Source organism: Triticum aestivum, chromosome 3A (genome assembly GCF_018294505.1).
Source record: "Triticum aestivum cultivar Chinese Spring chromosome 3A, IWGSC CS RefSeq v2.1, whole genome shotgun sequence".
Lineage (NCBI taxonomy): Eukaryota > Viridiplantae > Streptophyta > Magnoliopsida > Poales > Poaceae > Triticum > Triticum aestivum.
The window spans coordinates 226,383,512-226,455,600 of record NC_057800.1 but is presented as its reverse complement, the minus strand read 5'-3'; positions in this window follow the sequence as shown (position 1 = coordinate 226,455,600).

Below are 72,089 nucleotides of genomic sequence, written 5' to 3'. Positions count from 1 at the left end.
GGCTTTTATTTCTTCGAATCCGGCTGTGGCCGCGTCCGTCCACTCGAAGTGTTCGGTGCGCCGAAGGAGGCGATAAAGGGGTAATGCCTTTTCTCCTAAGCGGGAGATAAAGCGGCTTAGAGCCGCCACCATCCAGTTAATTTATGGATTTGTTTGAGATCTGTTGGCGTAGCCAACTGTGACAAAGCTTGGATTTTGGCCGGATTAGCTTCAATTCCTCTACTGGAGACAATGAAGCCCAGGAACTTTCCGGCTGGTACGCCGAAAATGCATTTTTCCGGATTTAGCTTGATGTCATATGTTCGGAGGTTGTCGAATGTGAGCCTCAAGTCGTCTATTAGAGAGTCGACGTGTTTAATTTTGATGACTACATCATCTACGTATGCCTCTTCTGTTTTGCCGATCTGTTTCTCCACACATGTCTGAATCATGCGCTGATATGTTGCGCCGGCGTTTTTGAGCCCAAAAGGCATTGTGTTGAAACAGAAGGGGCCGTATGGTTTGATAAATGCCATTGCGGCTTGGTCGGACTCCGCCATCTTGATTTGGTGGTAGCCGGAGAATGCGTCGAGGAAACACAATGACTCGTGTCCTGCGGTGGCATCGATAATTTGATCAATGCGGGGGAGGGGGAAGGGATCCTTTGGGCAAGCCTTGTTGAGGTCCTTGAAATCGACGCATAGGCGCCAGGATTTGTCCTTCTTTGGTACCATCACCAGGTTTGCTAGCCAGTCCGGGTGTTTTAGTTCTCTAATGAATCCGGCCTCCAATAACTTGGCTAGTTCCTCTCCCATAGCTTGTCTCTTAGGTTCAGAGAAACACCGAAGAGCCTGCTTGACCGGCTTGAATCCCTTTAGGATATTGAGGCTGTGCTCGGCCAGCCTGCATGGGATTCCTGGCATGTCTGAGGGGTGCCAGGAGAATATGTCCCAATTCTCGCGCAGGAACTCTCGTAGTGCGGCGTCCACAGCAGGGTTTAACTATGCCCCAATGGAGGCTGTTTTTGTACGGTTCGTTGGGTGGACTTGGAATTTGACTATTTCATCCGCTGGTTTAAAAGAGGTGGACTTGGATCTCTTGTCAAGTATCACGTCATCCCTGTCCACTGTGGAGCGTAGCGCAGTTAATTCCTCGGCCGAAAGGGCTTCGGATAATGCCTCGAGGGCCAATGCGGTAGTTTTGTTTTCGGCGCGGAGTGTTGTGTCCGGATCACTAGCGAGAGTGATGATTCTGTTGGGACCGGGAATTTTGAGCTTCATGTACCCATAATGGGGTATGGCTTGGAAGATCGTGAACGCCTCCCATCCTAAAAGGGCGTGGTATCCACTACTGAACGGGGCCACTTGGAATGTAATTTCTTCAGACCTATAGTTCTCCGGCGTGCCGAATACCACATCTAGTGTGATTTTCCCAGCACAACGTGCTTCCCGACTGGGGATGATTCCTCTAAAGGTTGTGCTGCTTCGCTCAATGCGGTTCCAGTCTATTTCCATTTTTTGAAGAGTTTCTTCATAGATGAGATTTAATCCACTGCCACCGTCCATGAGTGCATTGGTGAGTCGAAAGCCGTCCACGAATGGACTGAGGACCAGTGCAGCTGGTGCTTGGGCTGTTCGGAATTTAGGTTCCTCACTGGCATTGAAGGTAATAGCCGTGTCACTCCATGGATTCATTGCTGCCACGTGGCAGATTTCGGCGAGGCTGAGGAGTGTTCGCTTGCGCCTATTATTTGATGCGAAGGTTTCAAAGAATGTTAATACCGTATTGTTATCCATGGGATGGTGCTTTGTGGCATTTGGGATGAGAAGATCCTCACCACTTTTGGCCACCTGCCGGAGTATCCAACATGCTCTAAGGCTGTGTGTTGGTATGGTATCTGATGTACTATGAATTTTGTAGGGTCCGTTAAGCCATCCCTCCAATACGGTTCCATGCCCTGTAGAGGGTTTTTGTTTCTTTGTAACTAACTCGGGTGTCTTATGATAGTCCACCCTTTTACTTCGGACTGGGTGTATTTTCCGAGCCGGATTATCCAAAATTTCGTTTCGGTTTTCCAGGCGCTTTCCATCGCACAGTACTTTCATACTATGGACGCCAAGTCAGCGAAGCGTGATATTTCATGGTGACTTAAGGCGTTAAGGATTCCCTTGTCCATGCAATTATTGCAGAAGAATAAGACTGCGTCTTCCTCGTGACAGTCCTTAACCTTGTTCATCACAAGGTGGAATCTGGCCCAATAGTGATGTACTGTTTCATGGGGCTCTTTCCTGATGTGGGAAAGATCGTTTATGTCTGGGCGGGTGGGTGGATTTGAGTCCGAACCCCTACCCAATCTGAGACCCAGGGGCCGAGGAGTTTCCAATCTTGGAAGTTCGGATTCTGGAGTGTTGCCCAATGAGTCTGGCCCGCTGCCTGACTCTAGGTTCACGGCTTGGGTGATGTCCTCCCGTAAACGGGTATCCGGCTCGGAGAGCTCAGGAATCTGGACATAGTTAGTCCTCGGGGTAGAGGAAAAATCGCCGCATTGTTCCTCCACCACCGCAATATGATGGGTGACCGGTGGAGAATTAATCTCCCTATGATCGGGTTTAAGCCCAATCCGATCATAGTCTGTAGTGACTCCCAAGGCGGCGATATGATCCAAGAGCTTGTTTAGGGAAGAGAGCTCTATTGGATCCATCTGCTCGGCGAATTCCGAGCCAACGTGGAGGTTGTTTTTGATGGCCCGAGAAGTCATGGTCGGTGCAGCGGCTGAATTGGCGGTCATGACGAAACTGCCAAGCCGGAGAGTTTGGCCGACAGCCAGGGCTCCTCCGACAGTGATGTTGTTTTTAACAACGAGACGAGGCATCCTTCCTTACGGCGACGGCACAGTGGAACTCTCAATGAAAGCACCAATGTCGGTGTCAAAATCGGCAAATCTCGGGTAGGGGGTCCCGAACTGTGCGTCTAAGGCGGATGGTAACATGAGGCAGTGGACACGATGTTTTACCCAGGTTTGGGCCCTCTTGATTGAGGTAAAAACCCTACGTCCTGCTTGATTTATTCTTGATAATATGAGTAGTACAAGAGTTGATCTACCACGAGATCGGAGAGGCTAAACCCTAGAAGCTAGCCTATGGTATGATTGTATCTTGTCCTATAGACTAAAACCCTCTGGTTTATATAGACACCGGAGGGGGCTAGGGTTACACAAGGTCGGTTACAAAGGAGGAGATATACATATCCGTATTGCCTAGCTTGCCTTCCACGCCAAGTAGAGTCCCATCCGGACATGGGACAAAGTCTTCAATCTTGTATCTTCATAGTCCAACAGTCCAGCCAAAGGATATAATCCGGATGTCTAGATACCCCCTAATCCAGGACTGCCTCACCGAATTGGTTAGGGTTTCTAGCAATGGCTATGTCAAGTGAACTCGGTGGCGCCGGATAGAACATTTAGGTGGGGCCGAGTTTGACTTTTGGTTTGGGACATATGTGGATATGAGAAAGTGGTTTAGGGTTTTTTGGAGCATATCACAAAGCATTTTGAGCAAGTAAGCCATTAAGCAACACCTCATCCCCTTTTAATAGTATTGGCTTTTCCTATGGACTCAATGTGATCTTGGATCACTAAAATGAAAATGTAGAGTCTTGATCTTGAGCCAATGTGTGTCCTTAGCATTTTGAGGGGTCCACATTCCTAATCCATGACATGCCAATCATTGAACTTTCTGAAATGATCATCTTGAAATAGTATTGGTTCAATGAGCTATATGTTGTTAAGAATTAACAAAACCACCCAGGGATAGTTGCACTTTCAACCACCCAACTAGTATCCATCATGGAGGTTCGGCGGCCCTGGTACTCGATCCCATCGTCGATGGATACCATCTCACTAGAGTCCTTATGGATAGTGGCAGCAGTCTAAACCTGATCTATAAAGACACTATCTGTAAAATGGGCATTGATCCATCAAGAATTAAACCTAGCAATACTACCTTTAAAGGAGTAATACCCGGTGTCGGTGTCAAAACCGGTGGATCTCAGGTAGGGGGTCTCGAACTGTGCGTCTAAGGCGGATGGTAACAGGAGGAAGGGGACACGATGTTTTACCCAGGTTCGGGCCCTCTTGATGGAGGTAAAACCCTACGTCCTGCATGATTTATTCTTGATAATATGTGTAGTACAAGAGTTGATCTACCACAAGATCAGAGAGGCTAAAACCTAGAAGCTAGCCTATGGTATGATTGTATGTTGTCCTATGGACTAAAACCCTCCGATTTATATAGACACCGGAGGGGGCTAGGATTACACAAGGTCGGTTACAAAGAAGAAGATATACATATCTGTATTGCCTAGCTTGCCTTCCACGCCAAGTAGAGTCCCATCTGGACACGGGAAGAAGTTTTCAATCTTGTATCTTCATAGTCCAACAGTCTGGCCAAAGGATATAGTCAGGCTGTCCGGAGACCCCCTAATCCAGGACTCCCTCAGTAGCCCCTGAACGAGGCTTCAATGACGATGAGTCCGGCACACAGTGTTGTCTTCGGCATTGCAAGGCGGGTTCCTCCTCCGAATATACCACAGAAGAGTTTGAATACAAGGATAGTGTCCGACCCTGCAAAATAAGTTCCACATACCACCGTAGAGAGAATAATATTTCCACAAATCTAATCTGCTGACACGTTTTGGCAGCATGACATCACACCATGGCCCGGTAATTATTCGAACCGTTTTTCTTTAACCAACCCCGCACCTAATGCGAGGCGGTTTCTTGACACGCCTTGTCAAAGCAGAGATCGTGTTCCCCTTATTACGGGATTCTTATCAATATGAGCATGGGTAACCCAATCGTGCCTACGACTCCTAGATCTTAGGCAAGTCCCAAATGGCCACGAGGAGGACGCTTGATATTCACCCTCTATATAAAGGGACAAGGCTTTTACTTTTTTACCTCCCGTGCTCAATCGAATCCTTCCCCCGCCTAGAGTTCTAACACCCAAAGCCCAGGTCAGGTGCTTCGGACCTTCAATCATGTCTGGATCCAGCCTTCAAGGTTGGTGGAAGCCTTCCTCCATCACGGAGGAGGACATCAAAAAGATGAGGGAGGCCAGATATCTGACCGCCAAAATTTCGCATAGGCTGCCTGCCCGAGGGCAGGTCGTCCCTACTACCGAACCCAACGAGAGCTTTGTGTTCGTCTCCCACTTCCTTCGAGGACTAGGCCTCGCTCTGGATCCCTTTTTTGGGGGTCTCATGTTCTATTACGGTCTGGATTTTCATGATCTGGCCCCGGATTCCCTTCTTCACATCTCGTCATTTATTATCCTTTGTGAGGCCTTCCTCCGCATTACCCCTCACTTCGGCCTGTGGCTCAAGGCCTTCGATGTGAAGCCGAAGATGGTCGAGGGGCAGTACGCAGCGTGCAGAGGTGCTCTAATAAGCAAAATTGATGACGCTCCATGGCCAAAGGGTTTCCTTTCCAGAGGTGTCCGGATTGTGTCAACGGGAGTGGTTTTACGTTACAGCTCCCTGAAGTGCCAAGTGGGTAGCTGCCCCCACCTTTCGCTTGGGCCCTCCACCAAAACTGATGTCATGGATCAGCAGGGGGCTGAGCTGGGGTCCAGCCAAGGACGTGCCAATACTGCAAAGCCGTATCCAAGATCTCTTCGAGGGAGATTTCAGTCTGGTTATGGTAATGCAAGTTATGCTGGTTCGTCGAGTCCAGCCTTGAAAACGCCGGTCCCTCCGCATGTGGGAATTCAACCCGGAAGGACCGCGCACTATTCAGAATTTCCTCGGCATGACGCACGAGGAGATGTACAAATCGTTCTTCGGACCCCAAATAGAGTGTCCGAACACTACCGAGGACGTGGGCCTGAGCTGCAACCGCCCCGCTCCCCAAGTAAGTAATCCCATGGCCGAACACACTGTCCTTTTATTTATCAAGACATCATTTTGAAGAATTTCTCTTTGACCAGGGCTGGATAACAAAGGCGAAGATGATCCGGTGTTCGGCTCCCCTTCCTGAAGGCTTGGACAATCCGGTGCTGGAAAAGATGCTCGAGCCGGCACTTTGCCTAGTGCCCTCAAAGGAAGATGAAGGGGGGAATAAAGAGGGCAAAAGCGGGCCTCCATCACTACCTATTCCAAACGAGGGAATGAGTGCCTCCGCAAGGGACGATAACCAAGGGGAAGAATCTGACGTTCTCTCTCCCCGGGGAAGGAAGAGGTCTACCTCTGAAGATTCGGAAACTAAGGTTTCCAAACGAAAGAAGAAATCTCCGCCAGAGGGACCTGCCTCGGAGGGTACTCTTGCCGCACAATGTCCGCGCGGGGATCAGCCCTCTACCGAGCTGTAAGCAAAAGGGTATTCAATAACGAAAATATCATGCTCTATTTCTGAGGAAAATAATCAAAGCATTAATCTTGCAGTTCGGATCTTAGCCCTTCTTAGCAGAGCTCGTCTTCGGGGGATCTTCTTCCGCAGATGATGGAGAGCGAAATGCCTCCCCCTGCCACACCGCCTTACAAAGCGGGCGACCCCGAGGTGTCGTCGCAGAGGGCTTCTCCTGATCCGGCAAGGCCAGAAGATAATCCTATGGCCACCCGAAGTCCTCAGTATCTGGCTCTTGAAGAGGGCAATTAAAAGAGTCCGGCACCGTCTGGTGTGCGTTCCGACGTATGGAAGGATCTGCTGGAGAAAGCGGCTATCTCAGAAGAGCACCGCACATTGATGTGTACGGTGATTGAAAGGATTTCGTCCGCCGAAAAGCGGGCTGCATGAAGCCTTTATGAGTCCACTGACGGGTTTTGAGGTACGTGAAATGATGTACATTTTTGAAAGTACCGCACATTTTCAGATGTGCCCTGTGTAGATAGTAGCCCCTGAGACTCTGGTTGTCGTCGAAAACGGCGGCAAACGGAGGATCATAGTCCCAGGTAATAACCAGACTGCCTTTATGTGTAGGTGGTGGAGGCTCCGGTGGCTAGCCAGACTGATGGGTATGCCGAACTAAAGCGGCAGCTGGATGCGGCAGATGTCAACATTGTGCTTGTCAACAAGCGGCTTGACGAGGCTCAAGGTCAGTGATTTTTCTAGCGATTGTCACATAATAAGAGCAGCCTGATGCCAGTATCTTTGTTGTGACTGCAGATGGAGCGGCCACTGTGGAGACCCTTCGGGCGGAACTTGCCCGAGCCAAGGAGCAAGCAACGGGTAGCAATGTGGCCGCTTTAAAGGCGGACAAAGAGTTAAGGGCCGAAGAGTTAAGGGCCGAACAGGCCGCACATTGCGGGAGCAAACAAAAAATTGCCAAGATGGACGTGGAGTTAAAAGATGCTACTGACCGTTATCGGCTTCTTGAAGAACAAAACCGGGTGAAGGCGACGGACCTGGAGAAGGCCCGAGTGGCTGCCAAGGAGGCCCGCTCCAAAATTAGAGCAACGAAGGAGGTGCTGAATCAAGCTGCGGATATCGTTTCTGGGAAGCCCTTCTTGTTGCAGACTAAGTTCAGAGATCCGAAATATGCTCCTCTTGACCGGCTATGGAGTTCTGCGGATGAGTACATGGATTTGGCTGCGAGTGCTGCGGATGCGACCGAGTACTTCAAGGATCAGAAAGGTCCTGAAGTGGAGAAGCTGTTCTGGTCACAGTTTCACTCTAGTCCGTCCGCTGTTGCTGAATGAGCGATTGACCGGTTGGGCCGAGCTCGATAGATTATCCGGACTGGCCATGAGGTTAGTTGTGGATCATTTGTGGGCAGGAGGGCCAAGGCCGAATAGCTACTTTAGCTTAGTGCAACAATTCCTTGGCGCTGTGCCACACATCAATGTTGTAAAGAGGTCGGCGTGCGTAGAAGGCTCACGGATGGCTCTTGCCTGTGTCAAAACATACTGGGCGGAGATGGATGCCACCACTGTTGCGGCACAGGGTTCGGCCATAGGCCGAGTGGCTGCCGAGCACTACTTTGAAGAAGTTGAAGGCGCTCGTTCGATAGAGGCTCAGTGCTCGAAGAATATTATGTTTGAATGACATGTATTCCCATTGTAAAAACAATGTTTTATTGAATTTATCAAGGCTGTATTTATACTTTTGCCCAAAAGTGCTATGATGCCTCCTGTGCGGCCGTTTATGTATATATGTATATAACCTAAAAGGTTGCAGTCGTTGGCTTTAGCCCCCACGCATATAATGCGGGGGTGTTCGCAGAAGAAGCATGTTTACACTTGATCCAACGTCTTGGTCCATTAAGGAGGTGATAGCACAGCGAACTAGGCAACCGGACTATAATGCTTTAACACTTTCACTTAGCCAGAGGAGTTTGATAGTGGGGCTACTATATAGCCCCTGGTGGCTCTGCACTCATCTGAATTCGGGGTGCGTACATGCGTGGCCGGGAAATGGCCCTTCGTTAAAGTGGAGGAATCCCGAAGATTCCGCTAGGTCATCGAGTGCTTGACCAGTCTCACACTATATCATGATAGTCAGTTTTCGGCTTTCTCTACTGAGGTGCTCGTCCGGATGAACCAGGGCACAATCACAGTAGTTCTCCTGGTGCCGCCTTAGCCGATAGAGCGGAACGTAAGGCAGCCAAAAACAGGAGCCGGGTAAACCCAACATTTGACCAAAGACATGATTCGGAGCTGATGCATATAAGGCCAAACTCATGACGCCGAACACTCCCTAAGGTATTCGGTCTTTATGGTGTAAACCGGGCGTAAACAATGCCCTTTGTAATAAGCCCCTGGTGTCCAGGTACGTGCAATATTATGACGTGGCCACATGCCAATGCGTCGGCATCCTTCTCAATTGTACTGAGAATCCGAGGGATGTGTATCAACAAGAGACAGTAAAAAAGGTTTACGCAGGGTCTTAATCTAAAAAGAATCCTTGGAACGGTTCCCTGCTGCACGTCTGCGCCTGTGTCTCCGTTGTGCCGTATCCTGGACGGGTGTAGCACGATGATCATCTGTAAAAGAGAGGAACTTAGTTGAAAAGTTGCCGTGCAAAAAGGTAGGTTATGCTAAATAAACCATGTACAGTTCAAGATGAGTAAAGTTGAGCCTAATTGCCACTTGTTTGCGCGCGTTGAGCCCCTTTTATTGTAATAGGGGTATAGCCATCAAACATATATCAATTACATATAGATGCGCCAGACTCGTCTAACCGTGTCCGTGGTCTTAACGACCTGTCAGATCCTTTAGTTGGTGAGGCCATTTAGTGTGCGGCTGCCAATGCAGCCGCACGGTCTTCTGCGCGCAAGGAGCACTCAATATTTCCATTTACTGTAATGATGTCGCGTGGACCGGGCATCTTAGGCATGAGAGAAGCGTAATGCGGTATTGCGTTAAAGCGAGTGAAAGCTTCACGTCCGAGTAGTGCTTGATAGCCACTTTGGAACGGAGCAATGTGAAAGGTTAACTTTTCACTGCGGAAGTTATCGGGAAAGCTGAATATAACCTCTAGTAGTAGGGAGCCCGTGCAATGGGCTTCTGGGCCTGGCATTACTCCTTTAAAGGTAGTATTGCTATGGCTAATTTTTGCTGGGTCTATCCCCATGTTGCGGACTGTGTCCTGATATATCAGGTTTAAACTGCTGTCGCCGTCCATCAGGACTCGTGTGAAGTGGTATCCATCAATTATTGGGTCTAATACCAAGGCAGTCCATCCTGCATGCTTGATACTTGCCGAGTAATCCCGATGGTCGAAGGTGATCGGTTGGGACGACCAGTGGCAGAACTCCGTGGTGGTAGGCCCTGGGGCATGTGTCTCTAGGAGTGCCGCTTTGTTTCTCCCTTTTATCACGTGTAACACATTGACTGTTTTGACTTCTGGCGGGAATTTCTTTTGTTCCCCAGTGCTTTGCTTGCGAGGCTCGTCCTCGTCTTCGCTTGGTGTATCCTGCCCCTTGTGTTCGGCGTTGAGCTTGCCGGACTGCTTGAAGACCCAACATTCTCTATGAGTATGATTTGCAGGTTTATTGGGGGTTATGTGGATCTGACATATTTTGTCCAGAATCTTGTTTAGGCTGGACAGTTCGTCTCTGTTGCCTTTGGAGGGCAGCTTTTGCTGACCTGGCCGAGAGCTTCTGAATCCGGCGTTTACCGCCGTGCTCTTCGGGTTGTCTTCTTTATTCCGGCACTTGTTTTTACTACATTGTGGTTTCCCGTTTTCGTCCCTGACTTCGGATGTACTTGGGTTGCTGGTGCTGCACCGGGCTAACCAGCTGTCCTCGCCCGCGCAAAAGAGGGTCATGAGGCTTGTTAATGCTGCCATTGTTCTCGGCTTTTCTTGGCCGAGGTGTCTGGCGAGCCATTCGTCTCGAATGCTGTGCTTGAAAGCTGCTAAGGCTTCGGCGTCCGGGCAGTCGACTATTTTGTTCTTTTTAGTGAGGAACATGTTCCAAAGCTTTCGGGCTGTCTCTTTGGGCTGTTGAGTTATATGACTTAAATCGTCTGCATCCGGTGGTCAGACATAGGTCCCTTGAAAATTTGCCCGAAAGGAGTCTTCGAGCTCTTCCCAGCTTCCAATGGAGTTTTCGGGGAGGCTTTTAAGCTAGTGCCGAGCTGGCCCTTTGAGCTTGAGGGGTAAGTACTTGATGGCGTGGAGATTGTCTCCTCGAGCCATATGGATATGGAGGATGTAGTCCTCAATCCAGACCCCAGGGTCTGTCGTTCCGTCGTACGCCTCTATGTTTACGGGTTTGAATCCCTCTGGAAATTCATGGTCCAGCACCTCATCGGTGAAACATAGGGGGTGTGCGGCACCCCTATATTTCGGTGTACCGTGGTGTTCGGATGTTTGTTGTGTTGCATTGCATACTGGAGCGCGCTTGCGTGGCCCGTAGATGGATCTGGTTGCGTCGTCCTTTTGATGCGAGCCCTCACGCGGATCGCGTACTGGCTTATGTGCGGCATCGTTTGCCGCTCTATGTTGGCCACGAGGTCGTCTATCCGGCCGGATGGCCGTTTTTTTTTGGTTGTGGGGGATCTAACGCCTCCTCATCGAATTTAGGTAGCAACTTTCGCTTCGGGTAGCTCTTGGTGTGGTGATTACCGCCGTACTTGGCTGCAATGTTGAGTACTTCACTCCATCTGATTATGAGTGTGTCTTGTGCAGCCTTGAGCCTTTGCTTCTGCTTTTTGAGTCTCCTCACAGTGGCAACAAGCCTTTGGTGGGCATTCTGTTGCTCCGGGTGCCTGCCCGGTGTGATGTCATCCAGACTGTTATCTTCAACGGAGTCGGGTTGTTTGGTTTGATTCTCCGTGTTGCCATGGTTGGGTGATGGTTCACCCTGCTCTAACGCTGGGTCTATATGATCGTTGTTTCTGCCGAGGCAGGATTTGGAGCGGCGCTTACGCTGCCGCTTTGACTGCTTCTCGAGGGAACAACCCTTTGCTGCGTCCTTCCATTCCTCGTCGTTGTTTTCTTTGGGTGTGTCCACCATGTATACATCATATGATGAAGTGGGCGTCCAGTGCCCTGTGGGCAGTGGTTCCTGTTCGTATCCTGCAGTCGTCCATACCGTCGATGTCTTCGGAGTCGAAGTCGACCATGTCGGTCAAATCGTCGACAGTGGCTACTAAGTGGGTGGTGGGTGGGCGGCGAATTCCTTCGTCATCCGTATCCCAATCCTGCCGGACATAGTTCGGCCAGGACTCTCCTGACAAGGAGAGACACCTTAATGAGTTCAGTATGTCGCTGAAGAGCGAGTGCTGAAAGAAATCCGCGGAGGTAAACTCCATGATCGGTGCCCAATCGGATTCAACGGGCGCAGGCGGTTCGGAGTCCGTGGCCGGGGAAGGATCCGGCAGTTCGGCGTCACAGCTCCCGTGAAGGGTAAGGTCGATACTCAGCTCGATCGCCGCTGAGAATACGGCCTCTGTGGCGGGGTCTATCCACCCGTCCATGGATGGCGCAATTGGCTCCGAATTGAGGGTCGGAGCGGTTGCCGGTGCGGTCTCCTGACAACTGTCCGATGGTAGAGCTAAATCATGCTCATTGTGACCATGCGGCGCACTCGACAGGGGCTCGAATCCGTCGAAGATCAAGTCTTCGCGGATATCGGCCATGTAGTTTAAACTTCCAAACCTCACCTGGTGGCTAGGGGCATAACTCTCGATCTGCTCTATATGGCCAAGCGAGTTGGCCCGCAGTGCGAAGCCGCCGAACACAAAGATCTGTCCGGGGAGAAAAGTCTCACCCTGGACTGCATCGCTATCGATGATTGAAGGAGCCATCAAGCCTAATGACGACGACACAGAGGAACTCTCAATGAAAGCACCAATGTCGGTGTCAAAACCGGCGGATCTCGGGTAGGGGGTCCCAAACTGTGCGTCTAAGGTGGATGGTAACAGGAGGCAGGGGACACGATGTTTTACCCAGGTTCAGGCCCTCTTGATGGAGGTAAAACCCTACGTCCTGCTTGATTTATTCTTGATAATATGTGTAGTACAAGATTTGATCTACCATGAGATCAGAGAGGCTAAACCCTAGAAGCTAGCCTATGGTATGATTGTATGTTGTCCTATGGACTAAAACCCTCCGGTTTATATAGACACCGGAAGGGGCTAGGGTTACACAATGTCGGTTAAAAAGAAGGAGATATACATATCCGTATTGCCTAGCTTGCCTTCCACGCCAAGTAGAGTCCCATCCGGACATGGGACGAAGTCTTCCATCTTGTATCTTCATAGTCCAACAGTCCGGCCAAAGGACATAGTCCGGTTGTCCGGAGACCCCCTAATCCAGGACTCCCTCACCCGGCGTGGAGGCCCGTTGTATGGGCTCCTTAATATTGGAAGTAGTCTTCGGTTCTCCGGACAACTTTCAAAGCAAACACTTGATCTTCGACATCATCCCTTTCCACAGTGGTTATCACGCGCTGCTCGGACGAACTGCTTTCACCCGCTTGAATGCAGTCCCACATCATGCTTATATAAAGCTCAAAATGCCCGGACCGCGCAGTGTCATCATAGTCAATGGAAATATGGAGCGCTCCCTTCGTACTGAGGAGCACACCGCGACCCTTGCAGCCGAGGTATAGAAGGACCTCATCAAGCCGAACAACTCACTGACCATTAGGGCCCTTGACACTACCAAGCGAGTCTGGTCCACACTACAGCTTGCTCGGCTGATCCGGAGATTGATTAGCAGTTCAGCCTCCGCCGATCACCCCATAAGGTTGCGGCATATGTACTGCGCATGCACAATTACGCACTTAAAATACCTTGGGCAACATCGGAGGCATACTACGGAAAAAGGTCAATAGTACGGCTTGACCCTATTTGAACCTTAACCTTCTTTCTCGCCTTCTTTTTCTTTAACTATAGGTTCATTAAAACCTGCCTAATCTACGGTTGTACAGGGGCTACTCTCTAAAGCTCCCCATTTTTATAGACGATCATCAACTTCTCCTCTCAAGGGATTTCTATCCAAGGAGAAATGGCGCAGACATGCAGTAGGGCAACATTAGGACTCAAGTCGCTACTTTTTCCAAAAGTCCTATGTAAAACTTTCCCTTGTGTAAACTCTCGGCATGTAAAATAGCCTTAATACTCATGGAATTATCTGTAATAGCATGTCTCGGCGTATTATACAGGATATAAAGGAAACAGTTGATTACCACTTTTGTTTGGTACTGATTTATTTTGTCATCTATATCCCTTCCTCACTTCAGATTGCCACATGTGCTTTAGTCCAGCCTTAAACACTGGGGGTTGTATTCAGCTCTGCATGTTCTCAAGTCCAAACACGTATAGGGTACTCTCCGGCGCCCCAAATATCGCACTATATGCATTGGCTCCGAATCATGTCCGGCTAAGGTCTAATGTTGCCCTAATGTTGCCCTGCTGCACGATTTGTAGTATAAGACTAAGTCACCGAATCGCTGACCAGCTCTCGCCTTATCATGATAGTCAGTTTTCGGCTTTCTCTACTAAGCTATTTGACCGGACGAACCAGAAATACAATCGCAGTAGTTCTCCCTTTAAGACCTTAGCCGAACGAGCGGAACATAAGTTGGGTTGCCCGGCTCATGTGCTTACCACCTTACATTCCGCTCGTTCGGCTAAGGTCTTAAAGGGAGAACTACTGCGATTGTGTTTCTGGTTCGTCCGGTCAAATAGCTTAGTAGAGAAAGCCGAAAACTGACTATCATGATAAGGCGAGAGCTGGTCAGCGATTCGGTGACTTAGTCTTATACTACAAATCGTTGGTGGTTTATTCCATGTTGTACGAGGAGCTGGTCTTTGTCCAGCCGCATGGAAAAGGCACCTTAGTTCGGATTGCCCCATACGCACAAGGGGCTAGAACTTAGCCCCACCGTCAAACTCCTATGGCTAAGTGAAAGTACTAAAGCCACATAGTCTGATTGCCTAGTTCAAATCGCAGACACCTCCTTCATGAACCAAGACGTTAGATAAAGTGTGACCACGCGCGATGTCGAACACCCTCGTAGAATCTACGTAGGGGCTAAAGTCGACGACTGGCAACTTTAAAAAAACGGCCGCACAAGAGGAAAATCACTTCAAAGGCGCAAATATATTAAAAGCCCAGGTTCACAAACATAGTTTTACAACCCGGATACATTTACACAAATATGACATCCTTTGAGCATTGGCCCTCTACTATTCGGGCACCCGCCAGGACGTCTTCGAAGTATCTCTCCGGCTTACGGTGGTCCTTGCCTTTGGGTGGGCCCGTGGTCGCCACGTCGGTGGCCTTCATCTTTGCCCAATGCATCTTGACACGGGCAAAGGCCATCCGAGATCCATGTATCCACGCCGAGCACTTAACAGTATCAACCTGAGGCAGCGCGTCCACGAGCCGCCTCACCAAACCGAAGTAGCTACTCAGAATGGGTTTGGCTGGCCATAGCTGGACTATTAAATCCTTCATGGCCAAGACGGCCACCCTATGCAGCTCCATCATCTTCTTCATCTAGTCGTTCAAGGGCGCCGGATGCTCTGGCGCAAGAAACTGCGACCAGAACAGCTTCTCGGTCGAGTTCCCCTCCTGGGCTTGGAAGAACTGTGCGGCAGCAGCAGCACTCCTCGGTAGATCCGCAAACGTGTCTAGAGAACTCCACACCCAAGTGAGCAAAGCATATCTTTGACCTCCGAATATACTCTGCAAAAGAAAAGCCTTACCAGCCACTATCTGCTTCGCTTGCCGGATCTCCTCGCGAGCACTCCAGGACTCGACCCGCACCTCCTTAGCCTCCTGAAGAGCCTTGGCGAGTTTGGTCAACTGGGCCGAACTCTTCTCCTCCAGTTCCTCGCATTTGAGGATGGCGTCCTTTAGCTCCTGCTCGACTTTGGCCACCGAGCTTCGTGTTAGCGGCAGGCGACCTGCTTGGTTTTCAGCTCTGCAACCACTTTGTCAACGGCTGCTTTGTTAGCCTTCGCCTCTTGTTGGGCTTTGGCAAGGGCGCCTTTGAGGGTCCCGACCTCGGCTGCCCCAACTATGCTCATAATCGAAGCATTACATGAGTTAGTCTCTGAATATAGATATTACTTATAAGATACAGCTACACTTTTTAGCACTGTGTGCATACCTTGCGTTTCATCAAACCGCTTGTTCACGCGGTTGATCTCTTCATCGGCCAACTGAAGCTTCCGATTGAGTTCGGACACTTCTGCGGCCTGGGCGGTCGCCGCCAGCAGGGAAGCCTGTTACAACAATAGAACAATATGTCAACTCTACCGAATACTAGATGGATCCTTTGTCCGACTTTTCAAACCAGACAGTAGAATAGTCTGTCAACTCTAACGAATACTATATGGATCCTTTGTCCGGCTTTTCAAACCAGACAGAGGCTGAGGGGTTACTGTCTATATACATGTATATTCCTCTATACGAAAAAAAATTGTTTTAGGACATTACGTCGCATACCTCAAAGCCTGTTAGTAGGCTATGGAAGGCTTCGTTCAGTCCGCTCCTAGCAGACTGGACCTTCTCTACTACCACACCCATCAGGGTGCGGTGCCCCTCCATGATGGAAGCATGTTGCAGTGCTTCCGTTAGAGTGCTCGGCGCCTTCGGATTAGTGGAGGTCACCGATGGAGCCGATGCTCCTCCCCCTCTGTTGAAGGGGGCTGCTCACCTAATCCCGAAGCCGCATTGGTCTCTGGAACGGTGTCCGGCTGGGGCCCGGATTGTTGGGGATCCCCACCATCGGTTGCCATAGGGGTCGCCTCCCCTATGTCTTCGGCGACCGAGGTATTACCCTCGGGAGCCTTCTCGATAGCCTCGCCCGCCCCTCCGTGGCCTGGAGAGTTCCTTCGGGACAACACCTTGGTGTCATCTAGGTGACATGTGAGGAGGCGCGTGGCGGCGTCTCTCTCTCTCTCTGCCATCTCGGGTGGCAGAGAGCTCCCCTCCGATAACAGAGTGTTCGGAAGCTCGCATGGAGGGCTGAAGAGCACATAGCAAAATATCTTATATAATAGAAAGGGAGGACAAAAAATAAACAATGAGTATCCGAACACTTACGATGCGGCCAAGAGCTTCGCCCTAGGTAGCTTCTTGCGGATTTGTTCGGACTCTCGGTCAGAACTATCTTGGAGGATGATTTTCCCCCTCTTGGATGCCTCCCCCTCCGGTTCTTCGGAGGCCATCCTCTTCTTCTTCATCCCCTTGCGGGGGAGTTGCTTTCCGCTTCCTCCTCTTCTTCTTCCTCATCTCCCTCATGGGAGGAGAGGGCTTCAGTTTCTCTGGACATAGTGTCTGAAGAACCTTTGTGGCGAGGGCCGCCCTTGGCCTCTTTTCCCTTCTTCTTGGCCTTCTTCTTCGGTGCCTGATACGGCGCCGGAACTAGAATCTTTGTCAGTTGGGGAGTGGCCGGATTATCCGGCAGTGGCGTCGGGCAGTCGATCTGCCCCGCTTTCTTCGTCTAGCCCTATGTGAAAAGGGGAAAATATAATTTGTATCACATCTGAAGTGTTAATTAAATAAGGTTTCAGAAGGGTCACGCTTGCCGCTAAGGCCGGGTTCTCGATGTCGAGCCCGATGTCCTCGGTCTCCATGGGCCAACTTTTCTGGTCCTTGAAAAGTTGCTTCCATATATCTTTGTTTGTGGTGCCGAAGAAGCGCTTCAAGGTCCGGGGCTCATCCGGATTGAACTCCCACATAGGGGAGGCCCAGAGTTGACAAGGGAGGACACGGCAGAAGATCATCACCTAGATCATGTTTGTGAGTCCGGTGTTTTTGCCCAACACATTGGAGATGCGCTTTTGCAGCATCATCACCTTTGGCTGGGACCCCCGATCAAGGCCCTTGGCGGTCCACAAGGTGAGTCTCATCGGGGGTCCGGATCTGAAGTCATGTGCGGCCTCCCACTTGGCATCGCGGGGTTCGGTGATGTAGAACCACTCCTGCTGCCACACCTTGACTGTCTCCACAAAAGCCCCTTTGGGCCAAACGGCGTTGGGAAGCTTTCTCACCATAGCTCTATCGCAATCCGCATGATGCCCATCGACCACCTTCGGCTTCACGTTGAAGACTTTAAGCCATAGGACGAAGTGTGGGGGGATGCAGAGTATAGCCTCACACACGACGATGAACATTGAGATGTGAAGGAAAGAATTTGGGGCTAGATCATGGAAATGTAGCCCATAGTAGAACATGAGGCCCCGGACAAACGGATGAAGGGGAAACCCTAGACCTCAGAGGAAATGGGGGATGAACACTACCCTCTCGTCGGGCTCCGGAGTGGGGATGATCTGATCCTTGTTGGGAAGCCGGTGCGCGATATCCACGGGTAGGTAGCCCGCACCTCGGAGCTCCTTGATGTCCTTCTCCGTGACATAGGAGGCCTCCCACTTTCCCTTAGAACCGGATCTAGACATGGATGGAGAGGTTGGTGGCGGTGGGAAAGATTGAAGTTTGGGCACTGGATCTTGAAGATTGGAAGGCAGGAGCGAGAAGAAGGCGTGGGTGAAAAAGGAGGATTCTTTACCCTCTTATAGGCAGTGAAATACCAAACGCCCCCTCTCGAGCCTTAAAACTCGCTTGTTCCTGAAGAGATCGTGTGAGTGGCATAGTTGTTTCACCCGAAACCATATTAATGGGAATCCCATAATGGGCGGGCATAGTCTCTATTTTGACAAGACGTGCCAATGGAGGCTATGCCTCGAAACGTGAAACGCGGGTATGAAAACGGTTCGAAATGTTAAAGAGCCAGATGTGATGCTTCACCGAAAAAAGTTGTCGGTAAGAGATAGTGTTTCATTTTGATACTTTGCCTTCGTGGCTAAGGGTTGTAACAATTATACAGAGCCGGATACAGTTCCTTTGTTCAGGGAATTGTTTTAAAGTGTTCAGGAAGAGGAACCCGCCTTGCAAAGCCGAAGACAATCCGTGTGCCAAACACGTCATCATCGAAGACTGGTTCAGGGGCTACTAAGGGAGTCTTGGATTAAGGGGTCCTCAGGTGTCCGAGTTATTCAATATGGGCCAGTGTAACATCCCAAATTTTCAATTTGGAATGTTTTACAATTATTAGTTAAGCATCTATGCATTTTGTTTGAATTGTGTGGCATTTGGAAATTTTCAGAGGCATTTGAGTTTTGTTTTAATTGGATTCAACTTGGAAATTGAAATTTATTTCAAAAAGAAATGCCTGACAAAATACTTGAGAAAAAGTATGAGAGGAGTAAACATGACGCTCCAAAAATGTCAGAAGAAAAATATGGCCAAAAAGTTTGAATTCAAATTTGAATCTTATTTGGGATTTCCAGGAGATGTTTTTTAGTTTGTGTTTTGCCTCTGGAAAAATGTCCACGTTGTAGGATTATTTCCCCTAAGAATTTTAATATATATATATATATATATATGTCCTATATAAAAATACTATAGATTTCTCTATAATTAGTTTTCTCTCTCTGTCTTACTTTAAAAAAGGAAGAACCCCGGCGTGCCAGGCGCCCGGCCAACGGGCCCAGTCGCCGAGGCCACAACCCACCCGACGCGGCCCAGCCAGCCACCAGCTACGCGCACGCCCGAGCCGTCTCCGTTTCGGTTGACCGACCGAACCCTCCTCTCCCTCTCTTGCCGACACCCCGGCCCCACCCCTTCTCTTTCCTCCTTGCGCACGTAATGCCGCCCGGAGCGCGTCCAGAGCGTGCCGCGGTTCCGATTCTCTCGAGATCGTGATCCCGAGTCGACCCCACACCCACGCTTATGCCCTATATAAACCAGTCGGCCTCCTCTTCTGAACCCCCCAAAAACCCTATCCCAACTCCCACCGTAGCTCGCGCCCTCGCCAAATGCATCTCGCTGCTGCCGCCGCAGTTCGCCGCTCGTTCCGACTCCGGTGAGCACTCCCTCGATCCCAATTTCCACCCACGTACTTTCATCACCGTTTCCCATTTTTTTGACATGGTCTGCCCCCTCTTACCCACAGCAGCGACGACCCCGAGCTCGTCCGCCACCCACCGAAGCTGCAGAGCACTGGGCTCTGCTTCGCCTCGCCCCAACGTCTGCGCCATCCCCGAGCTCCAACAACTCCACCACCACCTCCGCCTCACTCCGCCGCATCGCCCCAACGTCACCGCCGTCGCCCCGGACCACCGAAACACGTCCGCCACCAACGCCCGAGCCAACCTCGCCGTCGACCGCCGCTGTAAGCCGCCGGCCTTCCCCTCCACCGTTAGATCTCGAATCTAGGGCCTAGATTAGATCACGCGGAGAGTTTGGTTTTTCTTTAGTAGATCGGTTTAGTTTCGGTTTATTCCCGGTTAGATCGGTTTATTTTAAGTTGCAGTTTAGTTAGACCGGCCCGATCGGTTATTTCTGTTTAGCCATGGGCGCGTTTTAGTTAGTTGTCGCCTGAGCGTTAGATAGGCCCAGTAGCGCCAGTTTTGTTTTTAGTTTCTGTTTTTAAAACAGAATAGTTCTGTTCTTGTAAAGGCTATATCTTTTAGGTTATTTATTATTTTTAGTTGATTCTTTTTTGTTAGTTTACATATTTACTATAGTTTCTGTAGAAAATAGATTCGGCCATGTTTAAGTTTATAAAAATAGTTTTATATTAGTTTTAGTCAGATTAGTATTTCTGCTATAAATTGAGCTAGGATTATTATTTTAGGTGATTCTTTTTTCCACTTCTTAGTTTTGACCTAGCCTAGCAGTAGGAACTTGTTGGGGGTATTTGTAGATTGTATTAAAATTAGTTTTAGTCGAAATCAAGCTTTTCTAGTTTTATTTAGCTTGCTGCTGCTTCCTGTTGTTCTACTTATTATTGAATTTTAATTTACCCCTGCTATAGTTTATTTTAGATTAGTTTTTGTAGTTACAGAGGGTGAACATTTATTTACAACAAAATAAAAAGTTTTATTTTAGTTTCTTATTAGTTTTGTTTTAGGTACAACAGGAGTTCTATAATAGATATTAATGTGATTCTTTTTGCACCTAGTTTATATGTTGTTTTCCTTTATGTTAGTTAGCAAAACCCTTGTTTTGGTTCTGTTAAGAAAAGTGTTAGTAGGATAAAACTATTTCTTTGTTGTTGCTTAAAGTGATGAAAACCTTGATTTTTTTTCCTCGAGTTTTCTTTGGTTTTGGTTTGAGTGCTTCTGTGATTTGCTTTAGCTTGCTGTTATGTTATTTAGAGGAATACTTATTTGTGCTATTGTTTGACTTGATAGAATTTCCGGAGTGCGAAGCTTGCTATCTCGAGTCACTAGCACTTGAAGATCGTCAGCCAGGCAAGTCATTTGATCATGTTTTACAATACATATGATTTTGTTGCATTAGAATTATTCTTCCCCACCATGCATGCATTAGGAGAATTTTATGTTATGTCTTGAGTAGTATCATGAGGTAGGATGAACCCAATTCCCCTTGCTACTATTGCCTGGGATGATGTAGTTTATCTTGCTATGCTCGTAGACGGGGTTGGTTGAGAGATTCATAAGGGAGATGCGAGAGTCAAGATGATGACAACCCCATGACTTCAAGCTCAAGATGGACTTCAAATTCACTACTGGGTGGAGGACGGTTGACGGGCACCCTGGAGAAACCAGCGGATGGCCGGGATGCATGGAGAAGCGCCCTGACATCTTGCGGAAAGCTTCACCCAGCCATGAAGAGACGGATGGATACCCCTTGACCGGAAGCTTACCTGTGCAGCCGCAAGCCATTATGGGCTCTGGCTGGGTTAACCTTAGACGTGACTCTGGACGGACGGTGCCAGCAGATGTAGAAGAACGGTAGGACATGGATGGGCACCGGCAGTGCCCAGAGAAACTCTATGGAAGACCCTATTTCATTCATCCCGTCTTCAAACACCAGGCAATGCAAGGACATAAAGGAGGGAATGAATCTTGTGGGTAAAGTGCACAAGACTCTGCAGAGTAACAACCTAATCGATTAGCCGTGTCCCCAGTTACGGACAAATGAGCCTCTAGAAACTGGAGTATTTCGGAAATCTCAACACTGAACAAATAAATTAATTGAGGGGTTAATTAATAATTGGGATCGAGACATTGGTTGGCGGAACCATCTCAATAACTACCAACATTTCGTAGTAATTGCAAGCAAGCCCTTTGTTGTAGGGAAAAACTGGCTTTTTCGCAAAAACATAAAACTTAGAGCCCCATAGCCAAATTGCATATAGTGTTAGCATTATTATTGTTGTTCTCTCTATGACTTGCCGGCATATTTAAAATGCTGACCTACACGGCTGCAACGTCTCATGTTGCAGAGGAGTTTTCCGACTAGGAGTGAGGCTACGCTCTACGCTTGGCGATTGCCCTATGGAGTCAGATGGACTCGCTATTCGTCTACGCTTCCGCAGCTTTATTTAGTTTATTTCTCATGAGTTGGCCTTCGGCCGAATTTATTATGATGTAATAAAGACTCGATATGAGAATTGTGTAATAAATTCAGGTGTGATTGAACTTTGAATCTTTTCATCAATGTACTGTGTGTGCCAGCATGATCTTGGGATGGTACAACTACACAGAGACTTGACCGATTTTGGGTCGGGTCGTTACAGAGATGGTATTAGAGCCAGGTTGACCGTAGTTTGTAACCCCTAGGATCGGAAAGGCATAGGAAGAAACTATTTTATTTTATGTCCTTATCATTCCATAATACTCCCCTGTTCATTTCTGACTTCTCTCCGATTTCAACATTCTAGATGTCCGTCATGTTCATCCCAGTTCTGCTCCTGGAGTTTTGCCAGCCAGATGAGACAATGCTTTTCGGCAGGAGGCTGGTCCAGATCACCAAGGAATTGAAGATTGCTCTGCCGTCTATCACCGGGACCCCCTATCATGGCATTTCCAGAAGACCATCGTTATAGGATTAAGGTGCACATACCAGGGAGGACTTTCGGAAGTCTCTCGGCGCCCATTGACTTCAGGTTCACTGCTCCCACTTGGATCCTCGGGAGAGACATAGCAGTTCATAATGCACTTGGATGCATCCAGGAGGAATACAGGACCGAGCTTGTTGGATCAGACCACACCATGATTTCTCGCAGGACTGCAGATGGAGAGACCATCCGCACCATAGATGACGACTCCATTCACTCATATGTCCAAGACTTGGAGGCTCACATCAGGGCTCTAGAGATTCAGATGCGCAGCAGCTTGAAGATGGTCCAAAAGTTGCATCTTCGTGAAATTGAACTGGAGGATGCAGCACGTGAAGCCCACTATGTGAATGAGGATGAAGTCAAGGATTTCATGGGGAGAGTCGACAAGCTGAAGATTGATGTTGCCGCATTAGAGGAGAAGATAGATCTGGGAGAAAACCTTTTCCTGAGTGGAGATGATGGACCTCTCGTGAGCAATGACCAGGATTATGAAGAGAGCTCCACCGAAGGAAGCCGCAAGAGGAGGCGCCGCACCAGAGGACGACGCACCAGAGGACGCAATTATAATTGATGAAGACATTTAGTCGACCGCCATGTTATTTTTTTTTTGTCGATCAGTTAGGCCGTTATTTTTGATTAGTCGTGAGATTTTGTAATCTGATATTGAACCCTAATTGAGATGAATGAATAAATGATTGGTGTGACTATGTGTGTGCATTCATTTGGGTAGTGCTATTTTCTCATTAGACCCTTGTTCTATTCTAATTTCTCATCCACTCCATAACACCAGATGCCTCTGAGATGTGACCCCGGTTTCACTTTCCCGCCGGAGCTCACCCAGCAGCTTTAACAGCAGATTGCCTTAATGCAAATGCTCATCCAAAACCAAGGCAACAATAACAACAATCCACTGCCACCACCCCCTGTCGATAACCTGACCCGGTTCCTAAGGCTGAATCCGCCGGTGTTCTCTAGTAGCACCGAGCCGATTGTAGCCAATGATTGGCTCCGCAAGATCGGAAGGGATCTAACAACTGCTGGATGCACAGATGCTGAGAAGGTGTGTTTTTCCGCACATCAACTGAATGGACCTGCAGCCTCTTGGTGGGAGAACTACACCGCCACTTATCCGGTCGCCACCATGACATGGGATCAGTTCCAGCGGGCCTTCCGCACCGCTCATGTCTCAGCTGGAGCCATGAGTCTGAAGAAGTGTGAGTTCCACAACTTACGCCAGGGGAACCGTACTGTGGGGCAGTATGTGGATGAGTTCAGCAAATTATCTCGCTATGCCCCAGATGATGTGGCCACAGATGCCGCAAAACAAGAGAAGTTTCTTGAGGGACTCAATGATGAGCTGGGAATGCAGATAATGGTGGCTACCTTCAACAACTACCAGGAGCTGGTAGACAAGGCCACTATACTTGAAGGCAAGCAGCAGCAGATTGAAAGCCACAAGCGGAAATATGGCCAGGGAAGTACAACTCCGGAGCTCAGCAGAAACCCCGCTATGCCCCATACTCGGGAGGACATACCCATCACACCCATGGAGGACATAATCATGGAGGGAATGGAAACAATAGCTACCAAGACAACAACCCCAAGTCAGGCAATGGAGGCAATGGCAACCAACATCGTCCTTCTCCGACTCAGAAGGACCTGAGTCATATCACATGTTTCAAGTGCCAGAAGATAGGACACTATGCCACCGATTGTCCAGAGGCCAAGCAGAGGAATGGAAATGGCAACGGCAGTGGAAGCTTAGCAAAGAAGCCCAAGTCTTTTCCTCGTGCTCAGGTGAATCACATTGACGTGGAGGACGTCTATGATCAGCCAGACACTGTGGTTGGTAAGTTTTTATTAAATTCACGTCCAGTATTGGTACTCTTTGATTCCGGTGCAATGCATTCATTCATATCAAGGGTAGTTGTGGAAAAGTACGGTTTGCCCACTAGGACCCTTAGAACCCCGCTTTAGGTCACTTCCCCAGGAGGAGAGATGATGGCAGGCTTAGGCTGTCATTCAACCCTCAACATCGGAAATCATGATTTTACCGTAGACCTCATAGTCTTAGAATCCCAGGGGTTGGACGTGATCCTAGGCATGGACTGGTTGGCGAAGTTTGAAGGGAACATCGACTGTGCCCGCAAGACGATTTTGCTCACCACCCCGGAGCAGAAGAGGATCAAGTATATATCCAGACGCACACCGATAAAGAAGCAGGTGAATTCCCTCACGGGAGTGGTTCGGGAGGAAGTGCCTGTAGTACAAGATTTTCCGGATGTATTTCCAGAGGAATTACCAGGAATGCCACCGGACAGAGAAATAAAATTTCTGATTGAGTTATTACCTGGCACAGCCCCAATATCCAAGAGACCTTATCGGATGCACCCGAATGATTTGGAAGAGATCAAGCAGCAGATCAAGGAATTATTGGAGAAAGGATATATTCGCCCAAGTTCGTCACCTTAGGGAGCCTCGGTTCTTTTGGTAGAGAAGAAGGATGGAACCTTGAGAATGGTTGTAGATTATCGTTCATTGAACGACGTGACCATCAAGAATAAGTACCCTCTGCCAATGATTAACGATTTATTTGATCAGCTAGTCGGAGCCAAAGTATTTTCCAAGATCGATTTTTGATCAGGGTATCATCAGCTGAAGATTCGTGAACAGGATATACCCAAAACAGCTTTCACCACCAGGTATGGTTTATATGAGTATACCATCATGTCATTCGGATTGACTAATGCCCCTGGGTATTTCATGAGCATGATGAACAAGGTATTTATGGAATATCTGGACAAGTTTGTCGTAGTGTTCATCAATGACATATTGGTTTTCTCCAAGAGCGAGGAAGAGCACAAGGAACATCTGCGTCTAGTTCTAGAGAAACTACGAGAACATTAGTTATATGCCAAGTTCAGCAAATGTGAATTTTGGTTGAAGGAAGTCGGATTCCTCGGACATGTTATTTCAGGAGAAGGAATAGCAGTCGACCCCACCAAGGTTGAATTGGTCACCAACTGGCAATCCCCCACCTCAGTCAAGGAGATCCGCAGTTTTCTCGGACTTGCAAGATATTATCGGAGATTTATTTAGAATTTCTCCAAGATTGCTAAACCCATGACCGAGCTATTGAAGAAGGAAACCAAGTACATTTGGACCGAGGATTGTGAAGCAAGTTTTCAGGAGTTGAAGAAACGTCTGGTTACAGCCCCAGTACTCATTTTGCCGGACATACACAAGGATTACTGGGTGTACTGTGACGCTTCTCATCAAGGACTTGGAGGAGTGCTCATGCAGGAAGGAAAAGTTGTAGCTTATACCTCCAGACAGCTACGACCTCACGAGATGAATTATGCCACACACGATTTGGAGTTAGCAGCCATAGTGAACGCACTCAAGACATGGAGACATTTCCTTGTCGGAAATAGTTGTGATGTTTACACGGATCATAAGAGCTTGAAGTACATTTTCACGCAAAAGGAGTTGAACCTCAGACAATGGAGATGTCTTGAATTGATCAAGGACTATGACATGAGATTGCATTATCACCCAGGGAAAGCAAATGTTGTAGCAGACGCCTTGAGCCGTAAAAGCCAGGTGAACACCCTCATAGCTGGAGGATTACCTCAGAAATTAGCCGACGATCTCAGAGATCTCCGATTGGAGATAGTACCAAGAGGATTTGTCGCCACCTTGGATATTCAATACACTTTGACTGAAAGGATCCGTGAAGCACAGAGGACGGACAAGGAAATTGCAGAGATAAAGGAAAAGATGAGTAACGGAAAGGCTAAAGGTTTTCGTGAGGATGAACACAGAAATTTATGGTTTGAGGATCGTATCTATGTGCCTAATGACCCAGAGGTCAGGAAGTTAATTCTTCAGGAGGCCCATGATTCACCATACTCGATTCACCCACGCAACACCAAGATGTATCTGGACTTGAAGGAAAGTTTCTGGTGGACAGGTATGAAGAAGGATATTGCCGAGTACGTAGCAGTATGCGATGTTTGTCAGCGAGTAAAGGCGGAACATCAGAAGCCGGCAGGGTTACTTCAACCACTACCGATTCCCGAGTGGAAATGGGAAAAACTTGGAATGGATTTTATCATGGGATTACCCCGGACCCGTTCAGGTTATGATTCTATCTGGGTAGTAGTAGATCGCTTGAACAAGGTAGCACATTTCATTCCCGTGAAGACTACATATACCAGCGCTAAGTTAGCCAAGATATACATGACCAGGATCGTATGCCTGCATGGAGTTCCAAGGAGTATCATGTCAGATAGAGGAACACAATTTACCTTAAAGTTTTGGAATCAGTTGCATGAAACCTTGGGTACGAGGCTGGAGTTCAGTACAGCTTTTCATCCACAGACAGATGGACAGACCGAGAGAGTCAACCAGATTCTGGAGGACATGTTGAGAGCCTATGCGCTAGACTACGGGTCTAGCTAGGATGACAATTTGCCATACGCAGAATTCTCGTACAACAACAGCTAACAGACCAGTCTGAAGATGGCCCCTTTTGAAGCTCTATACGGAAGAGGTGCAAAACACCATTGCTGTGGGATGGTGTTGGAGATCGAAAACTTTTTGGTCCCGGTCTTGTTGGGGAACGTTGCAGAAAATTAAAATTTTTCCTACGGTTTCACCAAGATCCATCTATGAGTTCATCTAAGCAACGAGTCTAGGGAGAGAGTTTGCATCTACATACCACTTGTAGATCGCGTGCGGAAGCTTGCAAGGTGATGATGTAGTCGTACTCGACATGATCCAAATCACCGATGACCTGCGCCGAACGGACGGCACCTCCGCGTTCAACACACGTATGGAACAGCCACGTCTCCTCCTTCTTGATCCAGCAAGGAAGGGAGGAGAGGTTGAGGGAGATGGCACCAGCAGCAGCACGACGGCGTGGTGTTGGTGGAGCTGCAGTACTCTGGCAGAGCTTCGCTAAGCACTATGGACGTGGAGGAGGTGTTGGGGAGGGAGAAGGAGGCAACCAAAGGCCAGGGCGTTCAGGTATGAAGTCCCTCCTCTCCCCCCACTATATATAGGGGTGCCAAGGGGGGGTGGCCGGCCCTAGGAGATCAAATCTCCTAGGGGGTGCAGCGGCCAAGGGGGGTTTTCCCTCCCCCCAAGGCACCTAGGAGGTGCCTTACCCTCCTAGGACTCTTGCCCCCTTGAACCCTAGGCGCATGGGCCTATGTGGGGCTGGTGCCCTTGGCCCATTAGGCCAAGGCGCACCCCCTTACAGCCCATGTGGCCCCCCGGGACAGGTGGACCCACCCGGTGGACCCCCGGGACCCTTCCGGTGGTCCCGGTACAATACCGATAACCCCGAAACTTGTCCCGATGCCCGAAACAGGACTTCCCATATATAAATCTTTACCTCCGGACCATTCCGGAACTCCTCGTGACGTCTGGGATCTCATCCGGGACTCTGAACAACATTCGGGTTACTGCATATACATATCCCTATAACCCTAGCGTAACTGAACCTTAAGTGTGTAGACCCTACGGGTTCGGGAGACATGCAGACATGACCGAGACTCTCTTAGTCAATAACCATCAGCGGGATCTGGATACCCATGATGGCTCCCACATGCTCCTCGATGGTGTCATCGGATGAACCACTATGTCGAGGATTCGATCAAACCCTGTATGCAATTCCCTTTGTCAATCGGTACGTTACTTGCCCGAGACTCGATCGTCGGTATCCCAATACCTTGTTCAGTCTCGTTACCGGCAAGTCACTTTACTCGTACCATAATGCATGATCCCGTGTCCAACACCTTGGTCACATTGAGCTCAATATGATGATGCATTACCGAGTGGGCCCAGAGATACCTCTCCGTCATACGGAGTGACAAATCCCAGTCTCGATCCGTGTCAACCCAACAGCTACTTTTGGAGATACATGTAATGTACCTTTATAGTCACCCAGTTACGTTGTGACGTTTGGTACACCCAAGGCATTCTTACGGTATCCGGGAGTTACACGATCTCATGGTCGAAGGAAGAGATACTTGACACTTGCAAAGCTCTAGCAAAACGAACTACACGATCTTTTATGCTATGCTTAGGATTTGGGTCTTGTCCATCACATCATTCTCCTAATGATGTGATCCCGTTATCAACTACATCCAATGTCCATAGTCAGGAAACCATGACTATCTGTTGATCACAACGAGCTGGTCAACTAGAGGCTTACCAGGGACATAGTGTGGTCTAAGTATTCACACGTGTATTACGATTTCCGGATAATATAGTTATAGCATGAATACAAGACAATTATCATGAACAATGAAATATAATAATACTTTTATTATTGCCTCTAGGGCATATTTCCAACAGTCTCCCACTTGCACTAGAGTCACTAATCTAGTTACATTGTGATGAATCGAACACCCATAGAGTTCTGGTGTTGATCATGTTTTGCACGCGAGAGAGGTTTAGTCAGCGGATCTGCGACATTCAGATCCGTGTGCACTTTGCAAATCTCTATGTCTCCATCTTAAACATTTTCACGGATGGAGTTGAAACGACGCTTGATGTGCCTGGTCTTCTTGTGAAACCTGGGCTCCTTTGCGAGGGCAATAGCTCCAGTGTTTTCACAGAAGAGTTTGATCGGCCCCGACGCATTGGGTATGACTCCTAGGTCGGTGATGAACTCCTTCACCCAAATCGCTTCATGTGCTGCCTCCGAGGCTGCCATGTACTCTGCTTCACACGTAGATCCTGCCACGACGCTCTGCTTGCAGCTGCACCAGCTTACTGCTCCACCATTCAACATATACACGTATCCGGTTTGTGACTTAGAGTCATCCGGATCTGAGTCGAAGCTAGCGTCGACGTAACCCTTTACGACGAGCTCTTCGTCTCCTCCATAAACGAGAAACATGTCCTTTGTCCTTTTCAGATACTTCAGGATATTCTTGACCGCTGTCCAGTGTTCCTTGCCGGGATTACTTTGGTATCTTGCTACCAAACTTACGGCAAGGTTTACATCGGGTCTGGTACACAGCATGGCATACATAATAGATCCTATGGCTGAAGCATAGGGGATAACACTCATCTCTTCTTTATCTTTTTCCGTGGTCGGTGACTGAGCTGAGCTCGGTCTCATACCTTGTAACATAGGCAAGAACCCCTTCTTGGACTGATCCATTCTGAATCTCTTCAAAATCTTATCAAGGTATGTACTTTGTGAAAGACCTATGAGGCGTCTCGATCTATCTCTATAGATCTTGATGCCTAATATATAAGCAGCTTCTCCAAGGTCCTTCATTGAAAAACACTTATTCAAGTAGGCCTTAATGCTGTCCAGAAATTCTATATTATTTCCCATCAGGAGTATGTCATCTACATATAATATGAGAAATGCTACAGAGCTCCCACTCACTTTCTTGTAAACGCAGGCTTCTCCATAAGTCTGCATAAACCCAAACGCTTTGATCATCTCATCAAAGCGAATGTTCCAACTCCGAGATGCTTGCACCAGTCCATAAATGGATCGCTGGAGCTTGCATACTTTGTTAGCGTTCTGAGGATCGACAAAACCTTCCGGCTGCATCATATACAGTTCTTCCTTAAGATGCCCGTTAAGGAATGCTGTTTTGACGTCCATCTGCCATATCTCATAATCATAGTATGCGGCAATTGCTAACATGATTCGGACGGACTTTAGCTTCGCTACGGGAGAGAATGTCTCGTTGTAGTCAATCCCTTGAACCTGTCGATAACCCTTAGCGACAAGTCGAGCTTTATAGATGGTAACATTACCATCCGCGTCCGTCTTCTTCTTAAAGATCCATTTGTTTTCTATCGCTCGCCGATCATCGGGCAAGTCTGTCAAAGTCCATACTTTGTTTTCATACATGGATTCTATCTCGGATTTCATGGCTTCAAGCCATTTGTTGGAATCCGGGCCCGTCATTGCTTCTTCATATTTCGAAGGTTCATTGTTGTCTAACAACATGATTTCCAGGACAGGGTTGCCGTACCACTCTGGTGCGGAACGTGTCCTTGTGGACCTACGAAGTTCAGCAGTAACTTGATCCGAAGTACCTTGATCATTATCATGGTTTTCCTCTTCAGTTGGTGTGGGCATCACAGGAATGGTTTCCTGTGCTGCGTCACTATCCCGCTCAAGAGGTAGTACTTCATCGAGTTCTACTTTCCTCCCACTTACTTCTTTTGAGAGAAACTCTTTTTCCAGAAAGCATCCGTTCTTGGCAACAAAGATCTTGCCTTCGGATCTTAAGTAGAAGGTATACCCTATAGTTTCCTTAGGGTATCCTATGAATACGCATTTTTCCGACTTGGGTTCGAGCTTTTCAGGTTGAAGTTTCTTGACATAAGCTTCGCATCCCCAAACTTTTAGAAACGACAGCTTAGGTTTCTTTCCAAACCATAATTCATACGGTGTCGTCTCAACGGATTTAGACGGTGCCCTATTTAAAGTGAATGTTGCTGTCTCTAGAGCGTATCCCCAAAATGATAGCGGTAAATCGGTAAGAGACATCATAGACCGCACCATATCCAATAGAGTGCGATTACGACGTTCGGACACACCGTTTCGCTGAGGTGTTCCAGGCGGCATGAGCTATGAAACGATTCCACATTTCTTTAAGTGTGTACCAAATTCGTGACTTAAGTATTCTCCTCCACGATCTGATCGTAAGAATTTTATCTTTCGGTCACGTTGATTCTCCACCTCATTCTGAAATTCCTTGAACTTTTCAAAGGTCTCAGACTTGTGTTTCATTAAGTAGACATACCCATATCTACTCAAGTCATCTGTGAGAGTGAGAACATAACGATATCCTCCGCGAGCCTCAACGCTCATTGGACCGCACACATCGGTATGTATGATTTCCAACAAGTTGGTTGCTCGCTCCATTGTTCCGGAGAACGGAGTCTTGGTCATTTTACCTAAGAGGCATGGTTCGCACGTGTCAAACGATTCATAATCAAGAGACTCTAAAAGTCCATCGGCATGGAGCTTCTTCATGCGCTTGACACCAATGTGACCAAGGCGGCAGTGCCACAAGTATGTGGGACTATCGTTATCAACTTTAAATCTTTTGGCATCTACACTATGAACATGTGTAATATTACGCTCGAGATTCATTAAGAATAAACCATTGACCATCGGAGCATGACCATAAAACATATCTCTCATATAAATCGAACAACCATTATTCTCAGACTTAAATGAGTAGCCATCTCGTATTAAACGAGATCCAGATACAATGTTCATGCTCAAACTTGGCACTAAATAACAATTATTAAGGTTCAAAACTAATCCCGTAGGTAAACGTAGAGGCAGCGTGCCGACGGCGATCACATCGACTCTGGAACCATTCCCGACGTGCATCGTCACCTCGTCCTTTGCCAGTCTCCGTTTATTCCGCAGCTCCTGCTGTGAGTTACAAATATGAGCAACGGCACCGGTATCAAATACCCAGGAGTTACTACGAGTACTGGTAAGGTACACATCAATCACATGTATATCAAATATACCTTTGGTGTTGCCGGCCTTCTTATCTGCTAAGTATTTGGGGCAGTTCCGCTTCCAGTGACCCTTCCCCTTGCAATAAAAGCACTCAGTCTCAGGCTTGGGTCCATTCTTTGACTTCTTCCAGGTAACTGGCTTACCAGGCGCGGCAACATCTTTGCCGTCCTTCTTGAAGTTCTTCTTACCCTTGCCCTTCTTGAACTTAGTGGTCTTATTGACCATCAACACTTGATGTTCTTTCTTGATTTAAGCCTCTGCTGACTTCAGCATCGAGAACACTTCAGGAATGGTCTTTTCCATTCCCTGCATGTTGTAGTTCATCACAAAGCTCTTGTAGCTTGGTGGGAGCGACTGGAGGATTCTGTCAATGACCGCCTCATCTGGGAGGTTAATGTTCAGCTGGGTCATACGGTTGTGCAACCCAGACATCTTCAGGATGTGCTCACTGACAGAACTGTTTTCCTCCATCTTACAACTGTAGAACTTGTCGGAGACATCATATCTCTCGACCCGGGCATGAGCTTGAAAAACTAGTTTCAGCTCTTCGAACATCTCATATGCTCCGTGATGCTCAAAACGCTTTTGGAGCCCCGGTTCTAAGCTGTAAAGCATGCCGCACTGAACGAGGGAGTAATCATCAGCGCGAGTTTGCCAAGCATTCATAATGTCTTGGTTCTCTGGGACGGGAGCGTCACCTAGCGGTCCTTCTAGGACATATTGTTTCCTGGCAGCTATGAGGATGATCCTCAGGTTCCGGACCCAGTCCGTATAGTTGCTGCCATCATCTTTCAGCTTGGTTTTCTCTAGGAACGCGTTGAAGTTCATGTTGACATTAGCGTTGGCCATTGATCTACAAGACATATTTGCAAAGGTTTAGACTATGTTCATGATAATAAAGTTCTAATCAAATTATGAACTCCCACTTAGATTAGACATCCCTTTAGTCATCTAAGTGTTACACGATCCGAGTCGACTAGCCCGTGTCCGATCATCACGTGAGACGGACTAGTCATCGTCGGTGAACATTTTCATGTTGATCGTATCTTCTATACGATTCGTGTTCGACCTTTCGGTCTCCGTGTTCCGAGGCCATGTCTGCACATGCTAGGCTCGTCAAGTTAACCCTAAGTGTTTTCGCTGTGTAAAACTGTCTTACACCCGTTGTATGTGAACGTAAGAATCCATCACACCCGATCATCACGTGGTGCTTAGAAACGACGAACTGTAGCAACGGTGCACAGTTAGGGGGGAACACTTCTTGAAATTTTATAAGGGATCATCTTATTTACTACCGTCGTCCTAAGTAAACAAGATGCATAATACATAATAAACATCACATGCAATTATATAGTTGTGACATGATATGGCCAATATCATATAGCTCCATTGATCTTCATCTTCGGGGCTCCATGACCATCTCGTCACCGGCTTGACACCATGATCTCCATCATCATGATCTCCATCATCATGTCTTCATGAAGTTGTCACGCCAACGACTACTTCTACTTCTATGACTAACGTTTAGCAATAAAGTAAAGTAGTTTACATGACGTTATTCAATGACACGCAGGTCATACAAAAAAATAATGACAACTCCTATGGCTCCTGCCGGTTGTCATACTCATCGACATGCAAGTCGTGAATCCTATTACAAAGAACATGATCTCATACATCACAATTCATCATTCATCACAACTTCTGGCCATATCACATCACATGATCAATCGCTGCAAAAACAAGTTAGACGTCCTCTAATTGTTGTTGCATCTTTTACATGGCTGCAATTGGGTTCTAGCAAGAACGTTTTCTTACCTACGAATCACCACAACGTGATTTTGTCAACTTCTATTTACCCTTCATAAGGGCCCTGTTCATCGATTCCGCTCCAACTAAGGTGGGAGAGACAGACACCCGCCAGCCACCTTATGCAACTTGTGCATGTCAGTCGGTGGAACCGGTCTCACGTAAGTGTACGTGTAAGGTTGGTCCGGGCCGCTTCATCCCACAATACCGTTGAGCAAGAAAAGACTAGTAGAGGCAAGTAAGATGACAAAATCCACGCCCACAACAAAGTTGTGTTCTACTCATGCAAAGAGAACTACGCATAGACCTAGCTCATGATGCCACTGTTGGGGAACGTTGCAGAAAATTAAAATTTTTCCTACGGTTTCACCAAGATCCATCTATGAGTTCATCTAAGCAACGAGTCTAGGGAGAGAGTTTGCATCTACATACCACTTGTAGATCGTGTGCGGAATCTTGCAAGGTGATGATGTAGTCGTACTCGACATGATCCAAATCACCGATGACCTGCGCCGAACGGACGGCACCTCCGCGTTCAACACACGTACGGAACAGCCACGTCTCCTCCTTCTTGATCCAGCAAGGAAGGGAGGAGAGGTTGAGGGAGATGGCACCAGCAGCAGCACGACGGCGTGGTGTTGGTGGAGCTACAGTACTCCGGCAGAGCTTCGCTAAGCACTATGGAGGTGGAGGAGGTGTTGGGGAGGGAGAAGGAGGCAACCAAAGGCCAGGGCGTTCAGGTATGAAGTCCCTCCTCTCCCCCCACTATATATAGGGGTGCCAAGGGGGGGGTGGCAGGCCCTAGGAGATCAAATCTCCTAGGGGGTGCGGCGGCCAGGGGGGTTTTCCCTCCCCCCAAGGCACCTAGGAGGTGCCTTACCCTCCTAGGACTCTTGCCCCCTTGAACCCTAGGCGCATGGGCCTATGTGGGGCTGGTGCCCTTGGCCCATTAGGCCAAGGCGCACCCCCTTACAGCCCATGTGGCCCCCCGGGACAGGTGGACCCACCCGGTGGACCCCCGGGACCCTTCCGGTGGTCCCGGTACAATACCGATAACCCCGAAACTTGTCCCGATGCCCGAAACAGGACTTCCCATATATAAATCTTTACCTCCGGACCATTCCGGAACTCCTCGTGACGTCCGGGATCTCATCCGGGACTCCGAACAACATTCGGGTTACTGCATATACATATCCCTATAACCCTAGCGTAACTGAACCTTAAGTGTGTAGACCCTACGGGTTCGGGAGACATGCAGACATGACCGAGACTCTCTTAGTCAATAACCATCAGCGGGATCTGGATACCCATGATGGCTCCCACATGCTCCTCGATGTTGTCATCGGATGAACCACTATGTCGAGGATTCGATCAAACCTTGTATGCAATTCCCTTTGTCAATCGGTACGTTACTTGCCCGAGACTCGATCGTCGGTATCCCAATACCTTGTTCAGTCTCGTTACCGGCAAGTCACTTTACTCGTACCGTAATGCATGATCCCGTGTCCAACACCTTGGTCACATTGAGCTCAATATGATGATGCATTACCGAGTGGGCCCAGAGATACCTCTCCGTCATACGGAGTGACAAATCCCAGTCTCGATCCGTGTCAACCCAACAGCTACTTTCGGAGATACCTGTAATGTACCTTTATAGTCACCCAGTTACGTTGTGACGTTTGGTACACCCAAGGCATTCTTACGGTATCCGGGAGTTACACGATCTCATGGTCGAAGGAAGAGATACTTGACACTTGCAAAGCTCTAGCAAAACGAACTACACGATCTTTTATGCTATGCTTAGGATTTGGGTCTTGTCCATCACATCATTCTCCTAATGATGTGATCCCGTTATCAACTACATCCAATGTCCATAGTCAGGAAACCATGACTATCTGTTGATCACAACGAGCTGGTCAACTAGAGGCTTACCAGGGACATAGTGTGGTCTAAGTATTCACACGTGTATTACGATTTCCGGATAATACAGTTATAGCATGAATACAAGACAATTATCATGAACAATGAAATATAATAATACTTTTGTTATTGCCTCTAGGGCATATTTCCAACAGATCTTATCAGAGACTCCAAAGAGAAAGTCAAGCTGATTCGAGATAGACTCAAGATAGCCCAGTCGAGACAGAAGAGTTATGCCGACAGTAAACGCAAGGAGATAACGTATGAAGTTGGAGATCGAGCATATCTTCGTGTGTCTCCACTTCGTGGAATCAAGAGATTTGGGGTTAAAGGAAAATTAGCACCCAGGTTCATTGGCCCCTACAAAATCCTCAAACGCGGAGGAGAAGTTGCATATAAGCTGGAATTGCCAGAAGGATTGTTAGGAGTTCACGATGTCTTTCACGTGTCCCAGCTGAAGAAATGCCATGCCGAGATGGCCGATATTCCTTTGAGAGACACAGTGCCTCTAGAGGCCATATAGCTTGACAGTGATCTGACTTATGAGGAGAAACCCATCAGAATTCTCGAGGCTGCGAACAGAGTTACCCGCAGCAAGATCATCAAGTTTTGCAAGGTTCTGTGGAGCCACCACTCCGAGGAGGAAGCCACTTGGGAGTATGGATGGCAATTTTATCCATGGACATGGATATCCATGGATATCCGACTCGAATGGATAGGGCTTGGATATGCTTTTGTGTCCATGGGCGGCGCCCAAACCCGACCCGATTGTTCGTGGATAGGGCATGGATATAATCTTGTACCCATGGATATACCCAAACCCAACCCGATAGTATGACTTAATGGGGGAAAATCTGCTATCCCTGCCCCACGGTCGTATGTCCCACATCAATTTTACACTTTTTTTAATCTAAAACATGCATAAGAAATTACATAATCCCCATCGTAACTTTTTTAAGTTGACATTCAATCCCCTCTGTAACATACTCCAACAACCCTTCCCTTATTTTTACCTCCTTCTTAAATGACTCGTCATTCTCATCTGTGAGAAAAATACTAAATGATCTTAGGTAGTTAGTGGATGTTGATTTACCATAAGTGAAGCCTAGCCTACCACGAGGTGAAGAATGGAAGAGTTTATGTTAATATTATGTTATGTCTTATTTATATGTCTCGAGAGGACCCAATGGATATCCAGTGCGTATGGATATCCATCAGATTTGGACATGGACACACTTTTTCACCCATGGATTTTTTTCATGGGCGGGCAAAGACTGTCTTCATGGACATGGATATGGATTTGAGATTGTTCAACCCGATCCAAACCCGACCCATTGCCATCCTTACCTGGGAGCGAGAAGAAGATCTCCACCGAGACCACCCGCACCTATTTGCTAGCCAACCCGAATCTCGAGGGCGAGATTCATATTAAGGTGAGTAGGTTTGTAACATCCCAAAATTTCAATTTGGAATGTTTTACAATTATTAGTTAAGCATCTATGCATTTTCTTTGAATTGTGTGGCATTTGGAAATTTTCAGAGGCATTTGAGTTTTGTTTTAATTGGATTCAACTTGGCAATTGAAATTTATTTAAAAAAGAAATGCCTCACAAAATACTTGAGCAAAAGTATGAGAGGAGTAAACATGACGCTCCAAAAATGTCAGAAGAAAAATATGGCCAAAAAGTTTGAATTCAAATTTGAATCTTATTTGGGATTTCCAGGAGATGTTTTTTTGTTTGTGTTTTGCCTCTGGAAAATGTCCACGTTGTAGGATTATTTCCCCTAAGAATTTTAATATATGTATATATATGTCCTATATAAAAATACTATATATTTCTCTATAATTAGTTTTCTCTCTCTGTCTTACTTCAAAAAAAAGGAAGAACCCTGGCGCGCCAGGCGACAGGCCAACATGCCCAGTCGCCGCGGCCGCAGCCCACCCAACGCGGCCCAGCCAGCCACCAGCCGCGCGTACGCCTGAGCCGTCTCCATTTTGGTCGCGCGACCAAACCCTCCTCTCCCTCTCTCGCCGACACCCCGGCCCCACCCCTTCTCTTTCCTCCTCGCGCACGCAATGCCGCCCGGAGCGCGTCCAGAGCGCGCCGCGGTTCCGATTCTTTCGGGATCGTGATCCCGAGTCGACCCCTCGCCCACGCTTATGCCCTATATAAACCCCTCGGCCTCCTCTTCCGAACCCCCCAAAAACCCTATCCCAACTCCCACCGCAGCTCGCGCCCTCGCTAAACGCATCTCGTTGCTGCCGCCGCACTTCGTCGCCTGTTCCGACTCCGGTGAGCACTCCCTCGATCCCAATTTCCACCCGCGTACTTTCGTTGCCGTTTCCCATTTTTTCGACATGGTCTGCCCCCCTCTTACCCACAGCAGTGACGACCCCGAGCTCGTCCGCCACCCACCGGAGCTGCAAAGCACCGGGCTTTGCTTCGCCTCGCCCCGACGTCTGCGCCGTCCCCGAGCTCCAACAACTCCACCACCTCCTCCGCCTCGCTCCGCCGCATCGCCCCGACGTCACCGCCGTCGCCCTAGACTACCGGAACACCTCCGCCACCAACGCCCAAGCCAACCTCGTCGTCGACCGCCGTTGTAAGCCGCCGGCCTTCCCCTCCATCGTTAGATCTCGAATCTAGGGCCTAGATTAGATCACGCGGAGAGTTTGGTTGTTCTTTAGTAGATCGGTTTAGTTTCGGTTTATTCCCGGTTAGATCAGTTTATTTTAAGTTGCAGTTTAGTTAGACCGGCCCGATCGGCTATTTCTGTTTAGCCACGGGCGCATTTTTGTTAGTTGTCGCCTGAGCGTTAGATAGGCCAGTAGTGCCAGTTTAGTTTTTAGTTTTGTTTTTAGTTTCTGTTTTTAAAACAGAATAGTTCTGTTCTTGTAAAGGCTATATCTTTCAGGTTATTTATTATTTTTAGTTGATTCTTTTTTGTTAGTTTACAAATTTCCTATAGTTTCTGCAGAAAATAGATTCGACCATGTTTAAGTTTATAAAAATAGTTTTATATTAGTTTTAGTCAGATTAGTATTTCTGCTATAAATTGAGGTAGGATTCTTATTTTAGGTGATTCTTTTCGCCATTGCTTAGTTTTGACCTAGCCTAGCAGTAGGAACTTGTTGGGGTATTTGTATTTACAGCAAAATAAAAAGTTTTATTTTAGTTTCTTACTAGTTTTGTTTTAGGTATAACAGGAGTTCTATAATAGATATTGATGTGATTCTTTTTGCACCTAGTTTATATGTTGTTTTCCTTTATGTTAGTTAGCAAAACCCTTGTTTTGGTTCTGTTAAGAAAAGTGTTAGTAGGATAAAACTATTTGTTTGTTGTTTCTTGAAGTGATGAAAACCTTGATTTTGTTTTCCTCGAGTTTTCTTTGGTTTTGGTTTGAGTGCTTGTGTGATTTCCTTTAGCTTACTGTTATGTTATTTAGTGGAATACTTATTTGTGCTATTGTTTGACTCGATAGAATTTCCGGAGTGCGAAGCTTGCTATCTCGAGTCACTAGCGTTTGAAGACCGTCAGCCAGGTAAGTCATTTGATCATGTTTTACAATACCTATGATTTTGTTGCATTAGAATTATTCTTCCCCACCATGCATGCAGTAGGAGAATTTTAAGTTATGTCTTGAGTAGTATCATGAGGTAGGATGAACCCAATTCCCCTTGCTACTACTGCCCGGGACGATGTAGTTTATCTTGCTATGCTTGTAGATGGGGTTGGTTGAGAGATTCATAAGGGAGATGTGAGAGTCAAGATGATGACAACCCCATGACTTCAAGCTCAAGATGGACTTCAAATTCACTACTGGGTGGATGACGGTTGACAGGCACCCTGGAGAAACCAGCGGATGGCCGGGATGCATGGAGAAGAGCCATGACATCTTGCGGAACGCTTCACCCAGCCACAAAGAGATGTTTGATACCCCTTGACCGGAAGCTTACCTGTGCAGCCGCAAGCCATTATGGGCTCTGGCTGGGTTAACCTTAGACATGACTCTGGACGGACGGTGCCAGCAGATGTAGAAGAACGGTAGGACATGGATGGGCACCAGCAGTGCCCAGAGAAACTCTATGGAAGACCCTGTTTCGTTTGTCCCGTCTTCAAACACCAGGCAGTGCGAGGACATAAAGGAGGGAACGAATCTTGCGGGTAAAGTGCACAAGAATCTGCAGAGTAACAAACTAATCGATTAGTCGTGTCCCCGGTTACGGACAAATGAGCCTCTAGAAACTGGAGTATTTAGGAAATCTCAACACCGAACAAATAAATTAATTGAGGGGTTAATTAATAATTGGGAATGAGACATTGGTTGGCGGAACCATCTCAATAATTACCAACATTTCGTAGTAATTGCAAGCAAGCCCTTTGTTGTAGGGAAAAACTGGCTTTTCCGCAAAAACATACAACTTAGAGCCCCACAGCCAAATTGCATATAGTGTTAGCATTATTATTGTTGTTCTCTCTATGACTTGCCGGCATATTCAAAATGTTGACCTACACGGCTGCAACATCTCATGTTGCAGAGGAGTTTTCCGACCAGGAGTGAGGCTATGATCTACGCTTGGCGATTTCCCTATGGAGTCAGATGGACTCGCTATTCGTCTACGCTTCCGCAGCTTTATTTAGTTTATTTCTCATGAGTTGGCCTTCGGCCGAATTTATTATGATGTAATAAAGACTCGATATGAGAATCGTGTAATAAATTTAGGTGTGATTGAACTTTGAATCTTTTCATCAATGTACTGTGTGTGCCAGCATGATCTTGGGATGGTACAGCTACACAGAGACTTGACAGATTTTGGGTCGGGTCGTTACAGCTAGACTGATGGGCCGTGAAGATACAAGCAGAAGACTTTCCCCCTGTGTCCGGGTAGGACTCCCCTATGCGTGGATGGAAAGATTGGTGTCCGGATATGTTATTTCCTTCCCCCACAAACCGACTCTGTACAAGGGTTTAGTCCGTAGGGGCTATCAGAATTCTCATAGGCTAGAGAGCTGGGGTTTAGCCATTACGATCTCGAGGTAGATCAACTCTTGTAACCCCTACACCCATCAAATATAATCAAGCATGACATAGGTTTTACCTCCATTAAGAGGTCCCGGACCTAGGTAAACATCGTGTCCCTTACAACCCTCGATCCTCAGGGCATAGTTCGGGACCCCTTACCCGAGATCGACCAGTTTTGACACCGAGAATGAGGCCTCCACAAGGGTGGAGGGCACTCCCTAACCCCCTGGGGGCGCCCTCTAGTCTTGTGGGCTCCTTGTGGACCCCCCTGACTTGTTCTCGGTGCCAAAAATTCCTATAAATATAGAAACCCCAAAAAATAAACCTAGATCGGGAGTTCCACTGCCGCAAGACTCTGTAGCCATGAAAAACCAATCAGGAGCCCGTTTCGGTACCCTGCTAGAGGGGGAAACCATCACCGGTGGCCATCTTCATCATCCCGGCGCTCTCCATGACGAGGAGGGAGTAGTTCATCCTCGGGGCTGAGGGAATGTACCAGTAGCTATGTGTTTGATCTCTCTCTCTCTCTCTCTCTCTCTCTCTCTCTCTCTCTCTGTTCTTGATTTGGCACGATCTTGACTTACCGCGAGCTTTGTTACTATAGTTGGATTATATGGTGTTTCTCCCCCTCTACCTTCTTGTGATGAATTGAGTCTTGCTCTTTGCGGTTTCGTTATGTTGGATTGAGTATTAGTTTTGAGAACACTGATGTATGTCTTGCAATGGAATATCTATGGTGACAATGGGATGTTCTATTGATTCACTTGATGTATTTTTTGGCACTCAACTTGTGGATTCCCGAGGTGACATTGGGGTAATCTATGCATAGGGGTTGATACACGTTTTCGTCCTACGTTCTCCGATAGAAACTTTGGAGTGACTTTTGTTGAACATTGAGGGATTGTTATATGATCTAATTATGTTATCATTGTTGTGAGAATTTGCACTAGTGAAAGTATGAACCCTAGGCCTTGTTTTCAAGCATTGCAATACCTTTTTCGCTCACTTTTCGTTACTTGCTACCTTGTTGGTTTATATTTTCAGATTACAAAAACTCAGCACTTGGAGGCCCAACAATGTCTACCAGGATAAAGTTGCATAGTAGACATCAAGCTCTTTTCTGGCGCCGTTGTCGGGGAGGCTAGGTAAGCGGCACTCACATCTCGTCAATGGAGCTCTTTTCTGGCGCCGTTGCCGGGGAGGTGAGTGCTTGAAGGTCTATCTTTGGATCTTGCAATTGGATCTTTTAGTTTCTGGTTTTATCACTAGTTTAGTCTATAAAAGAAAACTACAAAAAATGGAATTGACGTTGCCTCATATGCTTCATCTTTTTAATATCTTTAGTGAAAATGATGGGAAGGAAAAATGTTTGGCACTAAATCTTTGAATGATGAGCATGATTGCAATGTTGTTAGTATGAATTCTTTGAATATCCATGATGTTAAAGATATGCAAAGCCATAAGCTTGGGGCTGCTACATTTGATGAAGATGATATTTTTTGTCCCCCAAGTTTTGATGAGCAAATTTTTTATGATGATAGCATGCCTCCTGTTTATGATGATTATGTTGATGAGAGTCGGTTTGGAAGAGTGTCAACTCTAGGAAGTAATGATCCCACTATTTTGGAGGGTCTTGAATCTTATTGTCATAATTATGAAAGTGGATTTGGAGAGGTCATGACTTTATTTAGTGACGAATCAACTATTTTGGAAGAGGTTGCAATTGATTATGAGAACAAAGTTGCAAGCTATGATGATTATTGTGATGACATGTATGCTATATAGAATAATGATAACCATGAAACTTGTCATCATGATTTTAATTTTCAATTGGATTATGCCTCACATGATAGTCATTTTGTTGAGTTTGCTCCCAGTATTATTCATGGAAATAATGCTTTATCTGATGGTTATATTGTTGAATTCATTCATGATGCTACTGAAAATTATTATGAGGGAGGAATATATGCTTGTAGGAGTAGCAATAATATTAAGTTTCCTCTCTATGTGTTGAAAATCTTGAAGTTATGCTTACTTTACCTTCCTATGCTAGTTGATTCTTGTTCCCATAAGTTGTTGGGTCACAAAATCCCTATGCATAGGAAGTGGGTTAGACTTAAATGTGCTTGTCATATGCTTCATGATGCTCCCATTATGTTTCAATTCTTATCTTTTATGTGAGTATCATTGAAATCATTATGCCTAGCTACAAAGGCATTAAAGAAAAGTGCTTGTTGGGAGACAACCCAACATTTACCCCTACTATTTTTGTGTGTTCACATGATCATGCTTCTATAGTAATCATGTTTCATAGCTTTTGTTTCAATAAAGTGCCTAGTAGGACCTTTGGGATGATCTATGGTGATAGTTGATTTGATCTTGCTGAAAAACAGAAACTTTTGCGATCAGGAAAAAAGTTCTAATTTTCAACATAAGTGTGATAAAATATTGATTCTTTTTGCACAAGATTAATAAACAAATTAATTAGGTTTTCCTAATTTTTAAGAATTTTTGGAGTTACAGAAGTATGGAAAGTTCCCAGATTACTACAGACTGTTCTGTTTTTGACAAATTATGTTTTCTATGTGTTGTTTGCTTATTTTGATGAATCTATGAGTAGTATCGGAGGGTATGAACCATGGATAAGTTGGAATACAGTAGATATAACACCAATATAAATTTAGAATGAGTTCACAACAGTACCTAAGTGGTGATTTGCTTTATTATACTAATGGAGCTTACGAGTTTTCTGTTAAGTTTTGTGTTGTGAAGTTTTCAAGTTTTGGGTAAAGATTCGATGGACTGAGGAATAAGGAGTGGAAAGAGCCTAAGATTGGGGATTCCCAAGGCACCCCAAGGTAATATTCAACTACAACCAAGAACCTAAGCTTGGGGATGCCCCAGATGGCATCCCCTCTTTCGTCTTCGTTCATCGGTGACCTTACTTGAGGCTATATTTTTATTCACCACTTGATATGTGTTTTGCTTGGAGCGTCATTTTATTTTATTAAGATTTGCTTGCTGTTATTTAGAGTAATGTTTTGCATCTTTTAGTTCAATGAAAAGTTCAAGTATAGCCTTTACCATGCTTATTTTGCAAGTCTATATGTTGTTGTTTTAAAAATAGAAAGTTTGCTGTTATGTTTTGAATATTGGTGAATAGTTAGAACATAATAAAATCTTGAAATTTTTACACAATTAGTGAAAAAAATCTATAGTGTGGTAATTTTTCAGAATTTTTGGAGTTAAAGAAGTATAATTCCTCTTGCATTCTTTACATACTATCCTGTTTAGACAGATTGCTATTATGTGTGCATTGTTTGCATATGTTTGCTTGTTTAATGATTCTATTTGAGGATAGGACTCTTAAATATGCATAGCCATTTATTATGCAATGTCAAATTGGAATTTTCGTGATTTTCTACATTAGAGAATGATAAGGTTTAGTATATATTTATACTAATTTATCTCACGATTTCTTGTTGAGTTTTGTGTGGATGAAGTTTTAAGAATTGGGGAAACCATGATATGAGAAGAATTAAGGAGACACGAGAGCTCAAGCTTGGGGATGCCCAAGGCATCCCTAATTAAATATTCCAAGAAGTCTCAAGCATCTAAGCTTGGGGATGCCCCGGGAGGCATCCCACCTTTCTTCTTCAACAACTATCGGTCAGTTTTGGTTGAGCCTAAGTTTTTGCTTCTCCACATGATATGTTCTATCCTTGAGATGTAATTTTATTTTGTTTTGCTTTTTGTTTGAATAAAGTACTTAAGATCTAAAATTTTATTTATGAGAAGGAGTCTTCACATAGTTACATAATTATTCAACTACTCATTGATCTTCACTTATATCTTTTGGAGTAGTTTGTCATTTGCTCTGGTACTTCACTTATATCTTTTTAGAGCATGATGGTAGTTTTATTTTGAAGAAATTGATGAACTCTCATGATTCACTTATATTATTTTGAGAGGCTTTAAACAACATGGTAATTTGCTTAGGTTATGAATTTAGTCCTAATATGATAGGCATCCAAGAGGGATATAATAAAAAATTATATAAAGTGCATTGAATACTAGGAGAAGTTTGATTCCTTGTGATTGTTTTGAGATATGAAGATGGTGACATTAGAATCATGCTAGTAAGTAATTGTGGATCGAGAAATACTTGTGTTAAATTTTGTGATTCTCGTAGCATGCACGTATGGTGAACCGTTATGTAACGAAGTTGGAGCATGATGTATTTAATGGTTGTCTTCCTTATGAGTAGTGGTCGAGGGCGAGTGATGGTCTTTTCCTACCAATCTATCCCCCTAGGAGCATGCGCATCGTACTTTGTTTCGATGACTAATAGCTTTTTGCAATAAGTATGTGAGTTCTTTATGACTAATGTTGAGTCCATGGATAATACACACTCTCACCCTTCCACCATTGCTAGCCTCTCTAGTGTCGTGCAAATTTTGCCGGTACCATACACCCACCATATACCTTCCTCAAAATAGACACCATACCTACCTATTATGGCATTTCCATAGCCATTCTGAGATATATGCCATGCAACTTCCCACCGTTCTGTTTATTATGACACGCTTCCTCATTGTCATATTGCTTTGCATGATCATGTAGTTGACATCGTATTTGTGGCAAAGCCACTGTTCATAATTATTTCATACATGTCACTCTTGATTCATTGCACATCCAGGTACGCCACTAGAGGCATTCATATAGAGTCATATTTTGTTCTAAGTATCGAGTTGTAATTCTTGAGTTGTAAGTAAATAAAAGTGTGATAATCATCATTATTAGAGCATTGTCCCATATGAGGAAAGAATGATGGAGACTATGATACTCCCACAAGGCAGGATGAGACTCCGGACGAAAAAAGAGGCCAAAAAACAAAAAATGAGAGAAAAGAGAGAAGGGGCAATGCTACTATCCTTTTACCACACTTGTGCTTCAAAGGAGCACCATGATCTTCATGATAGAGAGTCTCCCTATGTTGTCACTTTCATATACTAGTGGGAATTTTTCATTATAGAACTTGTCTTGTATATTCCAACGATGGGCTTCCTCAAATTGCCCTAGGTCTTCGTGAGTAAGCAAGTTGGATTCACACCCACTTAGTTTCTTTTTGAGCTTTCATAAACTTATAGCTCTAGTGCATCCGTTGCATGGAAATCCCTACTCACTCACATTGATATCTATTGATGGGCATCTCGCATAGCCCATTGATACGCCTAGTTGATGTGAGACTATGTCCTTCCTTTTGTATTCTCCACAACCACCATATTCTATTCCACCTATAGTGTTATGTCCATGGCTCACGCTCATGTATTGCGTCAAAGTTGAAAAGGTTTGAGAACATCAAAAGTATGAAACAATTGCTTGGCTTGTCATCGGGGTTGTGCATGATTTGAGTATTTTGTGTGATGAAGATGGAGCATAGCCAGACTATATGATTTTGTAGGGATAAGCTTTCTTTGGCCATGTTATTTTGAGAAGACATAATTGCCTTGTTAGTATGCTTGAAGTATTAATGTTTTTTATGTCAATATTAAACTTTTATTTTGAATCTTATGGATCTGAATATTCTTGCCACAATAAAGAAATTACATTGATGAATGTTAGGTAGAATTCCACATCAAAAATTCTGTTTTTATCATTTACCAACTCGAGGACGAGCAGGAATTAAGCTTGGGGATGCTTGATACGTCCCCAACGTATCTATAATTTTTGATTGTTCCATGCTATTATATTATCCATCTTGGATGGTTTATATGCATTTATATGCTATTTTGTATGAGTTTTGGGACTAACCTATTAACCTAGAGCCTAGTGCCAGTTTCTGTTTTTTCCTTGTTTTTGAGTTTCGTAGAAAAGGAATATCCAAATGAGCTGAAAATTTACGGTGATTTTTATGGACCATAAGAAGCCCCCGAAGTAAAAGAGTTGGGCCTAAAGAGCCACGAGGCCTCCATAAGGTTGGAGGGTGCTCCCTACCCCCCAGGGCGCCCTCCGGTCTTGTGGGCTCCTCATGGACCGCCCCTGACATGTTCTCGATGCCAAAAATTCCTATAAATATAGAAACCCCCAGAAATAAACCTAGATCGGGAGTTCCGCTGCCAAAACCCTCTATAGCTATGGTAAACCAATCGGGAGCCCGTTCCAGCACCCTGCCGGAGGGGGAAACCATCACTAGTGGCCATCTTCATCATCCCGACGCTCTCCATGATGAGGAGGGAGTAGTTCACCCTCGAGGCTGACGGTATGTAATAGTAGCTATGTGTTTGATCTCTCTATCTCTCTTGTGTTCTTGATTTGGCACGATCTTGATGTACCGCAAGCTTTGTTACTATAGTTGGATTATATTGTGTTTCTCCCCCTCTGCCTTCTTGTGATGAATTTAGTCTTGCTCTTTGTGGTTTCATTATGTTGGATTGAGTATTTGATTTGAGAGCACTTGATGTATGTCTTACGATGGAATATCTGTGGTGATAATGGGATTTTCTATTGATTCACTTGATGTATGTTTGGCACTCAGCTTGCGGATTCCCGAGGTGACATTGGGGTAATCTATGCATAGGGGTTGGTGCATGTTTTTGTCCTACGTCCTCTGATAGGAACTTTGGAGTGACTTTTGTTGCACATTGAGGGATTGTTATATGATCTAATTATGTTAGCATTGTTGAGAGAACTTGCACTAGTGAAAGTATGAACCCTAGGCCTTGTTTTCAAGCATTGTCATACCATTTTTGCGCACTTTTGTTACTTGCTACCTTGCTGTTTTTATATTTTTCAGATTACAAAAACCTATATCAAGTATCCATATTACACTTGTATCACCATCTCTTCGCCGAATTAGTGCACCTATCACTACAAAAAAAAGGACACATCCATGACATTTTGGGCCGAACGAATTTTCTTTCTGTCATGCTTATGACACTACTATGACGATAATTGTGACAAAACCCAGTATCATCATAGATGTGGTGGGCTCCTACTTCTATGACAAAAATGGGCTTTTCGTCCTGGGCGGGCCAGAGAAGCAGCTGCATGACATTATTTGGGCCGTCCATGACGGAAAAAACTATGGTAGAAGCGATGGCGAGGAAAATATCAGGGAGTTCTCGGTTACGGTGGGTGGTCGGGGCCAAGTGATGTGCGTTTCTCTCGTACACGTACGTGCGTGTGTGCTAGGCGTTGCGCTCTAACTGAACCCGAGCGAGGCATTGGGCTCTAACTGAACCTGAGCTATTGCACTAGCTATGTTACTGAACCCGAGCGATCGATCCCTTGCTGTTAACTGAACCCGAGTGGTTCCTTCGCTACTGCTGCTAACTCAGGCCGGTCGAACCCTGCTGCCTCCTTCCCTTGATGAACAGTGAGCGTTGTTGGGGGTGGATGAACAGTTCCCGGTGGGGGGTTGGATGAACAGGACCCCGTGGTAGTAGAGGTCATTGCCGCTGGATGGACAGGACCCCGATCGAGTCGGTTGGGGTGGATGAACAGGACCCCATGGAGGGCTGGTTGAACATTAGCCGGTGGAGGGCTGGATGAACAGTAGCCGTGGAGGGGTGGTTGAACAGGACCCCATTGATAGGGCTAGTCGAATAGTAGCCGGTGGAGGAGCGGTGGAGGCTGGATGAACAGGAGCCTGTGGATGAATAGTCGCGGGTGGAGGCTGGAGGAGGTCGACGGTGGATGAACAGTAGCCCGTGGAGGCAATCGACGGTGGAGATGAACAGTATCTCATGGAGTCCCATTTTGCGGCACGCCACACCCCTCCCGATGAACAGGACCCTCGTTTCGACCATAGAGCTCCACTTTGTATTGAGATCCAATGAGAGAGAAGAAGTCATCTAGCTACTAGCTATGGACCGGAAGGTCTGAGGTAAACTACTCACACATCATCGGAGGGGCCATGGAGTTGATGTAGAGGCCCTCCGTGATCAATGCCCCCTCCGGCTGAGCTTCGGAAAAGGCCCCAAGATGGGATTCTTGGTTACAGAAGGTTGCGGCAATGGAAATAGGGTTCGTGGTGCTCCTGGATGTTTTCAGGGTATGTGAGCATATATAGGAGGAAGAAGTAGGTCAGTTGAGCCATGAGGGGCCCACGAGGGGGAGGGCACGCCCCTTGCCTCGTGGCCGCCTTGTTCATTTCTTGAAGTCCACTCCAAGTCCTCTGGATCACGTTTGTTCCAAAAATCACGTTCCCAAAGGTTTCATTCCATTTGGACTCCATTTGATATTCTTTTTCTACGAAACACTGAAGTAGAAAAACAACAATTTGGGTTGGGCCTCCGGTTAATAGGTTAGTCCCAAAAATAATATAGAAGTGTAAAATAAAGCCCACTAACATCCAAAATAGATAATATAATAGCAGGGAACAATAAATAATTATAGATACGTTGGATACGTATCAAGCATCCCAAGCTTAATTCCTGCTCGTCCTCGAGTAGGTAAATGATAAAACAGAATTTTTGATGTGGAATGCTTTCTAGAATATTCTTCAATGTATTTTCTCTATTGTGGCATGAATGTTCAGATCCAAAAGATTCAAGATAAAAGTTTATTGTTGACATAAAAAATAGTAATACTCCAAGTATGTTAATCAAGTAATTATGTCTTATCAAAATACCATAGCCAAAGAAAACTTATCCCTACAAAGTCATATAGTTTGGCCATGCTTCATTTTCATCACACAAAATGCTCTCATCATGCACAGCCCCGATGACAAGCCAATCAATTGTTTCATACTTGGCCTTTTCAAACTCTTTCAACTTTCATTCAATATATGAGCGCGAGCCATGGACATAACACTATGGGTGGAATAGAATATGATGATTGAGGTTGTGTGAGAAGACAAAAAGGGAGAAAGTCTCACATTGATGCGGCTAATCAATGGGCTATGGAGATGCCCGCCGATTGATGTCAATGCAAGGAGTAGGGATTGCAATGCAACGGATGCACTAGAGCTATAAATATATGAAATCTCATCAAAGAAACTAAGTGGGTGTGCATCCAACTTGCTTGCTCACGAAGACCTAGGGCATTTGAGGAAGCCCATCATTGGAATATACAAGCCAAGTTCTATAATGAAAAATTCCCACTGGTATATGAAAGTGACAAAATAAGAGACTCTCTATCATGAAGATCATGGTGCTACTTTGAAGCACAAGTGTGGAAAAAGGATAGTAACATTGTGCCATCTCTCTTTTTCTCTCATATATATATATATATATATATATATATATATATATATATATATATATATATATATATTCGGCCTTCTTTTTTTTGGCCTCTTTTCTCTTTTCTTTTTTATTTTTCGTCCGGAGTCTCATCCCAACTTGTGGGGGAATCATAGTCTCCATCATCCTTTCCTCACATGGGACAATGCTCTAATGATGATCATCACACTTTTATTTTCTTACAACTCAAGAATTACAACTCGATAGTTAGAACAAAATATGACTCTATGTGAATGCCTCCGGCGGTGTAGCGGGATTGCGATGAATCAAGAGTGACATGTATGAAAAAATTATGAATGGTGGCTTTGCCATAAATACGATGTCAACTACAGGATCATGCAAAGCAATATGACAATGATGATGCGTGTCATAATAAATGGAACGGTGGAAAGTTGCATGGCAATATATCTCGGAATGACTATGTAAATGCCATAATAGGTAGGTATGGTGGCTGTTTTGAGGAAGATATAAGGAGGCTTATGTGTGATAGAGCGTATCATATCACGGAGTTTCGATGCACCGGCGAAGTTTGCACCAACTCTCAAGGTGAGAAAGGGCAATGCACGGTACCGAAGAGGCTAGAAATGATGGAAGGGTGAGAGTGTGTATAATCCATGGACTCAACATTAGTCATAAAGAACTCACATAATTATTGCAAAAATCTACAAGTCATCAAAACCAAGCACTACGCGCATGCTCCTAGGGGGTAGATTGGTAGGAAAAGACCATCGCTCGTCCCCGACTGCCACTCATAAGGAAAGCAATCAAATAACACCCCATGCTTCAAATTTGTCACATAACTTTTACCATACGTGCATGCTACGGTACTTGCCAACTTCAACACAAGTATTCATCAATTTAACAATTATTCAACTATCACACCTCTAATATTACCACCTTTATATCTCAAAACCATCTATCAAGCATCCAAAATGAATTACCATGCTGTTCTAAAGGACTCTCAAAATGATATAAGTGAAGCATGAGAGATCAATTATTTCTATAAAATAGAACCACCGCCGTGCTCTATGATATAAGCAAAGCACTAGAGCAAAAATTGTATAGGTCAAAAGATATAAGTGAAGCACATAGAGTATTCTAATAAATTCCAACTCATGTGTGTCTCTCCCAAAAGGTGTGTGCAGAAAGGATGATTGTGGTAACTAAAAAGCAAAGACTCAAATCATACAAGACGCTCCAGGCAAATCACATATCATGTGGCGAATAAAAATATAGCTCCAAGTAAAGTTACTGATGGATGAAGACGAAAGAGGGGGTGCCTTCCGGGGCATCCCCAAGCTTTGGATTTTTGGTGTCCATGGATTTTACCTTGGGGTGCCTTGGGAATCTTCAATCTTAGGCTCTTTCCACTCCTTGTTCCATAATCCATCAAATCTTTACCCAAAACTTGAAAACTTCACAACACAAAACTTAAAAGAAAATCTTCGTGAGCTCCGTTAGTAAAAGAAAACAAACCACCACTTCAAGGTACTATAATGAACTCATTCTATATTTATATTGGTGTTAAACCTAATGTATTAAAACTTTTCTATGGTTCATAAACTCTATTACTAGCCATAGATTCATCAAAATAAGCAAACAACATGCGAAAAACAGAATCTGTCAAAAAACAGAACAGTCTGTAGTAATCTATAGGTTTTGAATACTTCTGGAACCCGAAAAATTCTACAATAAATTGCTGGACGTCAGGAATTTATATATTAATCATATGCAAAAATAATTAACTAAATATCACCCTCCAGTAAAAAAATGGCAGCAATTCTAGTGAGCGCTAAAGTTTCTGTTTTTTACAGCAAGATCAAAAAGAATTTCCCCAAGTCTTCCTAACGGTTCTACTTGGCACAAACACAATTAAACACAAAAAACACAACCAAAACAGAGGCTAGATAATTTTTTTGTTACTAAACCGGAACAAAAAGCAAGGAATAAAAATAAAATTGGGTTGCCTCCCAAGAAGCGCTATCGTTTAACGCCCCTAGCTAGGCATAAAAGCAAGGATAGATCTAGGTATTGCCATCTTTGGTTGTCAATCCATAAGTGGCTCTCATAATAGATTCATAAGGTAATTTAATTCACTTTCTAGTTATTGCCATCTTTTGTAGTCAATCCATAATAGTATGATCATGTATATAGGCATCACATCCGTGACAAGTAGACCGACTCCTGCCTGCATCTACTACTATTATTCCACACATCGACCGCTATCCAGGATGCATCTAGAGTATTAAGTTCATGAGAACAGAGTAACACCTTAAGAAGATGACATGATGTAGAGGGATAAACTCATGCAATATGATACAAACCCCATCTTTTTATCCTCGATGGCAACAATACAATACGTGTCATTTCCCTTTCTGTCACTGGGATCGAGTACCGCAAGATTGCACCCAAAGCTAAGCACTTCTCCCATTGCAAGAAAGATCAATCTAGTAGGCCATACCAAACTGATAATTAGAAGAGACTTGCAAAGATAAACCAATCATACATAAAAGAATTCAGAGAAGATTCAAATATTGTTCATAGATAGACTTGATCATAAACCCACATTTCATCGGATCTCGACGAACACACCGCAAAAGAAGATTACATCGAATAGATCTCCAAGAGAATCGAGGAGAACTTTGTATTGAGATCCAATGAGAGAGAAGAAGCCATCTAGCTACTAGCTATGGACCCGAAGGTCTGAGGTAAACTACTCACACATCATCGGAGGGGCCATGGAGTTGATGTAGAGGCCCTCCGTGATCAATGCCCCCTCCGGCGGAGCTCCAAAAAAGGCCCCAAGATGGGATCTCTTGGGTATATAAGGTTGTGGCGGTGGAAATAGGGTTTCATGGTGCTCCTGGATGTTTTCGGGGTATGTGAACATATATAGGAGGAAGAAGTAGGTCGGTTGAGCCACGAGGGGGGAGGGCACGCCCAGGGGGTAGGCGCGCCCCTGCCTCATGGCCGCCTCGTTCGCTTCTTGACGTCCACTCCAAGTCCTCTGGATCACGTTTGTTCCAAAAATCACGTTCCTGAAGGTTTCATTCCGTTTGGACTCCGTTTGATATTCCTTTTATACGAAACACTGGAATAGGCAAAAAACAGCAATTTGGGCTGAGCCTCTGGTAATAGGTTAGTCCCAAAAATAATAGAAAGGTGTAAAATAAAGCCCATTAACATCCAAAATATATAATATAGTAGCATGGAAGGGATGCTTGTCCAAGGAAGGGCAATACCTAAGCACCGGTCCACCCACATATCAAATTATCAAAGTACCGAACGTGAATCATATGAACGTGATGAAAACTAGCTTGACGATAATTCCCATGTTTCCTTTGGAGCGCTTTCCTTTATATAAGAGTTTGTCCAGGCTTGTCCTTTGCTACAAAAAGGATTGGGCCATCTTTGCTGCACCTTATTTACTTTTATTACTTGTAACCCATTACAAATTACCTTAAAACTATCTGTACCAATAATTTCAGTGCTTGCAGAGAATACCTTACTGAAAACTGCTTATCATTTCCTTCTGCTCCTCAATGGGTTCGACACTCTTACTTATCGAAAGGACTACGATAGATCCCCTATACTTATGGGTCATCAAGACTCTTTTCTAGCACCGTTGCTGGGGAGTGAAGCACCTTTGGTAGGTGGAATTTGGTAAGGAAAATTTTATATAGTGTGCTAAAATTTACTGTCACTTGTTACTATGGAACATAATCCTTTGAGGGGCTTGTTCAGGGTATCTTCACCTCGACCAGTAGAGCAAAGTGTTGCTCCTCAACCTACTGAACCTATTGAAAATGTTTACTTTGAAATTCCTTCGGGTATGATAGAGAAACTGCTAGCTAATCCTTTTACATGAGATGGAACATTGCATCCTGACTTGCACTTAATCTATGTGGATGAAGTTTGTGGATTATTTAAGCTGGCAGGTATGCCCGAGGATGTTATCAAGAAGAAGGTCTTCCCTTTATCTTTGAAGGGAAAGGCATTGACATGGTTTAGTCTATGTGATGATATGGGATGATGGAACTACAACCAATTGAAATTGGAATTTCATGAGAAGTTTTATCCTATGTATCTTGTTCATTGTGATCGTAGTTATATATATAATTTTTCGCCTCACGAAGGAGAAAGCATCGCTCAAGCTTGGGGGAGGCTTAAGTCAATGTTATATTCATGCCCCAATCATGAGCTCTCAAGGGAAATTATTATTTAAAAATTTTATGCTTGGCTTTCTCTCAATAATTGCTCCATGCTCGATACTTCTTGTACTGGTTCTTTTATGATGAATACTATTGAATTCAAATGGGATTTATTGGACATAATTAAATGCAACTCTGAAGATTAGGATCTCAATGAAGGTAAGGAGTCAGGTATAACCCCTAAGTTTGATTGTGTGAAATCTTTTATGGATACTGATGCCTTTCGTGAATTTAGCACTAAATATGGACTTGACTCTGAGATAGTAGCTTCTTTCTGTGAATCCTTTGCTACTCATGTTGATCTCCCTAAGGATAAGTGGTTTAAATATAATCCTCCCATTGAAGTAAAAGTAGTTGCACCTATTAAAGTTGAAGAAAATACTATCACTTATAATGTTGATCCTGTTGTTCCTACTGCTTATATTGAGAAACCACCTTTCCCTGTTAGAATAAAGGATCATGCTAAAGCTTCAACTGTGGTTCGTAAGAGTAATACTAGAACACCTACACCCTCTGAGCAAATTAAAGTTGAACCTAGTATTTCTATGGTTAAAGATCTCTTGGATGATAATATTGATGGGCATGTTATTAACTTTTGTGATGAAGCTGCTAGAATTGCTAGACCCGATACTAAAAATAAACATAGACATGTTGTAGGCATGCTTGTTATTTCTGTTAAAATAGAAGATCATTGCTATCATGGCTTATGTGATATGGGTGCTAGCGCAAGTGCAATACCTCATTCCTTATACAAAGAAATTATGCATGATATTGCACCTACTGAGATAGAGGAAATTGATGTTACAATTAAGCTTGCCAATAGAGACACTATTTCACCAGTTGGGATTGTTAGAGATGTTGAAGTCTTGTGTGGGAAAGTTAAATATCCAGCTGATTTTCTTGTTCTTGGTTCCCCACAAGATGACTTTTGTCCCATTATACTCCCTCCGTTCCTAGATATAGGGTGTATAGTTTTTGGCATGGAAATTAAAGAACGCACGTGGAGTGAAAATTTCACAAGTTTTGGGCGAGATTACACCTGACTAATTGACATGAGGAGATAGAGGAGCTTGCCCGATATAAGGAAATGTAATCAAATCCCTACAAAAATTATCCAAATGAGTGGTGCAATGCAGTACACCTTATATTTCGGACTTTTTCTCAAAAATCTATACACCTTATATCAAGGAACGGAGGGAGTATTTGGTAGGCCCTTCTTGAATATTGTTAATGCTAAGATAGACTGCAAAAAGGATATTGTTTCTGTTGAATTAGGGAATATGTCTCATGAATTTAACTTCGCTAAATTTCGTAGAGCCTCATTGTAAATAATTTCCTAGTAAATATGAAATTATTGGTCTGGCTTCTATTGCCATTGTTGGAAATATGCCCTAGAGGCAATAATAAAAGGATTATTATTATATTTCCTTGTTCATGATAATTGTCTTTTATTCATGCTATAATTGTGTTATCCGGAAATCGTAATACATGTGTGAATACTTAGACACCAACATGTCCCAAGTAAGCCTCTAGTTGACTAGCTCGTTGATCAACAGATAGTCATGGTTTCCTGACTATGGACATTGGATGTCATTGATAACGAGATCACATCATTAGGAGAATGATGTGATGGACAAGACCCAATCCTAAACATAGCACAAGATCGTATAGTTCGTTTGCTAGAGTTTTCCAACGTCAAGTATGTTTTCCTTAGACCATGAGATCGTGTAACTCCCGGATACCGTAGGAGTGCTTTGGGTGTACCAAACGTCACAACGTAACTGGGTGACTATAAAGGTATACTACGGGTATCTCCGAAAGTGTCTGTTCGGTTGACACGGGTCAAGACTGGGATTTGTCACTCCGTATGACGGAGAGGTATCTCTGGGCCCACTCGGTAATGCATCATCACAATGAGCTCAAAGTGACCAAGTGTCTGGTCACGGAATCATGCATTACGATACGAGTAAAGTGACTTGCCGGTAACGAGATTGAACGAGGTATTGGGATACCGACGATCGAATCTCGGGCAAGTAACGTACCAATTGACAAAGGGAATTGTATACGGGGTTGCTTGAATCCTCGACATCGTGGTTCATCCGATGAGATCATCGAGGAGCATGTGGGAGACAACATGGGTATCCAGATCCCGCTGTTGGTTATTGACCGGAGAGCCTTCTCGGTCATGTCTACATGTCTCCCGAACCCGTAGGGTCTACACACTTAAGGTTCGGTGACGCTAGGGTTGTTAGGAAGACTTGTATGTGATTACCGAATGTTGTTCGGAGTCCCGGATGAGATCCCGGATGTCACGAGGAGTTCCGGAATGATCCGGAGGTAAAGATTTATATATGGGAAGTTGTCATACGGTCGCCGGAAAGGTTCAGGGGCATATCGGTATTGTACCGGGGCCACCGGAAGGGTTCCGGGGGTCCACCGGGAGGGGCCACCTCTCCCGGAGGGCCTTATGGGCTGTATGAGGAAGGGTCCAGCCCAAAGTGGGCTGGGGCGCCACTTCCCCCTAGGGCCCATGCGCCTAGGGTTGGGGGAAACCCTGAGGGGGGCGCCCCCCTTGCTTGGGGGGCAAGCCCCCTCCCCTTGGCCGCCGCCCCCTAGGAGATTGCATCTCCTAGGGCCGGCGCCCACCCTAGGCCCCCTATATATAGTGGGGGGGAGGAAGGGCTTCACACCCACGCCTTTGGTGCCTCCCTCTCCCTCTCCAACACCTCCTCCTCCTCCATAGAGCTTAGCGAAGCCCTGCCGGAGTTCTGTTGCTCCACCACCACCACGCCGTCGTGCTGCTGCTGGAGCCATCTTCCTCAACCTCTCCTTCCCCCTTGCTGGATCAAGAAGGAGGAGACGTTACGATGACCGTACGTGTGTTGAACGCGGAGGTGCCGTCCGTTCGGCGCTAGGATCTCCGGTGATTTGGATCACGTTGAGTACGACTTCCTCATCCCCGTTCTTTGAACGCTTCCGCGCGTGATCTACAAAGGTATGTAGATGCAATCCGATCACTCATTGCTAGATGAACTCATAGATGGATCTTGGTGAAACCGTAGGAAAATTTTTGTTTTCTGCAACGTTCCCCAACAGTGGCATCATGAGCTAGGTCTATGCGTAGTTCTCTTTGCACGAGTAGAACACAATTTGTTGTGGGCGTAGATGTTGTCAACTTTCTTGCCACTACTAGTCTTATCTTGCTTCAACGGTATTGTGGGATGAAGCGGCCCGGACCAACCTTACACGTACGCTTACGTGAGACCGGTTCCACCGACTAACATGCACTAGTTGCATAAGGTGGCTGGCGGGTGTCTGTCTCTCCCACTTTAGTTGGAGCGGATTCGATGAAAAGGGTCCTTATGAAGGGTAAATAGAAGTTGACAAATCACGTTGTGGCTTTCACGTAGGTAAGAAAACGTTCTTGCTAGAACCCTATTGCAGCCACGTAAAACTTGCAACAACAATTAGAGGACGTCTAACTTGTTTTTGCAGCAAGTGTTTTGTGATGTGATATGGCCAAAGTTGTGATGAATGATGAATGATATATATGTGATGTATGAGATGTTCATGCTATTGTAATAGGAATCACGACTTGCATGTCGATGAGTATGACAACCGGCAGGAGCCATAGGAGTTGTCTTTATTTTTTGTATGACCTGCGTGTCATTGAGAAACGCCATGTAAATTACTTTACTTTATTGCTAAACGTGTTAGCCATAGTAGTAGAAGTAATAGTTGGCGAGCAACTTCATGGAGACACGATGATGGAGATCATGGTGTCATGCCGGTGACAAGATGATCATGGAGCCCCAAGATGGAGATCAAAGGAGCTATGTGATATTGGCCATATCATGTCACTATTATTATTTGATTGCATGTGATGTTTATCATGTTTTTGCATCTTGTTTACTTAGAACGACGGTAGTAAATAAGATGATCCCTCATAATAATTTCAAGAAAGTGTTCCCCCTAACTGTGCACCGTTGCGACAGTTCGTTGTTTCGAAGCACCACGTGATGATCGGGTGTGATAGATTCCAACGTTCACATACAACGGGTGTAAGACAGATTTACACATGCAAACACTTAGGTTGACTTGACGAGCCTAGCATGTACAGACATGGCCTCGGAACACAGAAGACCGAAAGGTCGAGCATGAGTCGTATAGAAGATACGATCAACATGAAGATGTTCACCGATGTTGACTAGTCCGTCTCACGTGATGATCGGACACGGCCTAGTTAACTCGGATCATGTTATACTTAGATGACTGGAGGGATGTCTATCTAAGTGGGAGTTCATTGAATAATTTGATTAGATGAACTTAATTATCATGAACTTAGTCTAAAATCTTTACAACATGTATTGTAGATCAAATGGCCAACGTTGTCCTCAACTTCAACGCGTTCCTAGAGAAAACCAAGCTGAAAGACGATGGCAGCAACTATACGGACTGGGTCCGGAACCTGAGGATCATCCTCATAGCTGCCAAGAAAGATTATGTCCTACAAGCACCGCTAGGTGACGCACCTGTTCTCCCTGCAGAACAAGACGTTATGAACGCTTGGCAGACACGTACCGATGATTACTCCCTCGTTCAGTGCGGCATGCTTTACAGCTTAGAACCGGGGCTCCAAAAGCGTTTTGAGAGACACGGAGCATATGAGATGTTCGAAGAGCTGAAAATGGTTTTTCAAGCTCATGCCCGGGTCGAGAGATATGAAGTCTCCGACAAATTCTTCAGCTGTAAGATGGAGGAAAACAGTTCTGTCAGTGAGCACATACTCACTATGTCTGGGTTACATAACCGCTTGACTCAGCTGGGAGTTAATCTCCCGGATGACGCGGTCATTGACAGAATCCTTCAGTCGCTTCCACCGAGCTACAAGAGCTTTGTGATGAACTTCAATATGCAGGGGATGGAAAAGACCATTCCTGAAGTATTTGCAATGCTGAAATCAGCAGAGGTAGAAGTCAAAAAGGAACATCAAGTGTTGATGGTGAATAAAACCACTAAGTTCAAGAAAGGCAAGGGTAAGAAAACCTTCAAGAAGGACGGCAAGGGAGTTGCCGCGCCCGGCAAGCAAGCTGTCGGGAAGAAGCCAAAGAATGGACCCAAGCCCGAGACTGAGTGCTTTTATTGCAAGGGAAGTGGTCACTGGAAGCGGAACTGCCCCAAATACTTAGCGGACAAGAAGGCCGGCAACACGAAAGGTATATGTGATATACATGTAATTGATGTGTACCTTACCAGTACTCGTAGTAGCTCCTGGGTATTTGATACCGGTGCGGTTGCTCACATTTGTAACTCAAAACAGGAGCTGCGGAATAAGCGGAGACTGGCGAAGGACGAGGTGACGATGCGCGTCGGGAATGGTTCCAAGGTCGATGTGATCGCCGTCGGCACGCTACCTCTACATTTACCTACGGGATTAGTTTTAAACCTCAATAATTGTTATTTAGTGCCAGCTTTGAGCATGAACATTGTATCAGGATCTCGTTTAATTCGAGATGGCTACTCATTTAAATCCGAGAATAATGGTTGTTCTATTTATATGAGAGATATGTTTTATGGTCATGCTCCGATGGTGAATGGTTTATTCTTAATGAATCTCGAGCGTAATGCTACACATATTCATAGTGTGAGTACCAAAAGATGTAAGGTTGATAATGATAGTCCCACATACTTGTGGCACTGCCGCCTTGGTCACATAGGTGTCAAACGCATGAAGAAGCTCCATGCAGATGGACTTTTAGAGTCTCTTGATTACGAATCATTTGACACATGCGAACCATGCCTCATGGGTAAAATGACCAAGACTCCGTTCTCAGGAACAATGGAGCGAGCAACCAACTTATTGGAAATCATACATACTGATGTGTGCGGTCCAATGAGTGTTGAGGCTCGCGGTGGTTATCGTTATGTTCTCACCCTCACTGATGACTTGAGTAGATATGGGTATGTCTACTTAATGAAACACAAGTCTGAGACCTTTGAAAAGTTCAAGGAATTTCAGAGTGAGGTTGAGAATCAACGTGACAGGAAAATCAAGTTCCTGCGATCAGATCGTGGAGGAGAATACTTGAGTCACGAATTTGGCACACACTTAAGAAAATGTGGAATAGTTTCACAACTCACGCCGCCTGGAACACCTCAGCGTAATGGTGTGTCCGAACGTCGTAATCGCACTCTATTAGATATGGTGCGATCTATGATGTCTCTTACCGATTTACCGCTATCATTTTGGGGCTATGCTTTAGAGACTGCCGCATTCACTTTAAATAGGGCTCCGTCAAAATCCGTTGAGACGACACCGTATGAATTATGGTTTGGGAAGAAACCTAAGCTGTCGTTTCTAAAAGTTTGGGGATGCGATGCTTATGTCAAGAAACTTCAACCTGAAAAGCTCGAACCCAAGTCGGAAAAATGCGTCTTCATAGGATACCCTAAAGAAACTATTGGGTATACCTTCTACCTCAGATCCGAAGGCAAGATCTTTGTTGCCAAGAATGGATCCTTTCTAGAGAAGGAGTTTCTCTCGAAAGAAGTAAGTGGGAGGAAAGTAGAACTTGATGAAGTATTACCTCTTGAACCGGAAAATGGCGCAACTCAAGAAAATGTTCCTGAGGTGCCTGCACCGACTAGAGAGGAAGTTAATGATGATGATCATGAAACTTCAGATCAAGTTGCTACTGAACTTCGTAGGTCCACAAGGACACGTTCCGCACCAGAGTGGTACGGCAACCCTGTCTTGGAAATCATGTTGTTAGACAACGGTGAACCTTCGAACTATGAAGAAGCGATGGCGGGCCCGGATTCCGACAAATGGCTGGAAGCCATGAAATCCGAGATAGGATCCATGTATGAAAACGAAGTATGGACTTTGACTGACTTGCCCGTTGAGCGGCGAGCCATAGAAAATAAATGGATCTTTAAGAAGAAGACAGACGCGGATGGTAATGTGACCATCTATAAAGCTCGGCTTGTCGCTAAGGGTTATCGACAAGTTCAAGGGGTTGACTACGATGAGACTTTCTCACCGGTAGCGAAGCTGAAGTCCGTCCGAATCATGTTAGCAATTGCCGCATTCTATGATTATGAGATATGGCAAATGGACGTCAAAACGGCATTCCTTAATGGTTTCCTTAAGGAAGAATTGTATATGATGCAGCCGGAAGGTTTTGTCGATCCTAAGAATGCTGACAAGGTGTGCAAGCTCCAACGCTCGATTTATGGGCTGGTGCAAGCATCTCGGAGTTGGAACATTCGCTTTGATGAGATGATCAAAGCGTTTGGGTTTATGCAGACTTATGGAGAAGCCTGCGTTTACAAGAAAGTGAGTGGGAGCTCTGTAGCATTTCTCATATTATATGTAGATGACATACTTTTGATGGGAAATGATATAGAGCTTTTGGACAGCATTAAGGCCTACTTGAATAAGAGTTTTTCAATGAAGGACCTTGGAGAAGCTGCTTATATATTAGGCATCAAGATCTATAGAGATAGATCAAGACGCCTCATAGGTCTTTCACAAAGCACATACCTTGATAAGATATTGAAGAAGTTCAATATGGATCAGTCTAAGAAGGGGTTCTTGCCTGTGTTGCAAGGTGTGAAATTGAGCTCAGCTCAATGTCCGACCACGGCAGAAGATATAGAAGAGATGAGTGTCATCCCCTATGCCTCAGCCATAGGTTCTATTATGTATGCCATGCTGTGTACCAGACCTGATGTAAACCTTGCCGTAAGTTTGGTAGGAAGGTACCAAAGTAATCCCGGCAAGGAACACTGGACAGCGGTCAAGAATATCCTGAAGTACCTGAAAAGGACTAAGGAAATGTTTCTCGTTTATGGAGGTGACGAAGAGCTCGTCGTAAAGGGTTACGTCGACGCTAGCTTCGACACAGATCTGGATGACTCTAAGTCACAAACCGGATACGTGTATATTTTGAATGGTGGGGCAGTAAGCTGGTGCAGTTGCAAGCAGAGCGTCGTGGCGGGATCTACATGTGAAGCGGAGTACATGGCAGCCTCAGAGGCAGCGCATGAAGCAATTTGGGTGAAGGAGTTCATCACCGACCTAGGAGTCATACCCAATGCGTCGGGGCCGATCAAACTCTTCTGTGACAACACTGGAGCTATTGCACTTGCCAAGGAGCCCAGGTTTCACAAGAAGACCAGGCACATCAAGCGTCGCTTCAACTCCATTCGTGAAAATGTTCAAGATGGAGACATAGATATTTGTAAAGTACATACGGACCTGAATGTAGCAGATCCGTTGACTAAACCTCTCCCTAGAGCAAAACATGATCAACACCAGAATTCCATGGGTGTTCGATTCATCACAATGTAACTAGATTATTGACTCTAGTGCAAGTGGGAGACTGTTGGAAATATGCCCTAGAGGCAATAATAAAAGGATTATTATTATATTTCCTTGTTCATGATAATTGTCTTTTATTCATGCTATAATTGTGTTATCCGGAAATCGTAATACATGTGTGAATACTTAGACACCAACATGTCCCTAGTAAGCCTCTAGTTGACTAGCTCGTTGATCAACAGATAGTCATGGTTTCCTGACTATGGACATTGGATGTCATTGATAACGAGATCACATCATTAGGAGAATGATGTGATGGACAAGACCCAATCCTAAACATAGCACAAGATCGTATAGTTCGTTTGCTAGAGTTTTCCAATGTCAAGTATCTTTTCCTTAGACCATGAGATCGTGTAACTCCCGGATACCGTAGGAGTGCTTTGGGTGTACCAAACGTCACAACGTAACTGGGTGACTATAAAGGTATACTACGGGTATCTCCGAAAGTGTCTGTTGGGTTGACACGGATCAAGACTGGGATTTGTCACTCCGTATGACGGAGAGGTATCTCTGGGCCCACTCGGTAATGCATCATCACAATGAGCTCAAAGTGACCAAGTGTCTAGTCACGGGATCATGCATTACGGTACGAGTAAAGTGACTTGCCGGTAACGAGATTGAACGAGGTATTGGGATACCGACGATCGAATCTCGGGCAAGTAACGTACTGATTGACAAAGGGAATTGTATACGGGGTTGCTTGAATCCTCGACATCGTGGTTCATCCGATGAGATCATCGAGGAGCATGTGGGAGCCAACATGGGTATCCAGATCCCGCTGTTGGTTATTGACCGGAGAGCCTTCTCGGTCATGTCTACATGTCTCCCGAACCCGTAGGGTCTACACACTTAAGGTTCGGTGACGCTAGGGTTGTTAGGAAGACTTGTATGTGATTACCGAATGTTGTTCGGAGTCCCGGATGAGATCCCGGATGTCACGAGGAGTTCCGGAATGGTCTGGAGGTAAAGATTTATATATGGGAAGTTGTCATACGGTCGCCGGAAAGGTTCGGGGGCATATCGGTATTGTACCGGGGCCACCGGAAGGGTTCCGGGGGTCCACCGGGAGGGGCCACCTCTCCCGGAGGGCCTTATGGGCTGTATGAGGAAGGGATCCAGCCCAAAGTGGGCTGGGGCGCCACTTCCCCCTAGGGCCCATGCGCCTAGGGTTGGGGGAAACCCTGAGGGGGGCGCCCCCTTGCTTGGGGGGCAAGCCCCCTCCCCTTGGCCGCCGCCCCCCTAGGAGATTGCATCTCCTAGGGCCGGCGCCCCCCCTAGGCCCCCTATATATAGTGGGGGGGAGGAAGGGCTTCACACCCATGCCTTTGGTACCTCCCTCTCCATCTCCAACACCTCCTCCTCCTCCATAGAGCTTAGCGAAGCCCTGCCGGAGTTCTGTTGCTCCACCACCACCACGCCGTCGTGCTGCTGCTGGAGTCATCTTCCTCAACCTCTCCTTCCCCCTTGCTGGATCAAGAAGGAGGAGACGTTACGCTGACCGTACGTGTGTTGAACGCGGAGGTGCCGTCCGTTCGGCGCTAGGATCTCCGGTGATTTGGATCACGTCGAGTACGACTTCCTCATCCCCGTTCTTTGAACGCTTCCGTGCATGATCTACAAAGGTATGTAGATGCAATCCGATCACTCGTTGCTAGATGAACTCATAGATGGATCTTGGTGAAACTGTAGGAAATTTTTTGTTTTCTGCAACGTTCCCCAACAGCCATGCCTCCTAATGATCTTTTTGAACAATATTTGCTCGACCATGAAAATGATATGTTTATGAATGAAAGAAGGGGAAAAGATAAAGTATTCTTTAGACAGGGACCTGTTTTGAAACACAACTTGCCTGTTGAAATTCTAGGGGATCCTCCTCCACCCAAGGGTGATCCCGTTTTTGAGCTTAAACCATTTCCTGATACTCTTAAATATGCTTATCTTGATGAGAAAAAGATATATCCTGTTATTATTTGTGCTAACCTTTCAGAGCATGAAGAAAAGAAATTATTGAAAACTCTAAAGAAGCACCGTGCTGCTATTGGATATACTCTTGATGATCTTAAGGGCATTAGTCCCACTCTATGCCAGCACAAAACAAAATTGGAGAAAGACGTGAAACTGGTTGTTGATCACCAATGATGGTTAAATCCTAAGATGAAAGAAGTGGTAAGAAAAGAAATCCTAAAGCTTCTGGAGGCAGGTATAATTTATCCCGTTGCTGATAGTCAATGGGTAAGTCCTGTCCATTTTGTCCCTAAGAAGGGAGGTATTACTATTGTTCCTAATGATAAAGATGAATTGATCCCACAAAGAATTTTTACAGGTTATAGAATGGTAATTGATTTCCACAAATTAAATAAAGCTACTAAAAAGGATCATTACCCTTTACCTTTTGTTGATCAAATGCTAGAAAGATTATCCAAACATACACATTTTTGCTTTCTAGATGGTTATTCTGGTTTCTCTCAAATACCTGTGTCAAAAGTGGATCAAGAAAAGGCCACTTTTACTTGTCCTTTCGGTACCTTTGCTTATAGACGTATGACTTTTGGTTTATGTAGTGTACCTACTACCTTTCAAAGATGAATTTCTGCTATATTCTCTGACTTTCGTGAAAGGATTGTTGAGGTATTCATGGATGATTTTTCTGTATATGGAACTTCTTTTGATGATTGCTTAAACAACGTTGATCCGGTTTTGCAGAGATGTGAAGAAACTAATCTTGTCTTGAATTGGGAGAAGTGCCACTTTATGGTGAATGAAGGTATTGTCTTGAGGCATAAAATTTCTGAAAGAGGTATTGAAGTTGATAAAGCTAAAGTTGATGCTATTGAAAAGATGTCATGTCCTAAGGACATTAAAGGTATAAGAAGTTTCGTTGGTCATGCCGGTTTTTATAGGAGGTTCATTAAGGACTTTTCTAAAATTTACAGGCCTCAGACTAATCTCTTGCAAAAAGATGTTTGACGGTGTCCTGGATTAGGGGGTACTCAACACGTCATCTCCCGATCTAATATATTGGGCCGAGGACCCCCGTGGCCGTATACTCATGGGCCAGTTCGGACAACTGCCGCATACAAGGAAGATTCCACAAGACTTGGCGAACAAGACAAGGACTTCTCCCCACCGTCGTATTCGGCTAGGACTCTTGTTAACCTAGGCCTCTCGTGCATTATATAAACCAGGGCCAGGCTAGTCGATAGATCATATATACATACAATCATACCATAGGCTAGCTTCTAGGGTTTAGCCTCTCCGATCTCGTGGTAGATCTACTCTTGTACTACTCATATCATCAATATTAATCAAGCAGGACGTAGGGTTTTACCTCCATCAAGAGGGCCCGAACCTGGGTAAAACATTGTTCCCCCTGCCTCCTGTTACCATCCAGCCTAGACGCACAGTTCGGGACCCCCTACCCGAGATTCGCCGGTTTTGACACCGACATTGGTGCTTTCATTGAGAGTTCCACTGTGTGATCGACAAAAGGATCGATGGCTCGCCTTTAGATCAACTCCGACTTCGACGTCTTTGTCACCAGTTCGACTGGTCACCTTGGTTCGACCAAGAATTGCGCCCCGTGTTTGGATCACCATGTTCGGACGAGGGCCTTTATCAAACATCAACTCCGATCTCTATCAAGATCATGGAGGAATCATCTATGGAGCTCGGGGGCTCAACGTCAACATTGCCCTCAAGCGATCGTGCTGTTTTTTTGGACAGCGAACTCGTATCTACCGCCACCACCTCCTTGAGTATCGCTTTGACGATCCCTTTGGTGGAATTGTGCGGAATTGAGTCTTCAAAGACAATGCAAAATTTCGTCGAGTTCCGATGGAGGAATCTCCGGCAATCTATAATATACCAGAGCCGTGTCAAATCTGGACGGGAATCTGGACGAGTTTAGGGTGTGATGTCCAGCTTCTAGCTCGGACGTCCTTCGGAAGATCCAACCGTTGATCGGCTGAGGAATTACTATATCTACCAGCCCTCAAAATTTCAGCTTGATCCGACCATCCAAACTCCGGGAACCTTCCGATTAATGCATCACTTTTCGGATCTGTTTTCTGCGCGAAAACGAATCCGACCCGAGTTCATCTTTTTTATGAACGGGATTTCGGACATCCCTTTTGAAGGAAGTTTTGTATGGGGTATTGCGTTTTGTTCCCAAACACATCCCACTAACTTTAAGATCTTTTGAACATGATCTTCAACATCATGCTGGTGTCAAACCAGTCTAGCAATATTACTCCACGGCTGCCGACCTGCGCTAGACACGTCGTCACTTTAGCCGAGCTCAACTTCTTCGGATCATCATCTCGGCAAGCCGAACAAGAGTCCGGCATCGCGAAGGATAAATCATCATCAACATCCCCGCCCCACGGATTACACGGAGCGGGCATACCAGCATCGCCGCACGGTCGCTTCATCAAGCCAGCATCGACCACGTCATGACCTGCATCGACAGGGCCGCACTATTGCTTCTTCAAGCTGGTGTCCATCACGCCGACCTACTTCGACTCATCGGCTGACGTCGAGGCTTCGACATCTCGGCTGGACCGGGGGCTTCGCCATCTCTTCATCAACCTACTCCGGACACTTCGGCTCACTAGCCAACCAGCTCTGTCACGTTAGCTGGGCCGAGGGCTTTGCCTCGGCGAGTCAACCTTTACCAGCATTGTCATGCCGTCGTTTTATCGCCCATCAGGCAATGAGTGTGCGGAGCGAGTCCCAATTTTGGGAATCACATTCCTTCGGATTGCTACAACAAATAAACCAGGTGCTATTAATCCCAGTATTTTTTGCTTGTTTGGGTTCATTTTTCCCAAGGAATTATTACTCTGGTTTGTCCATGATATGTACACAGGTCTATCAAATGGTGACCGCATTAATGACGGTCGCGTGGTGGTTCGATCAGTTTCCGTACATAGTCCAGCGAACGCCGCATCCGGAGCTCGGACCGACCTGTGAATTCAGGCTTTGCCACGCCTTTACTACATCACGCCGACGCCCTGCATCGACATTGACTTCGGCGCCAGGCCATATTTCTTCTATTCCTCACTTTGCATAAATTATTTATTATGCAACACATTTTTTTAATTATCATTATTACTATTATCTCCGGTTTGCACTATTTTTTGTGCACAGGAAAATGATCCGGGGACTTCGGCGTCACTCTGCCGGTCTGCATTGACCGTGCTATGTCACCACTTCGGCGTGTCGAGCTCTCCGCTCCGCCACCTCGGGACCAGCTTGGGGGATGGAACCTTGCCCCGCATCAAGCTCGGACCGCGTCATCAATACCGAACACATTAACCAGCTAAGTCGCTTTCATGCTCAAAGCTTTAATTTCTAACTTGTGTTCGGTTCGACCAAGCATTATACTTTTTTGGAAAAAAGTTGCTTGTAAAAAATTTCCTTGTCCAAACTTTGTTTGTGACGCATAAATTCAAGTACCCAATTCACTTGGGGGCTTCCTTTATGAAGCTTTTCCTCTTGCATATGATTATACTTGTACGGCTTCGTTCCTTGTTCGTGTATTACGCCACAATATGCACCATATTGACTTAAGCGATTTGCAAGCTGGGTTGCCTCGCTCCTGTGTTTACCCCTACGTTCCCGATTGTTCGGCTAGGGAGTAAAGGGAGCACCTCTGCGATTGTCACAATCGGGTCACCCGAGCCGGACCTCAGACTGGGTGAAGCCGAAAGCTAGCGCTCTTATAGTTTTCAATGATGGTCGGCACACAACGGAACTCATGAGTACAAAAAATCTATTGCACAAGTCTCATAATAACACTGAGCACCGAAGAAAGGTATCGGTGGGGGTACTATTTTCTTCGAAGATGCTTCTTACACTTCGCAGTAATATAGCATAAGTTCCCTGAGCGCGCATTGTCTGTTACAGCCTTATGGCCTGATTGCCTGGTTATTGGAAACACCATCGATATTCTCGACCGATGGAGTACATAACACTTTTCGGTCCTTGACCAAAGAGAGAGAAGCCGACAGTCGGTTAAGACGCGTTTAAAGTTTGGTTGAACATAGATATGATATAAGTACTTCGGTACATGCAATCATTCTTCTACCCAAGTCACTTGGGGCTCTTAAGTTTATTTGAGCCATTTTATAATAAGTGTTCTTCTTCTTAGTCGTTGCAAAGTTTTATTATTATTTATCACTCCTTTTTTTCAACACGAGTGTGCGGTCACTAGCCGGGGAGCCTAATTTGCTAAACTAGCCTAATGAGAAGTACTCCGCCCTCGGGATAGGAGGTTGAAGCCGTAGGCTGACCCGCTCGAAGTCTTGAGATAGGATGTATCATGTTAAAGCATGACAGAAGCACTTCTTTTTTCTAAGACCGATTTTCGGATTGGCACCGAACACTTGATCTTGTTCGGACGTCATGTTTTTACTGACGATTCTTGGTTTTCCAAGCTTTTTGGCACTTTTAAACTATTTGTGCTTTTCCAGCATTAGTCTCGCAGTGCAACGCCGGACACCTTTAGGGATTCGGCAAAAACATTCTCAGATATTGCTATATATGCATCGGTTTCGAATTGTGTCTTCGGTCAATAGTTGGGTTGCCCGGCTCCTGCACTTGCTTCCTACGTTCCGTTTTGTTCGGCTAGGCGTGCAAAGGGAGAACCACTGCGATTGTGCTTCCAGCTCACATGGTTAAGCACCTCAGTGGAGAAAGCCGAAAACTGACTGTCACAATAAGCGTAAACTGGTCAGCGATCCGATGACTATGTTAAATGATGGGCCGTTCATAACATTGGCCGAAGTGTTTACGGCTTGACCCCGACTGTCGCCGAACACTACCGGGGGCTATTAACTGGCCTCCCAAACTAAATCCTCGATATTTTGCTCTTACATTAGAGCTGAGGTTTAATGATCATGCTTAGCATGACAACCCAAAGAAAGGAACCGATAGCGGGACTATTTTCTTTGGAAGACATTTCTTCTGTTAAACAGTAATATAACTCTCTGCGTACCTTTGTTTATAAAACCGTATGGCCAGATTGCCTTGTTTGTTGTAAATCTTTGCCCTCATAAAGGCTTTATAAAGTAGGACAAACACTCCTCGGCTACTGGCCGAGGAGGTGGAAGCCGATGGTCGGTCAACAAAGTTTTGTACAATGCGGATCCGAGCATTAATGACGTAAAGTACTTGGATACATAGAGTCATTACACATAATTTGTGATTTTACTATGGATATTGATCCTTAATTCGGCCACCCGTGCCCGCATTAAGGCTCGGGGGCTACTGGGCTTCGGGCTTATTATTTACAAATATTAAAGGGGCACATCGATCCCCTGATCTGGTGTTGCCACCCGACCAGTGTCTCGGGGGCTACTGCATTGCTTGTCCAATGCAGAAAATTTTATGTGCAATATAGTTTCCGAGGAGATTTTGATCCTCAGGTTGGTCGGCCGCACCCAACCTGAGTCTCGAGGACTGAGCACGCCGCTTTTAGTGTCCCGAAGTATTCTGCCGAGCTTGGACTTGATCCTCAGGCCGATTTTGCAAATCAACCTGAGTCTCAGCGGCTACTGGGATCAGCGGTCTTACGTCATCCTTCAGGTGCATCTCGGGTTTTAGACCGATACACACCTTGAGGGCTACTGGCTATATATCTCGGCAGAGAATAAATTGCACCAATAAAAAAATCGGCCCACATTCGGGGTGGTGCACACCTCGGAAGCAGTCCGGCATAAAGCTCGGGCGCTAGTGGCTGGCTCCATAGAGGGCATTTCTGGCATTAAGCTCGGCTAAACTCCTTCAAACTTCTTTGAACCAAGGTGATACGACACCTCGGATATAGTCCGGCGTTGGAGCTCGGATACAGTCCGGCGTTGGAGCTCGGATACATAGTCCGGCGTTGGAGCTCGGATACATTCCGGCGTTAGAGCTGGGAAGCGGTCCGGCATTGGTGCTCGGCTGCAAAGATACCTCGAATACAGTCCGGCGTTAGAGCTCGGACGCAAGAGGACACTGCCTCCCGGGAACAACTTCAAACCTGAGGTGTGGCATAAAAATAATAAGGCATTGATAAAGGACGGAAACTTAAAGGGGCTCCTCGGATACCCGGCGTATAAACTCGTCGAATGCATTTCGGCGATCCTCAAGATCGAAGATGAGAAGATTTGTTGAACCAGTTTTCAAGACCGACGACCGAAGATGAAGAACAGTTCGAAAGAATCAAGGAGCGTCCCTAACTTGAAGACCGGTTCAGGCGGCTACTGACGGTGTCCTGGACTAGGGGGTACTCAACACGTCATCTCCCGATCTGATAGATTGGGCCGAGGACCCCCGTGGACATATACTCATGGGCCAGTTCGGACAACTGCCGCATACAAGGAAGATTCCACAAGACTTGGCGATCAAGACAAGGACTTCTCCCCACCGGCGTATTCGGCTAGGACTCTTGTTAACCTAGGCCTCTCGTGCATTATATAAACCAGGGCCAGGCTAGTCGATAGATCATATATACATACAATCATACCATAGGCTAGCTTCTAGGGTTTAGCCTCTCCGATCTCGTGGTAGATCTACTCTTGTACTACCCATATCATCAATATTAATCAAGCAGGACGTAGGGTTTTACCTCCATCAAGAGGGCCCGAACCTGGGTAAAACATTGTGCCCCCTGCCTCCTGTTACCATCCGGCCTAGAAGCACAGTTCGGGACCGCCTACCCGAGATCCGCCGGTTTTGACACCGACAATGTTCCTTTTGTCTTTGATGATGATTGTGTAGAAGCATTTGAAATACTTAAGAAAGCTTTGATTTCTTCACCTATTGTTCAGCCCCCTGATTGGAATTTACCCTTTGAAATTATGTGTGATGCTAGTGATTATGTTGTAGGTGATGTTCTAGGACAAAGAATTGATAAGAAATTAAATGGTATCCTGCTAGTAAAACTCTAGACAGTGCCCAAAGAAATTATGCTACTACTGAAAAATAATTTTTAGCGGTTGTATTTGCTTGTGATAAGTTCAGACCTTATATTGTTGATTCTAAAGTAACTGTTCACACTGATCATGCTGCTATTAAATATCTTATGGAAAAGAAAGATGCTAAACCTAGACTTATTAGATGGGTTCTCTTGCTACAAGAATTTCATTTGCATATTGTTGATAGAAAGGGAGCTGAGAATCCCGTTGCAAACAACTTGTCTAGGTTAGAGAATGTTCTTGATGACCCACTACCTATTGATGATAGCTTTCCTGATGAACAACTAGTTGTCATAAATGCTTCTCGTATTGCTCCATGGTATGCTGATTATGCTAATTATATGGTTATTGAACCATTTGACGTTTGGGCTTTGATTATATGGGACCATTTCCTTCCTCTAATGGGTATACACATATTTTACTTGCTGTTGATTACGTTACTAAGTGGGTAGAAGCTATTTCAACTAGTAGTGCTGATCATAACACCTCTATTAAGATGCTTAAAGAAGTTATTTTTCCGAGGTTTGGAGTCCCTAGATATTTAATGACTGATGGTGGTTCACATTTTATTCATGGTGCTTTTCGTAAAATGCTTGCTAAGTATGATGTTAATCATAGAATTGCATCTCCATATCATCCACGGTCTAGTGGTCAAGTAAAATTGAGTAATAGAGAGCTTAAATTAATTTTGCAA